Source organism: Mesoplodon densirostris, chromosome 7 (genome assembly GCF_025265405.1).
Source record: "Mesoplodon densirostris isolate mMesDen1 chromosome 7, mMesDen1 primary haplotype, whole genome shotgun sequence".
NCBI lineage: Eukaryota > Metazoa > Chordata > Mammalia > Artiodactyla > Ziphiidae > Mesoplodon > Mesoplodon densirostris.
The window spans coordinates 95,427,018-95,489,939 of NC_082667.1; the positions used below are offsets into that span (position 1 = coordinate 95,427,018).

At 37.5% G+C, this 62,922-nt stretch overlaps 1 protein-coding gene and 1 pseudogene across 7 annotated transcripts; one reads left to right on the plus strand and one right to left on the minus strand.

Moving 5' to 3' along the window:
- Nucleotides 1-8,846: 8,846 nt before the first annotated feature.
- On the minus strand, nt 8,847-9,663 carry LOC132494232 (GTP-binding protein SAR1b-like; annotated as a pseudogene).
- Nucleotides 9,664-30,391: 20,728 nt separating this feature from the next.
- Nucleotides 30,392-46,777, plus strand: BIRC3 (baculoviral IAP repeat containing 3). Of its 7 annotated transcripts, none has more exons than XM_060104687.1 (10): nt 30,392-30,504; nt 31,278-31,380; nt 34,527-37,666; nt 37,778-37,877; nt 39,545-39,623; nt 40,418-40,466; nt 42,052-42,294; nt 45,436-45,690; nt 45,959-46,000; nt 46,116-46,777. In XM_060104687.1, the coding sequence occupies exons 3-10, from the start codon at nt 36,814-36,816 to the stop codon at nt 46,307-46,309; spliced, it is 1,815 nt and encodes a 604-aa protein (XP_059960670.1). In that variant the 5' UTR covers nt 30,392-30,504; nt 31,278-31,380; nt 34,527-36,813; the 3' UTR covers nt 46,310-46,777. The 7 variants fall into 7 exon arrangements, with proteins under 7 accessions (XP_059960670.1, XP_059960673.1, XP_059960669.1 ...); XM_060104690.1 differs by having other exon boundaries at nt 31,278-31,326; XM_060104688.1 differs by lacking the exon at nt 30,392-30,504 and adding an exon at nt 30,581-30,881.
- The last annotated feature ends 16,145 nt before the right edge of the window (nt 46,778-62,922 follow it).

A 62,922-nucleotide genomic window follows, 5' to 3' on the forward strand; every position in this document is an offset into this window, starting at 1 on the left:
AAAAACAGAGCTGGAGAAATCAGACTCCCTGACTTCAGACTATACTACAAAGCTACAGTAATCGAGACAATATCGTACTGGCACAAAAACAGAAATATAGATCAATGGAACAGGATAGAAAGCCCAGAGATAAACCCATGCACCTACGGTCAACTAAGCCCTGACAAAGGAGGCAAGGATATACAATGGAGAAAAGACAGCCTCTTCAATAAGTGGTGCTGGGAAAACTGGACAGCTACATGTAAAAGAACGAAATTAGAACACTACTTAACACCATACACAAAAATAAGCTCAGAATGGATTAAAGACCTAAATGCAAGACTGGACACTATAAAACTCTTAGAGGAAAACATAGGCAGAACACTCTTTGACATAAATCACAGTAAGATCTTTTTTGACCCACCTCCTAGAGTAATGGAAATATAAACAAAAATAAACAAAGGGGACCTAATGAAACTTAAAAGCTTTTGCACAGTAAAGGAAACTATAAACAAGACAAAAAGACAACCCTCAGAATGTGAGAAAATATTTGCAAACAAATCAACGGACAAAGAATTAATCTCCAAAATATATAAACAGCTCATGCAGCTCAACATGAAAAAAACCAAACAACCCAATATAAAAATGGGCGAAAGAACTAAATAGACATTTCTCTAAAGAAGACATACAGATGGCCAAGAAGCACATGAAAAGCTGCTCAACATCACTAATTATTAGAGAAATGCAAATCAAAACTACAATAAGGTATCACCTCACACTGGTTAGAATGGGCATCATCAGAAAATCTACAAACAATAAATGCTGGAGAGGGTGTGGAGAAAAGAGAACGCTCTTGCACTGTTGGTGGGAATGTAAATTGATACAGCCACTATGGAGATCAGTATGGAGGTTCATTATAAAACTAAAGATAGAATTACCATATGACCCAACAATCCCACTACTGGGCATATACCCAGAGAAAACCATAATTCAAAAAGATTCATGCACCCCAATGTTCATTGCAGCACTATTTTCAATTGCCAGGTCATGGAATCAATCTAAATGTCCATCAACAGACAACTGAATAAAGAAGATATGGTACATATATACAATGGAATATTACTCAGCCATAAAAGGGAATGAAATTGGGTCATTTGTAGAGATGTGGATGGACCTGGAGACTGTCATACAGAGTGAAGTAAGTCAGAAAGAGAAAAACAAATATTGTATATTAATGCATATATGTGGAATCTAGAAAAATGGTACAGATGAACTGGTTTGCAAGGCAGAAATAGAGACACAGATGTAGAGAACAAACATATGGACACCAAGGGGGAACAGTGGGGTAGGGGTGGGGTGAACTGGGATATTGGGATTGACATATATACATTAATATGTATAAAATAGATAAATGATAAGAACCTGCTGTATAGCACAGAGAACTCTACTTCACTTCGCTGTACAGTAGAAACTAACACAACATTTTAAAACAAATATACTCCAATAAAAAAAATTAAAGAAAAAATAAATTAAAAAAATTAAAGATTATGAGTTGGACAATTGTTAGAAAAAAAAAGATGTTCATCTCAATATTGTTTAAAATACTGTATAATGGCTATTTTATGGTATCTTCACATAGTGGACCTGTGTAATCATAAAAATGGTATAGATGTTTATTGTTATGGAAAGCTATCATGCAATTTATTAAGTTAAAAATACATGTTATCACTAATCATTAGAGAAATGCAAATCAAAACCACAGTGAGGTATCAGCTCACACCAGTCAGAATGGTCATGATCAAAAAATCTACAAACAATAAATGCTGGAGAGGGGGTGGAGAAAAGGGAACCCTCTTGCACTGTTGGTGGGAATGTAAATTGATACAGCCACTATGGAGAACAGTATGGAGGCTCCTTAAAATACTAAAAATAGAACTACCATATGACCCAGCAATCCCACTACTGGGCATATACCCTGAGAAAACCATAATTCAAGAAGAGTCATGTACCACAGTGTTCATTGCAACTCTGTTTACAATAGCCAGGACATGGAAGCAAGCTAAGTGTCCATCGACAGATGAATGGATAAAGAAGATGTGGCACATATACACAGTGGAATATTACTCAGCCATAAAAAAGCAAAATTGAGTTATTTGTAGTGAGGTGGATGGACCTAGAGTCTGTCATACAGAGTGAAGTAAGTCAGAAAGAGAAAAACAAATATCATATGCTAACACATATATTTGGAAACTAAAAAAAAAAAAAGGTTCTGAAGAACCTAGGGGCAGGATAGGAAGACGTAGAAAATGGACTTGAGGACACGGGGAGGGGGAAGTGTAAGCTGGGACAAAGTAAGAGAGTGTCATGGATATACACTACCAAATGTAAAATAGCTAGCTAGTGGGAAGCAGCTGCATAGCACAGGGAGATCAGCTTGGTGCTTTGTGACCACCTAAAGCAGTGGGATAGGGAGGGTGGGAGGGAGACAGAAGAGGGAGGAGATATGGGGATATATGTATATGTATAGCTGATTCACTCTGTTATACAGCAGAAACTAACACACCATTGTAAAGCAATTATCCTCCAATAAAGATGTTAAAAATGCATGTTAAAGTCGTTATGGGCAGTCGGTGATAGGATGGACTCCGGTGATTCTTTAAAGTCTGTGTATTTTGGTTGGTGGAAAATGATGAAAAGGATAGAGTTCACGTCTATGTAGATGCTGGTTGGACAGAGGTAGCATGTGTAGATGCAGGATTTGGTGGTCATAGGGGGTCATGAGACTGCATACATTTCCAGAAATTAATAGAAATCTTGGATAACCCTGGGCCATGAAACTTGGACTCAAGGCAACCTAGATCTCAAGGGACAAGGGAGGAAGGGCTCCAGGTAGCAGCATCCAGATTATATAAAGATGTGTGTGTGTGTGTGTGTGTGTGTGTGTGTGAGAGAGAGAGAGAGAGAGAGAGAGAGAGCGAGCGAGAGCGCACCTGCAAGTGAGAGCAAGAGAGGGAGAGAAATTCACATATGAGAAGAGAATTGGTGAATGGAGAGAGAAATCAGTTGTGCTTATGAAAAACCCAACTACAGTTATATCTGTAATCCTGTAATAGTCACATTTCATGCGAATATAGACTCTCTTCTGGTTTCCTCCCTGCTTCCGATTAGAAGTTGAATGTATTGCCCAATATCCCTGACAAGTAGATACCTCAAGTCATAGGAAACTCAGTGCTTTTGGGGGAAGTCCTTTCCATTTTGAAAAACGTCGGTGTTTAGGAAGTTCTTCGTATTAAACTGAAAATTTCATTCATTCATTCATCTAACTAATGCTTATTAAGTGTGTACTACGTGCCAGGCATTGTTCTGTTTACTGGGGAGGCAGAGGAACTGCCAGGACAGTGCCCAGGCAGGAGTGGTGGCAACAGCAGCAACCTGCACCCACCAGCAGGGGCAGAGGCTACAAGGCAGCAATGCCAGAACAGTGCCAGCTACTGAGGAGACTTTTAGTGGCCACTGGGAGAAAGGGAAGCCACCCAGAAGCTGCCCAGGGGAAGGGATTTGCATGGGTCTAGAGTTCCAGCAACTACAATAACCGGAGGCTGCTGTTATCATGTCCCACTTTTCAGAAGCTATACACACTCCTTACATCCCATCCCATGCTAGTATGGTCAGGTTAACACAGGTTACACTACAAATCACATTTCTGTAATTCTATTCTTGAGCTATTTTATGCCATGGTGTGTCAATTTACATTACAAATCTCACCTGTCAAGATCTGAAGTTCTAAGACTGTTATCATTTGCTGGTGTCAGTCCTAGATTTCTGCCACTTTTAAAAGTGATGAGCAGTATCTTTATCCAATCTATTTTTCATTATATTCACTAAAATATTGCAAAAGAAGAATTTGAGATCAGACCCCGAGACATCATCAACATGTGCAGGGAGAAAAAAAGTCTGTTTGACAAAATTGGGATTGAACATCAGATACAAATCAACACCACATATGTCATCATCCAGGCAGTTATTGTTCATTTGCCACTAAGATATCATGAGAGACGTTGCCAAGGGCTTTGATGAAATTACACATCTGCAGTATTACCACCAGTCTCCAAAGCTTATCAAAACAGGAAGTGGGCGGGTCGGGCCCAGATCTTTCCTTGTGATTGCAAACTATCTCATGGTGATCACGTCTTCATTTTCTAAAAGCTTACACACCACTCTTTGACTAATTCATAATAGAATTTTGCTTAAGATGGTTATTACATTTATTTACCCTGAAATGTCTGCAGAAGTTTCTTTCTTTTATGAAAATTAGAAACGTTAGCTCATTTTCAGTTCTTCCACTATTCTGTGTGATTTTCAAAAATAATTATGTCAATAGTTAAGTAATATGTTCTGCAAGTTTTTTAAGGTCATATATCTAAGATAAGAAATAAGAATTTAGAGTTGTTACTTGCTTTTTTTTCTGTTCCTTTTTTTTTTTTACATCTTTATTGGAGTATAATTGCTTTACAATGGTGTGTTAGTTTCTACTTTATAACAAAGTGAATCAGTTATACATATACATATGTTCCCATATCTCTTCCCTCTTGCATCTCCCTCCCTCCCACCCTCCCTATCCCACCTCTCTAGGTGGTCACAAAAAAGCCAAAGCTGATCCCCCTGTGCTATGCAGCTGCTTCCCACTAGCTATCTATTTTACGTTTGGTAGTGTATATATGTCCATGCCACTCCCTCGCTTTGTCACAGCTTACCCTTCCCCCTCCCCATATCCTTAAGTCCATTCTCAAGTAGATCTGTATCTTTATTCCTGTCTTACCCCTAGGTTCTTCATGACATTTTTTTCCCTTAAATTTCATATATATGTGTTAGCATATGGTATTTGTCTTTCTCTTTCTGACTTACTTCACTCTGTATGACAGACTCTAGGTCCATCCACCTCATTACAAATAGCTCAATTTCCTTTCTTTTTATGGCTGAGTAATATTCCGTTGTATATATGTGCCACATCTTCTTTATCCATTCATCTGATGATGGACACTTAGGTTGTTTCCATCTCCGGGCTATTGTAAATAGAGCTGCAATGAACATTTTGGTACATGATTCTTTCAGAATTATGGTTTTCTCAGGGTATATGCCCAATAGTGAACAGCTCATGCAGCTCAATAACAAAAAAACAAACGACCCAATCCAAAAATGGGCAGAAGACCTAAATAGACATTTCTCCACAGAAGATATACAGACTGCCAACAAACACATGAAAGAATGCTCAACATCATTAGTCATTAGAGAAATGCAAATCAAAACTACAATGAGATATCATCTCACACCAGTCAGAATGGCCATCATCAAAAAATCTAGAAACAATAAATGCTGGAGAGGGTATGGAGAAAAGGGAACACCCTTGCACTGCTGGTGGGAATGTGAATTGGTACAGCCACTATGGAGAACAGTGTGGAGGTTCCTTAAAATACTACAAATAGAACTACTTGCTTTTTATAGCCTCCTCATTATCTTGGCCTCTGTTTTCTTCTTACTGATGTTCAGCCCATCCTATTCCTACCCTCCTCCATGGGATTCAGGTTTGACTGGGAAAAACACTAACCAAGTGGCTGCTGGCAGAGGATGGGACCAAAAACCTGAAGCGAAGGCTTGATTGTCTGATTTAGATGAGAGCAGTGAAGGACAGTGAGATGAGGGCAAGCTAATTAATGTCCATCAGGAAAGACAGAGCTAATGCATAGCAAATAGAAGGTCAAAGTTGGGGTTCAAAAGCAAGCCAGGACTGGACTTCCCTGGCAGTCCAGTGGTTAGGGTTCAGCACTTTCACTGCCGTGGGCCCCAGTTCAATCCCTGGTCAGGGAACTAAGATCCTGCAAGCAGCACAGCACGGTCCCCGCCAAAAAAGCAAGCCAGGACCAGGAAAGAATGGTGTAAAGCTATTCTGTCAAATTCAGTGACCACTAATCACGTGGGCTCCTGAGCACTTGAAATGTGGCTAGCACCACTGAGGAACTGAATTGTTGATTTCAGTTTAGTTTAAACTAATTTACTTTGAAATTTAAAATTTGAACCAATATAAAAATGTTTTCATTAAATACAACTCCATTGTTCTGAGAAGATTACATTGCACCTTAACCATTGAATCATGTAAATGTTACTGTAATGGTGCAGTGTGCATGGTGGGCCTGTGTCTTTTCTAGTATTACACATAAACACATTACCAATCTAGTTGGTGTCAACAAAATGATTTAAATCCTTTTTCCTACACATCGATGTAACATTGTAACACAATTATTTGGATGTTTATACAGAAAGCACCAGTTACAGTGATACCTATGTAAATTGTAATTGGTAATCAAATGGAAATACTTATTATTTCAATTAAAACAGTTATATTATTGTTCTAATTTAAAAATTAAGTATGGACAAAATTTTAAGTTTAAAACTAGGGTATACTAGTGATTAGAATCAAATGGAGATGCAGAAGCCAGTCCTACAACTAGAGCAATAAAGGAGAAAAAAAGACTAGGGGAAGATGTGTCCCAAATTTCACAAGTCATGGCAATTGCAGTTTTTTGTGGCCAAGCAAAACGAAAAAGCAGTTTGCTTGATGTATAAGTGTTCTTTAAGATAATAAAGCAGACTATATTAGAGATAGTATCAGAAAATACATGGTGTATTTGATAAGTTTCCTCTCAACAGTCAAAAAGATTTGAAAAGAATAGACTAAATTAGTTGCCAGAAGTCAGAAGTGAATATCCAACAGCAATTTAAAAAGCTATGTCTAATAGGGTTTGAGCTTGTAACTTTAGGTAGATATTAAAAGACTTAGATTCTTGCACAAAAGAGAAAATCATTTTTAGATGGAAACATGGTAAAGGAAATTATTATTTCATTTCTGGAAATATTATAAAATTACTAGGAAAAGAGTAAAAATCATATTTTATAAAAAATAAAATATCTTCAATGAAGTCACCGAAAAATTGCCCATAGAATACAAGCTCTTCTTTAGAATATCAAATATCGATTGATTCAGAATTGGAAAGACCGCAAGTACTTTTCTTTAACACGTTTCAAGTGCTTAGGATGAGTCATGCCTAATTAATACTTTGGTTATGTTTAGTCTCAGAGGACTTCCAAACTTACGAAGAAGTGTTGTCAACTCATAGACTAAAAAACAAAATTCATGGCACAGATATATCTGAAATTTTTATGACTGTCAAAGAAGAATTTCAGCTAAATATGAAAAAATTTTGTTTATATCATGATGGAGGTGCTTCAGCTGTTACGTCAAAAATCTGGATTTATAGGAATTTAAAAATAAGAGATTGATGTTTCCCTTATTGCTTTCTTCCACAAAATGATACATATTGAAAATATTTGTGCTCCGTTTTCTGAATCAGACTCATAAAAAGTGTCATGGATACAGTTATTAAAATTGTTCCATATATACATGCCAATGCTATGAATCAGCATCAGTTTATGGCACTGTTGAAAGAAGTAGAAGACCCTGAATTTAATGATCTTGTGTTATTTACCAGTGCTCATTGGTTGAGTTGTAAAAGAATTTTACCAAGATTTACTATGCTGTTAACCCCAATTCAAGATTTTCTTGAAACAAAAGAATATTTGCCACATTTTCAATAATGGCAGACAAAACTTGGCAGTTATGATTTACATTTTCTCAGTCATATCACGCTGCATGTGAACAGGCAAAACTTGAAGCTCCAAGGATTAGAACAGCTTATTTGTAATCTAGATCTATAGATATAAGAATTAATGTTGATATTGAAATTTTTCATAATACTAGTTAATAATGATTTTACACATTTTTCTAATATGAATTAATAAGCAGAATATTTTAATTATAACCAAGAGCGTTATGTAAATTGTCCGAAAAAAAATCCAAAAGAATTTGAAGAACATTTTGTTTGCTAATGATAAATTTGGAGTTTCTTTGCTTCCTCCCCCTCCAACTTTATTGAGATATAATTGACGTATAACATTGTGTAAGTTTAAGGTGTACGATGTGAGGATTATGCAATGATTACCACAATAAGGTTAGTTAACACATCTACCACTTGACATAATTACCTTTTTTTTTTCTTTTTGAGGAGGTGGTGTTGAGAACATTTAAGATCTAGCTTCTTAGCAACTTGCAAGCATACAATACAGTATTGTTAATGATAGTCACCACACTGTACATCAGATCCTCAGAACTTGTTCATTTTATAAGTGGAAGTTTTTACACTTTGACCAACAGAGGCGCTTTCAATTTATGCAGCACCCCCTTTGAATTTGAAGTTAACACTGAATTGTCTTGTTAGTGAACTTACTAGCCTTTGACATAGTTTTGAAATTGATATGCTTTTAAGGATGTCAAACCTTAGAGTTTGTTTTATTGCATGATGTTTGTGTAAGAAAAATTATTGAAAACTGTAAGACATCATCAATCAGCTAATTATTAACTGTACACTTAAACTAGGTGGACATAAAATCTAAAATTTAAAAACTAGTTTCAAAAAGTAGACAAAAATTTAAGATCATGAGCTTTTCAATATGGCTTATATTTGTAGTTTCATATTGTTTAAAAGTGCTTCAAATGTACAGCTGGAAAGTTGCTCTTTATACTGTAAATATTGTTGGGATAATATCAGATTGCAAACTGTAAAAACTAATTATTTTTATGGAATGATAAAGTTAACATTGTGATAACCAGTTTTCAATTCTCACTCAAATGTTGATATAATTTTAATAATCTAAATAATCTGTTTTATAACCAACAACATTCTACTGAATTCAAGTTATGAATGTTGCATGATCAGATCTCTGAGTGGGCCTGAATGGTGAGACCTGGAACCGATTCAGGTTGGTGTTAATGACCTGTACCTGCAGAGGACGCGTTCTCCGTAACCTAGTCTTTTGAGCACACTGCACATGAGAACTTAAAGGTCGGCATTCAACTCTTTCCTGTTGTCTGACCATGTAAACCAAACATCTCTCGTAACCTCTCTCTTTTTTTTTTTTTTTTTTTTTTTTTGTGGTACACAGGCCTCTCACCGCTGTGGCCTCTCCCATTGCGGGGCACAGGCTCCGGATGCGCAGGCTCAGCGGCCATGGCTCACGGGCCCAGCCGCTCCACGGCATGTGGGATCTTCCCGGACCGGGGCACGAACCCGTGTCCCCTGCATCGGCAGGAGGACTCTCAACCACTGCGCCACCAGGGAAGCCATCGTAACCTCTCTTCACTGATGGCTTCAGGTCTGTTGATCTTATTCCCAAGAATCAGTATAGACACATTAGAAATGGTTTCAACTGTCATTAGTGAATCAAGTTCTTCTTTTGATTCTAACAGCCTTTTATGATCTGCACAATCCACCAGAAGTGTAATGCCATTGATAGCAGGAAGGTAGTTTTCCCACACTCTTTGATCTTGAACATGTTCACCCAGATCAAAAGTTGCAAAGGTCATGCCAGTAATGGTTAGTTCTTTTGAAAGGGGAGGTAACATTGGGACATATGTCCAAGTCTGTCATCTTTTAGCATATATAGCAATGTTGTTTTTCCCACATTATCCAATCCAAGAAATACCAATTTGCCAGTTCTCTTATATAATCCTAAAAACTGTAGCATTCTGCTGAAACCACTGTATATCCAATCAAATATGAAGGACCTATCCATACCTTAGAGTCTGCGACTGAAGACAATGCTATTCCTTGCTTGGCATTGGCCCTACATCCTCTGAGACTGAACTGAAAATTGTGATGATTGCTTGATGTGCTTTTGCTTCAAAGTCAAATCAATTCCTCTTGGAAAAGATGAACAAGTTTTGTCAATGCGGATGCAAATTTTAAAAGAAAAGAACTTTTCATATTCAATTTAGTTATCTGAAAAATTTTAAGTACGTTTGGAACAACTTGGGTATGTGATATTACTTTCTCAACTTTGAATTTTTAAAAATCTTAAAATTAAAAAAATTTTTAAATCAGCTCAAGTATTTTGATGTAAATTTAAATCTGAATTGAGATGTGCTCTATGTGTAAAATACATATGAAAATGTAGTACAAAATGCAGTACAAAAACAGTAAAATATTTTTATATTGACTACATGTTGAAATGTTAATATTCTGGATATATTGAGTTATATAAAATAAGTGACAATTTCACTGCTTTTCACTTTTAAAAAAGTGAAAAATTTTAAATTACATATATGGCTCACATTATATTTACACTGGACAGCATGAGTCTAAAGCTCTTGTCTTGAACAGTGTAGGAGTGTCAAGAACTCACCTTTTCATACATACGTGGGGATGTGCAGCTACTTCAAAGGACCAGAAGCAGAGTAGACAATTTTACACCTTTCCAGGTCTGTTGGATTGTCAGCTCAAAAGTGGGGTGCAGTACTGTGCTGGCACGTGTTTAACAATTGGTTCTATGGGGTAAAAAAATCCCTGCTTTTTACCATTATCTAGTTTCCATGGTATAAATACTCCCACCATGGTCCATTTCAAGCTACCAAGTGGACATCGCTGGGAGTTTGGAAGAAAAACTGATAATTGGCTCTTGCCAGCAGGTAGCATCCAGCTTCAGTACACCACTAGCTGGGACTATCTATTATTCTTCATTGTTTCTGCAGTATCTTGCATAGAGATCAACAAAGAATAAGCCCATTTTAAGTATTTGTTGAATGAACAAATGCTTCTGCTAGCTACAAATCTCCTGTTGTTTCAGTATTCCCCTGATCCTTTAACTTTTCTGAAATGTACATTCCTAAAGTTGAGGGTGGACGTATGACTACAATAAGCATTCTCTTATTGAATGTGTTGTGCTGTCCAGATCTCCCTTAGCTCTGAGTCATTCATTATCCCGGCTGTTGGGAGTATTATGTGCTGATATGTTGCTCAGCTGAAACTCTCCGAAGGAATTCTACAGGTCTGAAAGAAGCTGCATCTCCCATGGTTTCCCAGGCAGCTCTCTGCATCTAATGCCTTGTTAATGTGGGAGTCCAGGTCTGGCCCCTTCAGTTAGAGACATTTTTGAAGAACCATCCAAGTTTGAGAGTTTCCTGTGAGACCTGCTGTGACCTCTGTTACAACTGTATTATGACTCAATTTATACCTCTGCTCAGCAGTGCTTCTTTCATTCCTTTGTGCAGGTGGTCTCTGAAAGCACTGCCCCATACCCCACCTGCACACCATCTCCAACTCAGGGTCTGTTTGCCAGAGAATGCAATCTACAACAGTTGTAACAAAAAACATCAAAAACAACTTTGCTCCTTTCACTCAGGGTCAGTGTTATTTTTAACTTAGTCAACCAGTTCTGCCATGTTGGTTACAATGAGGGCCAGATCTTACCACTTACTCTGTCTTACAGAGATGAAATTTACAAGCAAGGTAAGTTAAGAAGTTCAATTTGAGAAGATTCGTAAGAATATTCATTGTGGATGAGTTTAAAAGCATGAGTTAGCAGTGGGGCCGGGGGGACCTTCAAGGTGACAGAGGAGTAAGACATGGAGATCACCTTCCTCCCCACAAATACATCAAAAAAACATCTACATGTGGAACAACTCCTACGGAACACCTACTGAATGCTGGCAGAATACCTCAGACTTCCCAAAAGGCAAGAAACTCCCCATATACCTGGGTAGGGCAAAAGAAAAAGAAAAACAGAGACAAAAGAATAGGGAAGGGACCTGAACCTCTGGGAGGGAGCTGTGAAGGAGGAAAAGTTTCCACACCCTAGGAAGCCTCTTCACTAGCAGAGATGGGGAGTGGGTGGGGGGAAGCTTTGGAGCCGCGGAGGAGAGCGCAGCAACAGGGGTGCAGGGGCAAAATGGAGAGATTCCCACACAAAGGATCGGTGCCGACAAGCACTCACCAGCCTGAGAGGCTTGTCTGCTCACCTGCCAGGGTGGGTGGGGGCTGGGAGCTGAGGCTCAGGCTTCAGAGTTCAGATCCCAGGGAGAGGACTGGGGTTGGCTGTGTGAACACAGCCTGAGGGGGCTAGTGTGCCACAGCTAGCTGGGAGGTAGTCCGGGGAAAAGTCTGGAACTGCTTAAGAGGCAAGAGACCATTGTTTTGGGGTGCACAAGGAGAGGGGATTCCCTCCCTGTGTGCCCACAGAAGGCAGAACACCACCTAAGCAAGCTCCAGAGACGGGCGTGAGCCGCAGCTGTCAGATCGGAGCCGAGAGAGGGGCAGGAAATGCTAACGCTGCTGCTGCTGCCACCAAGAAGCCTGTGTGCAAGCACAGGACGCTATCCACACCTCCCCTTCCGGGAGCCTGTGCAGCCCACCACTGTCAGGGTCTTGTGATCCAGGGACGACTTCCCCAGGAGAACACAAGGCGTGCCTCAGGCTGTTGCAATGTCATGCTGGCCTCTGCCACTGCAGGCTCACCCTGCATTCCAATTATGACTACCGTACCCCTCCCTCCCCTGGCCTGAGTGAGCAAGAGTGCCCTAACCAGCCACTGCTTTAACTCCCTCCTGTCTGGGCAGGGAACAGATGAGTGAGGGTGACCTACATGCAGAGGTGGGGCCAAAGCCAAAGCTGAACCACAGGACCTGTGTGAACAAAGAAGAGAAATGGAAATTTCTCCATGCAGCATCAGGAGCAGCAGATTAAATCCCCACAATCAACTTGATGAACGCTGCATCTGTGGAATCCATGAATAGACAACGAATCAACCCAAAATTGAGGCAGTGGACTTTGGGAGCAAATGTAGACTTGGGGTTTCCTGTCTGTGAATGATTTGTTTCTGATTTTTCTGTTTATATTCGTTTAGTTTTTAGCGCTTGTTATCATTGGTGGATTTGTTTATTGGTTTGGCTGCTCTCTTCTTTTTACTATTATTTTTTTTAATAATTTTTTCTCCCTTTTCTTCTGAGCCGTGTGGCTGACAGGGGCTTTGTGCTCCAGCCTGCTGTCAGGCCTGACCCTCCAAGGTGGGAGAATGAGTTCAGGATATTGGACCACCAGAGACCTCCTGGCCCCACATAATATCAATTGGTGAGAGCTCTACGAGAGATCTCTGTCTCAACACTAAGACCCAGCTCCACCTGACAGCCAGCAAGCTCCAGTGCTGGACGCCCCATGCCAAACAACTAGCAAGACAGGAACACAACCCCACCCATTAGCAGAGAGGTTACCTAAAATCACACTAACTTCACAGACACCCCAAAACACACCGTTGGACATGGCCCTGCCAACCAGAAAGACAAGATGCAGCCCCACACACCAGAACACAGGCACCAGTCCCCTCTACAAGGAAACCAACCACACTCACTGGGGGCAGACACCAAAAACAATGGGAACTATGAACATGCAGCCTGTGAAAGTAGACCCCAAACACAGTAAGTTAAATAACATGAGAAGACAGAGAAATATGCAGCAGATGAAGGAGCAAGTTTAAAACCCACCAGACCAAACACTTGAAGAGGATTTAGGCAGTCTACCTGAAAAAGAATTCAGAGTAATGATAGTAAACATGATCCAAAATCTTGGAAACAGAATGGAGAAAATACAAGAAACATTTAATGTGGACCTAGAAGAACTAAACAGCAAACAAACAATGATGAACAACACAATATATGAAATTTAAAATGTTCTAGAAAGAATCAATAGCAGAATAACTGAGGCAGAAGAACAGATATGTGACCTGGAAGATAAAATAGTGGAAATAACTACCACAGAGCAGAATAAAGAAAAAAGAATGAAAAGAATTGAGGACAGTCTCAGAGACCTCTGGGACAACATTAAACTCACCAACATTTGAGTTATAGGGGTTCCAGAAGAAGAAGAGAAAAAGAAAGGGACTGAGAAAATATTTGGAGATTATAGTTGAAAACTTCCCTAATATGGGAAAGGAAATAGTTAATCAAGTCAAGGAAGCACAGAGAGTCCCATACAGGATAAATCCAAGGAGAAACACGTCAAGACACTTATTATTCAAAGTATCAAAATTAAATAAACAGAAAAAATATTAAAAGCAGCAAGGGGAAAGCAGCAAATAACATACAAGGGAATCCCCATATAATTAACAATTGATCTTTCAGTAGAAACTCTGCAAGCCAGAAAGAAGTGACAGGACATATTCAAAGTGATGAAAGTGGAAAAGCTACAACCAAGATTACTCTACCCAGCAAGGATCTCATTCAGATTTGATGGAGAAATTAAAACCTTTACAGATAAGCAAAAGTTAAGAAAATTCAGCACCACCAAAGCAGCTTTACAACAAATCCTAAAGGAACTTCTCAAGGCAGGAAACACAAGAGAAGGAAAAGACCTACAAAAAAAAAACCCAAAACAATTAAGAAAGTGGTAATAGGAACATACATATCGATAATTACCTTAAATGTAAATGGATTAAATGCTCCAACCAAAAGACACAGACTAGCTGAATGGACACAAAAACTAGACCCATATATATGCTGTCTACAAGAGACCCACTTCAGACCTAGGGACACATACAGACTGAAAATGAGGGGATGGAAAAAGATATTCCATGCAAATGGAAATCAAAAGAAAGCTGGAGTAGCAATTCTCATATCAGACAAAATAGGCTTTAATAAAGACTGAAAGTAAAGAGACAAAGGAGGACAGTACACAGTGATCAAGGGATCAATCCAAGAAGAAGACATATCAATTGTAAATATTTATGCACCCAACATAGGAGCACCTCAATACATAAGGCAAAGGCTAGCAGCCATAAAAGGGGACACTGACAGTAACAAAATAATATTAGGGGAGTTTAACACCACACTTTTACCAAGGGTCAGATCATCCAAAATGAAAATAAATAAGGAAACACAGCTTTAAATGACACATTAGACACGACGGACATAATTGATATTTACAGGATGTTCCATCCAAAAACAACAGAATACACTTTCTTCTCAGTGCTCATGGAACATTCTCCAGGATAGATCATATCTGGGTCACAAATCAAGTCTTAGTAAATTTAAGAAAATTGAAATCATATCAAGTATATTTTCTGACCACAACACTATGAGACTACATACAAATTACAGCAAAAAAACTGTAAAAAATAAAAACACATAAAGGTAAACAATACACTACTAAATAACCAGGAGACCACTGAAGAAATCAAAGAGGAAATCAAAAAATACTTAGAAACAAATGACGCTGAAAACACGACCACCCAAAACCTAAGGGATGCAGCAAAAGCAGTTCAAAGAGGGAAGTTTATAGCAATACAATCCTACCTCAGGAAACAAAAAAAAAAATCTCAAATAAACATCATAACCTTACACCTAAAACAACTAGTGAAAGAAGAACAACAACAAAAAAAACCCCCAAAGTTAGCAGAAGGAAAGAAATCATAAAGTTCAGATCAGAAATAAATGAAAAAGAAATGAAAGAAATGGTAGCAAAGATCAATAAAACTAAAAGCTGGTACTTTGAGAAGATAAACAAAATTGATAAACCATTAGCCAGACTCATCAAGAAATAAAGGGAGAAGACTCAAATCACCAGAATTAGAAATGAAAAAGGAGAAGTAACAACTGACACTGCAGAAATACAAAGGGTCATGAGAGATTACTACAAGTAACTATATGCCAGTACAATGGACAACCTGGAGGAAATGGACAAATTCTTACAAAAACACAACCTTCCGAGACTGAACCAGGAAGAAATAGAAAATATAAACAGACCAATTCACAAGCACTGAAATTGAAACTGTGATAAAAAATCTTCCAACAAACAAAAGCCCAGGACCAGATGGCTTCACAGGCAAATTCTATCAAACATTTAGAGAATAGCTAACACCTACTCTTCTCAAACTTTCTAAAATAAAACAGAGGGAGGAACACTCCCAAACTCATTCTACAAGGCCACTCTCACCCTGACACCAAAACCAGACAAAGATGTCACAAAAAAAGTAAACTACAGGCCAATATCACTGATGAATATAGATGCAAAAATCCTCAACAAATTACTAGCAAACAGAATTCAGCAACACATTAAAAGAATGATGCACCATGATCAAGTGGGGTTATGCCAGGAATGCAAGAATTCTTCAATATATTCAAATCAATCAATGTGATACACCATACTAACAAACTGAAGGATAAAAACCATATGATCTTCTCAATAGTGCAGAAAAAGATTTTGACAAAATTCAACACCCATTTATGATAAAAAGTCTCCAGAAAGTAGGCATACAGGGAACCTACCTCAACATAATAAAGGCCATATATGACAAACCCACAGCCAGCATCATTCTCAATGGTGAAAAACTGAAAGCATTTCCTCTAAGATCAGGAACAAAACAAGGTTGCCCACTCTCACCACTATTATTCAAAATAGTTTTGGAAGTTTTAGCCATGGCAATCAGAGAAGCAAAAGAAATAAAAGGAATGCAAATCAGTAAGGAAGAAGTAAAACTGTCAATGTTTGCAGATGACGTGATACTATATATAGAGAATCCTAAAGATGCCACCAGAAAACTACTAGGGATAATCAATGAATTTGGTAAAGTAGCAGGATACAAAATTAATGCACAGAAATCTCTAGCATTCCTGTACACTAATGATGAAAAATCTGAATGACAAGTTAAGGAAAGAATCCCAGTCACCACTGCACCAAAAAGAATAAAATATCTAGGAATAAACCTACCTAAGGAGACAAAAGACCTGTATGCAGAAAACTATAAGACACTAATGAAAGAAATTAAAGACAATACAAACAGATGTAGAGATATACCATGTTCTTGGATTGTAAGAATCAGCACTATGAAAATGACTATACTACCTAAAGCAATCTACAGATTCAATGCAATTCCTATCAAACAACCAATGGCATTTTTCACAGAAACAGAAGAAAAAATTTTACAATTTGTATGGAAACACAAAAGACCCTGAATAGCCAAAGCAATCTTGAGAAAGAGAAAAGGAGCTGGAGGAATCAGGCTCCCTGTCTTCAGGCTATACTACAAAGCTACAGTAATCAAGACAGTATGGTACTGACAGAAAAACAGAAATATAGGTCAGTGGAACAGGATAGAAAGCCCAGAGGTAAACCCACGCACCTATGTTCTCCTTATCTTTGAAAGGAGGCAATAATATACAATGGGGGAAAGACATTCTCTTCAATAAGTGGTGCTGGGAAAACTGGACAGCTACATGTAAAAGAATGAAATTAGAACACTCCCTAACACCATACACAAAAATAAACTCAAAATGGATTAAAGACCTAACTGTCAGGCCAGACACTATAAAACTCTTAGAGAAAAACATAGGCAGAACACTGTATGACAAATCACAGCAAGTTCCTTTTTGACCCACCTCTTAGAGAAATGGAAATAAAACAAAAATAAACAAATGGGACCTAATGAAACTTAAAAGCTTTTGTACACCAAAGGAAACCATAAACAAGACGAAAAGAGAAACCTCAGAATGGGAGAAAATATTTGTAAACAAAGCAACTGACAAAGGTTTAATCTCCAAAATATACAAGCAGCTCATGCATCTCAATATTAAAAAAACAAAAAACCCAATCCAAAAATGGGCAGAAGACCTAAATAGACATTTCTCCAAAGAAGATACACAGATTGCCAACAAGAACATGAAAGGATGCTCAACATCACTAATCATTAGAGAAATGCAAATTAAAACCACAATAAGGTATTGCCTCTCACTGGTGAGAATGGCCATCATCAAAAAATCTACAGACAATAAATGTTGGAGAGGGTGTGGAGAAAAAAGAACCCTCTTGCACTGTTGGTGGGAATGTAAATTGATACAGCCACTATGGAAAACAGTATGGAGGTTCCTTAAGAAACTCAAAATAGAACTACCATATGACCAAGCAATCCCAGTACTGGGCATCTACCCTGAGAAAACCATAATTCAAAAAGAGTCATGTGCCAAAATGTCCATTGCAGCTCTATTTACAATAGCCAGGACATGGAAGCAACCTAATTGTCCATCGACAGATGAATGGATAAAGAAGATGTGGCACATATATACAATGGAATATTACTCAGCCATTAAAAGAAACGAAACTGAGTTATTTGTAGTGAGGTGGATGGACCTAGAATGTGTCATACAGAGTGAAGTAAGTCAGAAAGAGAAAAGTGAATACCGTATGTTTACACATATATATGGAATCTTAAAAAAAAATGGTTCTGTTGAACCTAGGGGCAGGATAGGTATAAAGATGCAGACCTAGAGAATGGACTTGAGGACACAGGGTTGGGGGAAGGGTAAGCTGGGACGAAGTGAGAGAGTGGCATTGACATATATACACCATCAAATATAAAATAGATAGCTAGTGGGAAGCAGCCGCATAGCACAGGGAGATCAGCTCGGTGCTTTGTGACCACCTAGAGGGGTGGGATAGGGAGGGTGGGAGGGAAACACAAGAGTGAGGGGATATGGGGATATATGTATACGTATAACTGATTCACTTTGTTATACTGCAGCAACTAACACACCATTGTAAAGCAGTTATGCTCCAATAAAGATGTTAAAAAGAAAAATAAATAAATAAATATAAGCATGAGTTTGCTGTCTGAATAGTTAGAATCCTCATAACTAATACGTCTTAAAATTTTTGATTTACTACTTGGAATGTTGTGATTTTTACTATGTCATTGTAGGAAATACCGACTTACCGCGATAATTGACCTCAGCCCCATTCAGCATTTTTGCACCTATCAGAGCAGCACGAATAATTGCCCAACATTGAAGCGCTCCTAATCATATCAGAGGAGAGCTATTTTCAAAACTCCTTTACTGATAAAACCTGACACCTCAAGTATTCTCAGTTTCTGAGTCAACATATTGTACTTTAACTTAATGCTTTTCATTTTATGAGAAAATGTTTCTCAATCTACCCAAAAAGCAAATTTATCTACTTTTTCCCTCCCAAATTCATGTTTTTTCAAGTATAAAAATAGAATAACATAAAGTCAGGTAGTTCTATTCAATTATTGAATAAAATTCTATAGACCATTTTGGAGAAGTCCATTGCATGAGTCAGAATTTTTTTTCTTTAACAATGCCTTTTGCCATATATTAGATTAAATTGTGTTTTCCTAATTTGATCTGCAGACTAAAACAAAAGCAAGTTATATGAAATGAATAATAAGAATTTGGTTTATCTTGTAATTTCTGATCTTAATTAATCATAAATGAATATTACCTTCTAAACACTTAAAAATCATTTTATCAACATATTTGCCAAACATCCAGAGGAGTAGTCTCTTATTTATTATAAGGATTTTTCTATAGTACCTGATATGCAAATACAGTCTAGTAAAATATGTCAAAATGTTCTTCATAAACTCACTTTATCTCCACAATAGCTCCACATCTAACATTTATTCTCATTGTCATAATATACTTCTAGAGAAATCAAAGTTTTTATCGGTAGTTGTAAATGACTTTTCAAATATGTCTAAGGGATAATCTGTGATTGAATAATCACTGGTGATTCCTATTTGGTTATGGACACCTTAAATTACTGAATCTGAGGCTAGGTGTCTTTCAACGTTTCTGGAAAAGTTTCAGCCACTACCTCTCTATTGGATTTTCCTGTCTCTTTATTATCTCTTTCTGGACCTTGAATTACACAAACACAGGACCTGTCCTCCATGTTTAACACCATTTTCATTTTTCCACTTCTTCATCTCTCTATGCTACAATCTAGTAGTTTCTACAGGCTGCTTATCCAGTTCACTAATTATTTCTTCATTAGCAGTTTGAGTATTTCATTAAGGTTTTAATTTCAATGATTATTTTTCAGCTTCTAGAAGTTCTGTTTTGTTCTTTTACAGATATTCCTGTTTGTTTTTTTATAATCTCTTGCTCCTTACCCATGTTTTCAATTCCCTTTTTTATTTCTTTAAACATCTTAGATGTACTTCTTTTATATTTGGTGATTCTAATATGTCTTGTGACTTTTATGTGTAAGCTCATATTCGTTGGGGCTCCATCAATGGTTTTGTGAGACCTAGTATGAGGATGAATTCCTCCTGAGAGAAATTGAGTTTGCTCCTGCTTTGTAATTTATTATTTTTAAAATAGATATGTAATGTTTCATGGTCTTGACATATAATTTATTCATCACTTCTCTACTAGCAGAGATCATGGGGTGGGGCATAAAAGTATTGTGTATTTCTTCTTCTTAGTATGGATTACATTTTGAGGTTTCTTTTTTCCCTCAGTTGAAGTGTTAGATAACTGTGAAACACTGATACAACCTAACAGATTCCTGTGACTAATGATGTAAGATACTATCTTAGCCTGAGAAGCATCATTCCCCAAACAACTGTACTAATTACCCATTCTGAAAATGTAAAGACCTGTCATATCTTTATATCAGACAGCATCAACCTCTCATAAGAGCTAAACTTACTGACTCTATGTATCAGAAACTTTTTGAAGTACCCATAAGTATCAAATCATTTAATCTTCACAACACTCTTAAAAAGTGTGTATTATTATCCCAATTTTACAGCTGAGTTGTAATGGGTAATTTGCTCTAGACACTACTGTGTTAGGCTTTCTGGAAGCAGAAGCTAGCACAGGGATTCAGGAACATAATGTCCTGAGAGTGTACTTACCACTCTTCAAAAAAGCCTGTAGCAAATGTGGGCAGGGGGAATGAGCTGAGTCTAAGCCTGACCCACAGGCGAAGGGCAGGGGATGGTAATGGTAGCAGCTGTGGTAGTGGTCTCAGAGTCACGTCAACCAAGGGTAATGGTCTAAACTGGGTCGCAGGTGTAAGCTGTTAGCAGCTCTGAACCATCTGGAGTTTAGGTGCAGAGGGACATAACAGGGATCTGGGTTGAGTACCAGCAGTGTCTGCTGCAGTCACATAGCTGGGAAGGGGAAAGTGGGGTTCAAAGCCAGATCATCTGGCTCCAGTTTTGCACTATTGCCGCTACAGGGCCTCCTGCAAACTCTGCTTTTGCTGCCTTCAAACACCTCAATACAGTCTACCAAGAAGCCTCTGACTTGCCAAGCCAAGCACTGCCTCCAGTTTCCTAGACAGATAAGAGCTTTTTGACTGGAGAAAATTTTGTGCCCATTTAATTCAGAGGTTTCAAGACCAATTCAACAAGAGCTGTCTTGTTTCCATTGCTCCCAATTCAGAAAGGCCTATTAAATGCACATTTTGCCCTTGCCCAGGGCCAGGACTAGGGTACACACACCTGAGAGGAGTGCCTCCTTAAATTTTGTGTCCTACGTGCCTCTCTTGTCTTGCCCCAGTGCCACTGAGAGAGGAGCTATGATCCTACACCCTCTCTTCAGACAACAAAGAGTCTACTTGACCATAAGTATCCTGGTACTTCCTTATGTTCCCTTCCTATACTTTATCCGCAGGGAAAATGGTAGAATGAGGGAGGTAGGCATCTTGATCACTTCAGTTTTTAAAGCTTCTGGGACTTAGGAATGTACTCACACTTACATATGTATGGAGTCAGCCATGGAAGGCTGGAAAGCTTTCAAAATGGGGAAACAATGCAACAACAGAGTCCTCCTATATTATCTCTCTTTGGATATCATCTCTCTCCTGCAACCTCTTCTGGTCTTCTTAGCCTGGTTCCTTTGCACTAAACAAGCTCCCCCAGGTCTGAGAGTGCTATTTCCTAGCTACCATAGGGAACTGCCCATCCCAACATTTTCACCCTCAGAGGGATAATGCATTCAGCTGGCTTGGCTCCTGTAATAATTGGTCAAGTCCTACGGCAGACACCTAGTGGTTTTCAGCCTTTGATCATGAATTGGCCTGCTTTATCTCTCCATGCACCAAACCCCAAATGCTCTGGGAGCTGTGAAGTGCTTTTTTACCTGTGACCTACTCCAGAGCTTGGCTGATGTTTGTCTGGGTCCACTACCACAGCTGCTATGGCTCTAAAACTCTGCTAGTAAGTAATATTTACTTCATGGGATCAAATGTAATAAGTATATATTATCATGTGTTTCTCTTCATTCAGCTACACAGTAATAGTAATTAAAATAAATTGTTGACTTTTAATTAGTTCTTATCTTCTCTACCAAATTTAAATATTTTGTTGTAGTTATATCCTACGTTCTCTTGGTATCTCAATTATCTTATTTCCATTTTTTTCCCACTTATTGCTCTTCTTTTCCAGCCTCAACTCAAAAATCCTAAACAAAATACTAGGAAATTAAATCCAGGAATATATAATAAGGATATTACACCATGATCAAGTGGAGTTTATCTCAGAAGTGTAAGACTTATGTAATACTTATAAATTAATGTATTTCTCCATATTAATGGAATAAAGGACAAAAATATATAGTCATATCTATAGATACAGCTTCCATTTTTCATTTTAAAAGACTCTTAGAAAACTAAGAATAGAAAAATACTTATCTATGAGAAATCTATGGTTAACATCACTTTTTCCCTAAGATCAGGAATAAGGCAAGGAGGTTGACTCTAATCAAGCCTATTCTCCATTGTACTAGAGGTCTCAACTTATACAATAAAGCAAGAAAAAAAATAAAAGGAATAAAAATAGGAAAGGAATAAATATGATTGTTTCTATAGATGACATTATAATTTACTGAAGAAAATATAGAAGAATCTAAGAAATGACTACAGTATGTGAAGTTAGCAAGGTAGATCCTGATACTAAAATCAATTTTATTTCCACATACTGACAACAAATAACTGAAGATGGAATTTTAAAATACTATTAACAATTAAAAATCTAAATTTAAAAAATAGTATTTAAAATAACATCAAAAATATGAAACACTTATATGATAAAAAACCTGCAGAAAGTAGGCATAGAGGGAACTTTCCTTAACATAATAAAGGCCATATATGACAAACCCACAGCCAACATTGTCCTCAATGGTGAAAAACTGAAACTATTTCCACTAAGATCAGGAACAAGACAAGGCTGCCCACTCTCACCACTCTTATTCAACCTAGTTTTGGAAGTTTTAGCCACAGCAATCAGAGAAGAAAAGGAAATAAAAGGAATCCAAATTGGAAAAGAAGAAGTAAAGCTGTCACTGTTTGCAGATGACATGATACTATACATAGAGAATCCTAAAGATGCTACCAGAAAACTACTAGAGCTAATCAATGAATTTGGTAAAGTAGCAGGATACAAAATTAATGCACAGAAATCTCTGGCATTCCTGTACACTAATGATGAAAAATCTGAAAATGAAATCAAGAAAACACTCCCATTTACCATCGCAACAAAAAGAATAAAATCTCTAGGAATAAACCTACCTAAGGAGACAAAAGACCTGTATGCAGAGAATTATAAGACACTGATGAAAGAAATTAAAGATGATACAAATAGATGGAGAGATATACCATGCTCCTGGATTGGAAGAATCAATGTTGTGAAAATGACTCTACTACCCAAAGCAATCTACAGAGTCAATGCAATCCCTATCAAACTACCACTGGCATTTTTCACAGAACTAGAACAAAAAATTTCAAAATTTGTTTGGAAAAACAAAAGACCCCGAATACCCAAAGCAATCTTGAGAACGAAAAACGGAGCTGGAGGAATCAGGCTCCCTGACTTCAGACTATACTACAAAGCTACAGTAATCAAGACAGTGTGGTACTGGCACAAAAACAGAAAGATAGATCAATGGAACAGGATAGAAAGCCCAGAGATAAACCCACGCCCATATGGTCAACTTATCTTTGATAAAGGAGGCAGGAATGTACAGTGGAGAAAGGAAGGCCTCTTCAATAAGTGGTGCTGGGAAAACTGGACAGCTACATGTAAAAGAACGAAATTAGAACACTACTTAACACCATACACAAAAATAAGCTCAAAATGGATTAAAGACCTAAATGCAAGACTGGACACTATAAAACTCTTAGAGGAAAACATAGGCAGAACACTCTATGACATAAATCACAGCAAGATCCTTTTTGACCCACCTCCTAGAGAAATGGGAATAAAAACAAAAATAAACAAATGGGACCTAATGAAACTTCAAAGCTTTTGCACAGCAAAGGAAACCATAAACAAGACCAAAAGACAACCCTCAGAATGGGAGAAAATATTTGCAAATGAAGCAACTGACAAAGGATTAATCTCCAAAATTTATAAGCAGCTCATGCAGCTCAATAACAAAAAAAACAAACAACCCAATCCAGAAATGGGCAGACTTAAATAGGCATTTCTCCAAAGAAGATATACAGACTGCCAACAAACACATGAAAGAATGCTCAACATCATTAATCATTAGAGAAATGCAAATCAAAACTACAATGAGATATCATCTCACACCAGTCAGAACGGCCATCATCAAGAAATCTAGAAACAATAAATGCTGGAGAGGGTGTGGAGAAAAGGGAACACTCTTGCACTGCTGGTGGGAATGTGAATTGGTACAGCCACTATGGAGAACAGTATGGAGGTTCCTTAAAAAACTAAAAATAGAACTACCATATGATCCAGCAATCCCACTACTAGGCATATACCCTGAGAAAACCATAATTCAAAAAGAGACATGTACCAAAATGTTCATTGCAGCTCTATTCACAATAGCCCGGAGCTGGAAACAACCTAAGTGTCCATCATCGGATGAATGGATAAAGAAGATGTGGCACATATATACAATGGAATATTACTCAGCCATAAAAAGAAACGAAACTGAGCTATTTGTAATGAGGTGGATAGGCCTAGAGTCTGTCATACAGAGTGAAGTAAGTCAGAAAGAGAAAGACAAATACCGTATGCTAACACATATATATGGAATTTTTTAAAAAAATGTCATGAAGAACCTAGGGGTGAAACGGGAATAAAGACACAGACCTACTTGAGAATGGACTTGAGGATCTGGGGAGGGGGAAGGGTAAGCTGTGACAAAGCGAAAGAGAGGCATGGACAAATATACACTACCAAACGTAAGGTCGATAGATAGTGGGAAGCAGCCGCAGAGCACAGGGAGATCAGCTTGGTGCTTTGTGACCGCCTGGAGGGGTGGGATGGGGAGGGTGAGAGGGAGGGAGATGCATGAGGGAAGGGATATGGGAACAGATGTATATGTATGACTGATTCACTTTGTTATAAAGCAGAAACTAATTTAAAAAAATATGACACTTAGGAATAAACAACAAAAGATGAGAAGGATCTTTGTACTGAAAACAAAACAAAACAAAAAATTAAAGATGACCAGATAGAGGGATATACCATGCTCATTGATTAGAAGACTCAATAACATTAAAATGTCACTAATTCTCAAACTGATCTATAGATTAAATATAATGCTAATCAAATTCCCAGGAACTTTAAAAAAGATATTCACAAAATAATTCTAAAAATTATACGAACATTTAAAGGGCTTAGAATACCCAAGACAATTTTGAAAAACAAAGTTAGAGGACTTATTCTATCTGATATCAATGCTTACTATAAAGATACAGTAATCAATACAGTATGTTATTAGCATAAGACAGATGGATTAATAGACCAGAATAGAGAGTCCAGAAAGAAACCTCCACATGTAAGTCCAATTGATTTTTGATAAAGACATTAAAGCAATTCAATGAGGAAGGGGGTCTTTTCAATAAATTGTGTTGGGACAATATTTAGAGGAAAAAAATGAAACTTGCCCTCAACTCACATCACATGCAAAAACTAACTCGATATAAATCATACTCCCAAGTGTAAAAGCTAGTATCACAAAGCTTCTAAAAGAAAACACAGAAGAAAATCTTTATGATCTTGGGGTAGGTAAAGATTTCTTAAATGGGATATAAAATGCACTATACATAAAAGAAAAACTGTTAAATTAGATTTCATCAGACTTAAAATAGTCTACTTATTAAAAAAAACCTGGTAAAAAATGGCAAAAGGCAAGCCACCAACTTGGAGAAAATATGCACAATGCACACATCAAAGGACTCATATTCAGAATATATAAAGAATTCCTTTAAATCAATAATAAAGTCAATTGATTCAATTTTAAAATGTACAGAAGATTTGAACAGGCATTTCACAAATGATGATGTCTAAATCATCAAAAACATATGAAAATATACTAAAAATCATTAATCACCAGGGAAATGAAAATTAAAAGTATAGTGAGATACCGCTACATACACAAAAGAAGAGGTCAAATTTAAAAGGTTGGCAATAGTAAGTCTTAGAAAGGATGTCCAGCAACTAGAATTCTTATATATTGCTTGTGGGAGTGTAAGATGGTGCAAACACTTTGTAAAAGTTTTTGGCAGTTTCTAATAAAAATAAATATACGCCTACCCAATGGCAATTACATGTCCAGATATTTATGCAACAGAAATGAATCCATAGATTCACAAAAAGACTTGAACTGAAATGTTCATAACTTCACTCTTCATAAGGAATCAAACCAGGAAATAACCCAAATGTTTATCAGCAGGACAATGGATAAACAAACTATAGTATATTCAGCCAGTGGAATAATATTTGGCAATAAAAAGAACAAATTACTGGTACACACTACAATGTGGATGAAACTAAAAATAAGTAAGTAAGCCACTATTTAAAAAGGGACAAACTTCATCACATTGAGAACAATTCTGTCTATATTAAATGATATTTCTTTGTAAATTTCTTCATCAGGACTTTTTCAAGGATGATCTAATTGTATTTTATTTGCAAGAAATGAAGTTGTCAACAGTCTAAGAAATTACCAGAATTTACAATGACTCTCATATTTACTTTGGAATTAGAATGGCATGTTCCCTTTGTTAGATTTCACTTTTACTTTCAGTTCTAGGTTCCTGGTTAGAAGCTTTATGTATTTCTTTAATTAAAAATGTAAAAACTTACAATAGCAGTAGGCTGGAACTGAAGTTGTTACATTAGTATTATGTGGAATTCCTTCCAGAGAAAGAATGTTTTTTATCATGATTACCCTCAAGGAAAAAATACTTTAAAGCTGATTATTTAACAATAGGATATTGAGAACACACCACTGTTAAGAATTATCAAAGTTCCAAACCAGGAATGGGATAGAAAACTCTCTCACACACTTCTCATACCTTGCTTGCACATTGCAAATAGAAAACTGGCAAACAAGAGATAGTAATAGCCATATGTCTGTCTACCTTGTCACTTTCCTCAAATATTTCCTTGCTTATTTCTGTCTCTAAAGAGTATTTGGAGAGAGAATATATTTAGGAAAGTTGGATGTTGGGAGGAAAAGGGGAGTTTTACATAAAATATTTGGGATAGTCAAAGGGTTACAGGGAAAAACTAAGGTATTAAAAATTTGGGTGAAGGTTTAGTCTAGAGAAGCAGCTAGACTGACTGCATTTTTGTCAGTCAGTCAACAAAGATTTATTGAGCACCTTCTGTTTGCAGGTTCCCCACTAGTGCTAGAATAATGCAGTTAATGAAATACATACAGTACTTGATCATATGCAACTCAGAATTACTACAGGAAACAACTACTTTTAAAAAATCAGGGACTTCCTGGTGGCACAGTGGTTAGAATCCACCTGCCAATGCAGGGGACACGGGTTCAATCCCTCGTCCGGGAAGATCCCACACGCTGTGGAGCAACTAAGCCGAGCGCCGCAACTACTGAAGCCTGCGCACCTAGAGCATGTGCTCCGCAACAAGAGAAGCCTCCACAATGAGAAGCCCGTGAACTGCAACGAAGAGTAGCCCTCCTCATGGCAACTAGAGAAAGCCCGGGAGCAGCAATGAAAACCCAACTCAGCGAAAAAAAAAAAAGAATCAATAATTAAAGTTGTGCAAAATTTTGCACAGGAGACATATTGATACACTTTAGGCCCTGACAGGTCTGATCCCAACTTTTATTACTAGTTTGAAGAATGTGGGAATCCTAGTTAGTTCAGGGTTTCTTAGGCCATGGTCTTTAAATTGGAATAAGTGATCCCTTGGGCAAACTTACCCAGTATTTACAAAAATGTAGCATTGGGTAAGTGGGAACTCAAATAGTTTTAAGGGAATTAACAACCTGATTCTCAATTTCTACAATGTAGTTTTTCCTAAAACTGATCTGAGTGAAAACAAGAGCTGTCACAGATGCCAGGCTTGTTCTGTCTTCTCACCAACCTTTTCACAATAGTTCTTTCTTCTTAAAAAAGACAGGCCCACCTCTCACCCATCTTGGGTTTTCAAATGGTATAGTATTGGCCATGGGTATAAAATATTCCTGGACAATTAGAAATAACTGGTGTTAATGTTGAGAAAATGAATAACTCTAATACCTAGGTATAGAGTTATCAGAGAAAATATAGGTCACCCAGTTAAATTTGAATTCTAGCTAATCAATGATTAATGTATTCAATGAATAATATATTGCATGGAACATACTTATACTAAAAAGTTATTTGTTGTTTATCTCAAATTTAAATTTAAGTAGGTATCCTGTATTTTAATTGCTAACTCTGGCTACCCTATCTGGGTAAAATTCCTGTGGTTTCTAAGTCACTGATTTCAACAAAATTGAGTTGTCTACTGATAACTAATTACATTTTAGGATTAAAGGTCACTAAAGAATTTTGGGGCTATAAAACAGATGTTAAAAAATTGTGGAAAAAATCGATATAATAAGATTTCTTCTGGGCCTGTCTACTTATTTATGTGAAAAAGATTTTTCAACACTTACAATCTTTAGAAACTAAAAAAATGGAAGAGAATCTATGTTGAACCCTATAATATTCTAGTAATAGGTAATATTCATGAACACACACTTGAACAAATTGTTCAAATTCAAGCTGCCCCACTGAGATTGCATTTGTAAAATAATTTTACTTTTTATCTTGAGTAATCATTAACATTTATATTTAGATTGTTTTGATCAACTGACTTTCAATATACGTACTGAAAGTAATATATAATAATGCAATCAAGGAGAAATTTTTCTTTAAGTTACAGCCTTATGATCACAGGAAAAAAGTTAAATTTCTATTTATACATATGTTTGTTTCAGAAATATGTGCCAGAGGGATCATAAAGATGTCCATTATAAACATATATTAAAATTCTATGGGAGAAGTAGAACGTTCAAGGACAAAAAGCATTGATATAATATTTCCGATGATTAAAGATGAGCTGATATATAATGATGGGGGGTATCAAATGGCTATGGTATTTGTAGTCCATTGAACACATTTAAAAGACTGCGGATCAATTTTATTCTAAAACATCTATGTCTACATTTTGTAGTTCCTTAGCAACTACAACAACTTTTTTGTTTTAATCTTAAGTTAAAAATATGCAGAGGAATATAGTTTTTCAAAATTATTTTGGTAGGTACATGATCATAAGTATATAAGGAGCACAAAATCTTTCCCACTATCTCAAGGGTGAGTTGAAAATGGCTTATAAGGTTTTGAACTAAGCAGGCTCAAAAGTGAATTGAAATCTCCACATAAATAAACTTAATCTTTTTGATATATTTCCAATTGGAACTCTAACTGCTGTGGGCAGCCAAATCCACCTAATCCAGAAGATATCCCAGCTCATCCTGACTGTACTGCATTCTTGTTTCCATAGGATGTTGAAGTACTGAGTAATTTATGGGTTCTGCCTTTAGTGCTTGATATCTTTGATTTACTGGAAGGCAGGAAAATCAGGTGAGCTCTCCCAAGCCACCTGTTACCCTGGCATGCACTGTCTTTAGATAATTGTGCTTAAATTTACTGCTTAGGCAGGAAATGTTGAGGAAAATATGGCAGTGCAGTTAGACTCTGACTTCAGGTTTCTATGAGACTGTCACGGTAATTTAGACATCTCCCCTGTGACACAAAAGGCTAAAAGGCGGAATTTGTTTTATAGCCAACTCCACCCTAGTTATAAAAACAAGCAACGAACCAAAAAAAAAAAAAAAAAAAAGATTTCAATATAGCAAACTAAGATGGTAATCTCAATCTTTTAAAACACTAAAAATAAACTGAAAAGGAGAATCTTGTGATTTTTTTTACAAACCCCTACATTTCCATTCATGCTTTACAATTATAACAGAATTAGAACAAAAAGTAAAAATTATCAGAAAGAGTTCACAAAGTTTCGCGGTTGTTTTTTTTTTTATTATGTGGGAGATGGACCTTTTCCAGTCAGGCTGACCAATGCTCATCTTCCCCCTCACAGATTATCAAGATTTCCTCTGACCCACGAACAAAGAAGCAAAGGTATTTCAGTAAATGCCACGCCGATACGCCCCGGTTAAGAAACAGTCACGCTTTTCGGGTCATGGAAATCCCCGAGTGGGTCTGCCAGGCCACTGATTAAGGGGAAGTGCGTGTGGTTATTACCGCTGGAGTTCCCCTAAGTCTTAAGAGGAAAGCACCAGCGAACAAGCAAACCGCTGGGAGGAGTGCGGGACAAATGGAGCGGGGTGGGGGTGGGGAAGGGGAGGAGCGGTGGGTGGGGGGGTGGGGAGACGTTTAAAAGGCAGCGTGAGACTCCAGCCCGCACCGAACAGCGGGCCGACGGCTGTCACCCGCCAAGAATCGGCCGGCACAACCCGACTGCCGCGCACCTGCCGGGGTCGGCAGGCCGGCCGGTAGAGCTGAGGTGAGTGAGCCAGAGTGCGCGTGCGCGCGACTGTTTGTGTCTGTGCGCGTGTCCGTGCGCGCGACCCCCAACGTCTCCGCACTGCGTCCCGCGCGGGCGGGGGTCACGTCTGCCGCTCGCCTAGGGGCGCACGGTAATCAGACGTGCTGCAGGACCCAGAGGTCGGCTCCAGGCCGGCTCTCGAGCCGACCAGGGACGTGAAGAGAGTGGGAGCCCGGGCGGCCCTTCCCGGCGCGGCCGCGCTGGTCCGGCCAGTCCTCGCCGCCGCCCAGACTTGCCCTCCAGCCCGTGGGGCCGCCGGGTCCGGCGCTGCCTCGCCGACACTCACTTTCCGTCCGCCTTCCTGCCGGGTGTGCAGTTCCTGTTTTCCTTTTGCAGTGAGTCAGTGGAATGGGGAAGCTTTGACAGTTGGTTTAACTCGATTGCCAAGAGATATCACCGGGCCTTAGACGGTGCCAGATGAGCTTCAGCACAGAGCCTAAAGCAGAGCTTGGGCATAGTAAGGACTCAGTAAAATCTTTTTTTTAATGGACAGATGGAGGAGTGTTCCCAAGTGGTGGCAGAAAGAGCAGATTTTTGGTGGTTTTCCTGGTGATTAGCATGGAAACCCTGTAGTGCTCTTAATCTAGTTAGTAAAGTGCTGGAGGTATTTAACCGATCCTAAACTAACAGTAATATTAACTTTGTTTGCCATTATTTGTTGCTAACATTAGGTGTTTCTAATACCCACTGTATTCAACGACTCCCTTAGAAGACTTTACATGTGTTTTCAGGTTTAATTCTCACAGTCCTAAGAAGCACTTGCCCAGGATCACACCCCTGGTATGCGGAGACTGAATGATATTGGAAACTCAAGATGTCTGACTCCAAAGCCTGGTATTAAACCATAACTGAGCAGACTTTGTAGTCATTAATGTAAAATTGATGTCCTTAATACCATGCAAGTGAGGGTGCTGCGGTCCTGGGGGGCTCAGTCAAGTTAGCGAAATTCACTTCTCAGCAAAAAGTCTTAGTGTCTACGTTATATGCCAGGCTGAATGGCTGGTGGGAGTGGGAGGGCTGGTACAGAGCTGAAACAGTTCTGCTGTGAAGGAGCTCACAGACTAAGGGGAGGCAGAGAGAAAAGGCACACTTAAACTCCAGTGTCTGAGACATGGATGTGCTAAGTGCCCAAGAGGATAGACACACCCAACATCGCTGGCATCAGGGAGGTTGCCCACTGGAAATGATAGAGTAAGAAGAGATGAGGTTGGGGACTTGAGCCAATCTGAGAAGGAGCCACAAGAAAGGAAAGAGGAATCCCAAGAGGGTGGTATCAGAAGCCAAGGGACTAGAACATTTCTTAGAGGAAGTGGACCCCAGTGTCAGGTGTGAAAAATTCCACTGGTTTGGGGAAAGAAAAGATTGGTGTTACCCATACTGAGAGTGGTTTTCTGCAGACACAGAAAACAAACATGGTTACCAAAGGGAAAGGTGGGGGATGGATAAATTAGGAGGATGGGATTGACATATACACACTACTATATATAAAATAGATAACCAACAAGGACCTACTGTACAGCATAAGAACTATACTCACTATTTTGCAATAACCTATAAGGAAAAAGAATCTGAAAAAGAATATGTATATATGTGTATATATATATATATATATACACACATATATATATATATCTAAAATTGAATCATTGTGCTGTACACCTGAAGGTAACACAACATTGTAAATCAACTATACTTTAAATAAATAAAAGAAAAATAGAGAGTGGTTTTAAGTGATGCTGGCTAAAGCCAGTTGTATTGGGAGACCTTCACCATAGACAGTTGTTCATTTCATTTGGCTGTGAAGCGAAGGTGAGATACAGGGTAGTTGCTAGAGTGAAAAGTAGAGTTGAAAGAGGGTTTTTTGGTTTTGTTTTCATTTGAAAGCTGAGACAGAATTAAGCATGCTTGTTATATTGAAGGAAAAGACCCAGTAGAGAGAGTTGAAGAAATGAGGAGGATGGGGTTAAGAGCAAGGTTTCTGAGGCCAGTGGGGGAGGATGGGATTCTTTTAAGTGAGGCAGTAAGTGGGTTGTGAGCAAAAAGGGCATGGATTTGAGAATGTGAAAGGATTACTACTCAATGATGTCTCTTTTCTTTGAGAATTCGAAGGCAAAACAATCTACTGAAAGTGAGATGGGGAGTTGTGGAGGAGAAATTTGAGGAAGGTATTGAAGGTTTAGAAGAGTTGCATAGGCCAGTGGGCTAGGCTTAAGAAGAATTGATGAGAGATAGTGGAGGGCCAGCCAAGGTGGAGTCTGACGTCATGCTGGTCTCTATCTACAAGGTTGTAGATCTTCCCCAGCAGCATTTAGAATTCGAGGTGTTGGAAATGGTTAAGACAGAGTTTGAATGGATCCAGGGTTGGCATCTTGGCATATTTTTGTATATTTATTGTATAACTGTTGCCTAAATGTCCACAGACATGCCTTGTTTCCACATCAAAGCTTCTTTAGGGTAAGATCTGTGTAAGGAGTTTGAAATCTCATCTGCATAGGGACCAGGCAGGTGATCTAAATGAACAAAACTAGGGGTGACTTTTTTAAACAAAAGCACACTTTGCTTACATATTTAACATGTAGGAATAGTCTTCCTTTCCACAAAGAAATATGTTACTCTAATTTTTCTTAAAAAATGTCCCTCTTTGTCTACCTTTCATTTTTGTTACTTTTGATAGACACAGGTATTAGAACAATTCCACTTTCTTCATAATTCTACTGTGAGGAAAACAGCAGTGCCACTCAGTGACAAAAAGCAACTGACAGTCTCCATATCAGAGTGCCAAAGGGGAGAGCGTGTGCCTTCCCTAAAGGGTGCAGCCGCTGCTCGGCACTAGCTGATTGTTGCCATGCAGGAATATATGCCCGGTGTAGCCAGGTCTTCTGATTTTTCAGGATAAGGTTGGGATCTAGAATGTCATGGGAAATCTCTTACTTTTTTTTTTTTTTTTTTTTTGCCCCTCCATGTGTGGCATGTGGGATCTTAGTTCACTGTCCAGGGATTGAACCCGCGCCCCCCGCAGTGGAAGCACGGAGTCTTAACCACTGGACCACCAGGGAAGTCCAGAAATCTCCTACTTTTATTTTATTTATTACTTTTTTTTTACAGAAATCCCTTTAAAAATTTATTTTATTTTATTTTATTTTTATTTATTTTTGGCTGCATTGGGTCTTTGTTGCTGCGTGCGGGCTTTCTCTAGTTGCAGTGAGCAGGGACTACTCTTTGTTGCAGTGCGTGGGCTTCTCGTTGCAGTGACTTCTCTTGTTGTGGAGCACGGGCTCTAGGCGCGTGGGCTTCAGTAGTTGTGGCACATGGGCTCAGTAGTTGTGGCTCGCGAGCTCTAGAGAGCAGGCTCAGTAGTTGTGGCGCACAGGCTTAGTTGCTCCACGGCATCTGGGACCTTCCTGGACCAGGGCTCAAACCTGTGTCCCCTGCATTGGCAGGCGGACTCTTAACCACTGAGCCACCAGGGAAGCCCAGAAATCTCCTACTTTTAAAAAATGTTGGTAATTAACTAAAACATTTAAATGTACTGTGGTATTTTTCCAAGAAAAATCTTACTTGGAAAACTGGTGAAATTCAAATAAGGCATATAGATTAATTAACAGCATTGTATCAGTGTTACTTTCCTGGTTTCTATGGTTATATGTGGATATGTAAGTGCAGGATATGTGGGAACTCTTATTTTTATAAGTTTTCTCTATGTATAAATTAATTGCAAAATAAAAGTTAAAAAAATTAGTGAAATGCTGGAGTCCAATTCTGTGCAAGCCAAACATAATACCTCTGTTGACCACCAGTTTGAGCCTTCTGGTTTTCATCTGGGATTTCTTGGCCTCTTTAGTACCTAATACAGCACCTTGTATGTCACAGACATTCAGTAAATACTAGTGCTCTGCTTTGGAAAAAATGTTTAAAAAGAGATCATGGTGTTACATCTATGAATTATTTGACTTTTAAAACTGTCTTTTTTTTTTTAACAGGTTTTACAAAAGAGACGAACTGTTCTACTTCTTCTAAGTTCATTCCAGTTTTTTCTATAAATCAAAACATCTCAAAATGGAGGCCTAAAACTCTTAAAAGGGACTTAGTCTAATCTCCGGGAGGTAGTTTTGTGCATGAATAAACAAAGTAGTTAACAGGAGTTTTTGGTATCCAAAGAATGTTAATTTTTAAAATATGATCTGGTTATAAGAGGTATAACTATAAAGTAATAATAAGTTTGATTCTGAATTTGATTTGTGGATATAAAGAAATGATTGTAGCTGGGACATATTGTTGAACTACTTTTTTCAAAGTTGGCCAGGAAGTTTCCCACTGGCTGCTGTGTAGAATAGAAAAAAGTACCTGTGTTTGGTAAAGATTTAAAAATGAGTGACAGTTATCTGGAACAAAGAGTTAATATTCAACCCTCTGCTAAATTAGAGAAACATGCATATAAAACCTTTGGTATGTTAAAAGATTTCTGCAATGACAAAGAAATGTCAAGAACAAAACTTTTTGATAGGTGCAACAAATTTAGAGCAAGTATGAAAGATAAATATGATGATTGGTAAAGAAATTAACCATTTATAAGACTGTTGATATTTTGAAAGTCAAAACTTTAGTTTGTTCAAATGGGCTGTTATTTCTGAGAATAATTAGAATGAGAATGATGACTGGATGGTTACATTTTGGTAAATGAACAAACTTATTCCAAAAGAAAATTCACACAGAGACAGTAGTAACACCAAGAATGAAAGGAATACTGAAGTTAGACATAATAATTTACCTCTGAGGGCAATTATCACTGGTACTTAGATATGTTTCTACTCCCACCTGGAAATAAAGCATTGAAGTCTGCAGTCAAAAGCCCCAACATATGTGGGACCCAGGAAGCATGCTTGCAAAATACTTCTAGAAAAAAAAACCATGTTGACTTGTTTATTGGTTATTACTGACATTATTGACACAGAACCTACTTACTAATAGCTACTTATAATTGAGAAATTCTGAACTTTGAGATCTCTGCTGTTCAAAAGAAGTGGATTGTGACAAAATAAATTTATTATTTTTTGTCATGATAAATTCTGGTTCAAGGTATGCTATCTGTGAAATAATTTCTGACCAAAGCCAGATTTTTTTATCCTTTTTTTTTTTTGATTATTTATCTTAGCTTGCAGACTCAGCACTCTGACTTTTGACTGTTTTTAAAAGTAAATCCATTATCAGGAGATTTGATGTTGGTTCTCAACAGCATGAAGCTGAGTCTAAAAGACCAAGTGAGCAAATATATTCATCTCTGATAATTTATTTGAAATGCAATGTTTAATTTGCTAAGATCTAGTGGTATTGCTATGACTAAGCAATCCGGTACCTGTCTATGGGAAGTAATTATTATTTAATAAATCTTGAAACCAGGTCTTGAGATGTATGAACCAATTCTGTTACTACTTAAGCTCTTTATTTGGAAGAAAATTTTGAATTGTTTTGTTCTCCCTAATAAAATTGTTGTAGGAAGAAAAATTAATTTGAGCAAGATTTTGGATAGACTGTATTTCATTGAATCTAAGATGTCATCATTTGTAAAGCACACCATTATTTTATGTACCTCTAAGAAATAAAAATGCTGTTAATTAAAATGTGACATGCCATTCATTAATTGTAAGATACCTCTCCATAGCAGAGATATTAAAACATGCATCTTAGAATCAGTGAAATATGATAGTCCATTCTTTTCCTCTTTTGAGGTAGGTCTTATGCTTTTTTTTTCTGGCTACAAAATTTCACAATTTAAGAAAAGCAAAATAAACATAGTTTGAATATTTTTGTGTGTATAGAACACTTACACAGCATAGCTTTCCGCCGAAACAAACTAGCTATGTGAGACATTTTATCTTCAGGCTGACTGGATGTCACTGAAGCGTACTAGTGGAGAGGGTGACCTACCTGTGGAGATATCTGACACTAAATGGCATCTTGATGACCTAAAGCACTCTACACTTTTATGAATGGTTTTAATTTTCATCGCAAGGTACTGTGTAGTATCATGTTTACATTGTATGCAAGAGTATACAAAGGTGCAGGTACATAACTGGCCCTTAAAATGTATCAATATAAGATTTAGAATCTTGCCATGCTATAACCCTAAATGCATAGAAGAAAAAAGAATGAAAGATTTCCTGTTCTAAGTGTTCAATCTAGTACTAAAATTAATAAAAATCAAAACCCATGCACAAAACTACCTCCCCAGAGAAAGGCTAGTCCCTTTTCCTCCCCATCCATTTCATTATGAACATAGTAGAAAATAGCGTATTCTTGTCAAATTTGATGAAAAGTGCCAACATATTTGAATTGAAGTATGACTTTTCATGTGAGCTGTACCGAATGTCTACCTATTCGGCTTTCCCCTCTGGTGTTCCTGTCTCAGAAAGGAGTCTTGCTCGTGCTGGTTTTTATTATACTGGTGTGAATGACAAGGTCAAATGCTTCTGTTGCGGCCTGATGCTGGATAACTGGAAACAAGGAGATAATCCTATTGAAAAGCATAAAAAGTTGTATCCTAGCTGTAGCTTTGTTCAGAATCTAAATTCAGTTAACATCTCGGGAGCCACTTCTCAGCCTACTTCTCCTTCTTCAGTAACAAATTCCACGTACTCATTACTTCCAAGTTTGGAAAACAGTGGCTATTTCAGTGGCTCTTATTCAAGCTTTCCATCAAATCTTTTAAACTCTGGACCAAATCAAGATTTTTCTGCCTTGAGGATAAGTCCCTACCGTTGTGCAATGAATACCGAAAAAGCCAGATTACTTACTTTCCAGATGTGGCCATTGACTTTTCTGTCACCAACAGATCTGGCAAAAGCAGGCTTTTACTACATAGGACCTGGAGATAGAGTGGCCTGCTTTGCCTGTGGTGGAAAATTGAGCAACTGGGAACCGAAGGATGATGCTATGTCAGAACACCTGAGACATTTCCCCAACTGCCCATTTTTAGGAAATCAGCTTCAAGGCACTTCAAGATACACTGTTTCTAATCTGAGCATGCAGACATATGCAGCCCGCTTTAAAACATTCTGTAACTGGCCTTCTAGTGTTCCAGTTCATCCTGAGCAGCTTGCAAGTGCAGGTTTTTATTATATGGGTAAGAAACTTAATCTGATAATAAAAAACAGATATTCACCATGTGTTATCTCATACATTTTAGTGGTCAAATTATATATATTCATAAGTTTTGGTCCAAAATTAATTTTAGGTCACAGTGATGATGTGAAATGCTTTTGCTGTGATGGTGGGCTGAGGTGTTGGGAATCTGGAGATGATCCATGGGTGGAACATGCCAAGTGGTTTCCAAGGTAATTGTTTTGAAATTTTTTTTGCAAATATGTGTGATTATTGTAAGAGGAGTTATATGTGTTTACCTTATAATCAACTGTTACTTTATTCTTTGTTTCAAAAATACATTTATGAATAAATTTAGGAGGTATTACTTAGAAAAATAATTACTTAAAAGGTTTCGATGGAAATTTAAGATAAAGCGGAAATAATTTAGGGTTTCTTTGTGTGTGTAATTATATATATATGTATATTAAAATAACATATGCTCATTATAAAACCAAAGTTACACATTGTAGGAAAGTAGGAAAGTACAGAGACAAAAAAAATTTAAATGTCCAGAAATCTCACCACCTAAAGATGACCACAGTCACTATTTTAGTGAACATCTCTCCGGAGACATCTCTTTATGCATATGTACATATATACGTAAATGTATACAATTTTACATGAATTAGATATATTTACTGTTTTGAAATGCTTTTCAGTCAACATGTTTTGAACATATTTCCATTTATTCAACACTCAATAATATTAACTGATTACCTATTATCAGGCACTATTGTAGATGCTTAATATACTCAGTTGAACAAAACCAAGACTCCTGGTCTCATATGCTAAACTTACAGCAGGAGAGGACAGACAATGAATAAAAACTTAATAAATAAGTTATATAGCATGTTGGAAGATAATAAGTGCTATGGATAAAAAGAAAAAAGGGAGCTTGGGTAAGAGAGATCAGAGGCACCAGGCTGGTTACAATATTAAGTAGGGTCATCAGAGTAAATCCAGACCCATCTCATCTGTTTTGATCACTACATAGCATTTTGTTGTCATGTCTTACACTTCTGATTATTCTATACTTGTTTACGCTCTCCCTTTTTTTTACTAAAATCAGGTAGCCTATAATTTTTCATGGTCAACACTTTTAGTATTTTTAGTGTTGATTACTAAACTTAGTATCCTAACATTTGCATTATATAATTTTTTATATGATACTATGTCTTCATTTATAGCAACTTTGCACTCCCCAAATATTTCAAATTTCAAAAATTATGAAGATTATAAAGAACACCTTACATAGACATTTTAAAAAAGTGCTGCTAGCTTTCTATTGTGGTAATTTTGTGAATATATAAAAAGAACAGTAAATTTGCTTTGGTAGTGTCATGAATTCATTTTGTACTTAAATTTGACCATGGATATACATTATCTAGAAACTACCAAACTTGTGAATGTCTGACTTCTTAGAAAATGTGTTCAGCTTCCTCATTCTTTCTATGTATATTTTTAGCTTTTAAACATACAAAGCTTATGTATGAACAATATCATTTATTAGGGAACTTTCTACCTGTCTCCTTGGCTCATGAATGTTCAGAATGTTTTTAGGAATCTTAGAATAGTTGAAGAGAGCAGCAAGGACCTCGGAGTGGAGACAGCCTTACTTATCTCAGTAGACTGAGAGCCTCACAACCCTTATCCACATCAGCCTTGGCCAAGTACCAGTTACAGCCTTCCTCTTGCTTACATCATCTTACCTTTGAGTGCAGTATCTCTTATCACTTCCTATATGCCAAATGAATAGTCAAGTGGTTATAATTATGTTTATGTTCACTTGAAATATTTAACAGTCTACAAATGACCAGATTAAAATAACCCCCCAGATTTAATTTCACTTACATTTTAGGTGTGAGTACTTGATACGAATTAAAGGACAAGAGTTCATCAGTCGAGTTCAAGCCAGTTACCCTCATCTACTTGAACAGGTAGGGACAGTTTTTTGGTTTTTTAAATCATTCATTAAATTCATTTTCTGATAAATTATTTTCTGATAATTACAGAGAGTAGTATTTTAGTGAAAAGACAAGTCAATTTAAAAATACATTTTCTTTTTTCAACACCCAGCATGATCTTAGAGAGTGCTATTCTTTGGATAACAGCAGATCCAGAATTAGAAACCTTCTGAAAAATAATATTTAAGTTATGTTTCTGAGTATTTCTCCAAGAAAGTTGCAATAAATTAAATTATCTGAGGAAAAACATTGACTGGATAGTAGCAATTAATAGTTTTACTATATAGATTTTTCTTAAAAGGATTTGAGGAAGATAACTGTATTGCTCTTTCTAATCTTCCCAGAAAAGCAAGTAAGAACTTAGAGAATAGTTTGAGAGTCAAACACTTCCTAGCCACAGTCAATGGAAATAAAGGGTCCAGCTTATCCCAAAGGAGCACCCAGAAAATGGAAGATCTTTGGGGTGATAGGCAAACAGTGATTGTCTTACAGTCACTGAAAAGGTATAGCCCTTTTCCTGCCTTAATGAAAATGGATTTTATTTGTTAATACACACATACACATGCACACACGAAGAAACTCTATTAGTTTATGGCCTACAGAATTGCTGTTGAATGTAAATGAAATTCTGCTTTTGACATAAAAAATTATGTTGCCAGTAAACATGTCAGTTTGCAATAAATTGAATAAATTAGGTCTCTTGATTAATTTTTATTGCAATGAACAAGATAAGATTTACATTTTAATTTATATACATTTTTTTGTAGCTGTTATCTACTTCAGACAATCCAGAAGATGAAAATGCAGAGTCACCAAGTATGTATACTAATAATAATTACTGCATTTAAATGTTAGAACCATTTGATACTGTTAAGATTGAAAGTTGATAATTATAATAATGTACATTTATATTATGATTTATAATTTACAGTGAATTTTCAAATACATTATTGGTATTTTTCAAATTTTAGTGCATATCATAATTGCCTGAGGAACTCTAAAAAATATTATAGATTTCTAGTCTCCACTTTAACCCTACTGAATTGAATCATAGTATCTGAAGGTGGGGCTTGAGCATCTATAGTTTTAACAAGCTTCAGACATCCAGCCTAACCCTTGTTCTCAGACGAGTGTGGGAACGGATGCACTATGACATTAGATTGCATACATATTCTTTCTATGAAACGGAGAGAGTAGAAAATAATATTCTCATTTTTCAGTAGGTACTCAGAGGCTCAGAGAGGTTAAGTGACTTGTCCACCACCTTAAACTTGAAAGGTGATAGAGCCAATATTTGAACAAGCTCTTCTCCCTTATCTAGTGTTAAATTCAGTTCAACAAATATTTGTTGTGCTTCTGCTATTCTGGGGAAAGAATAGAAAATAGGATAAACATAACACCTGCTATCATGAGCTAGTGGTTTAAGGAATACAGGCAAATATACAGATAGGAGAACAGTATGGAAAGTAAAGTGTGCTCTGAGAGCACATGCGGGACAATTAGCCCAGACTTGGAAGATCAGAAAAGCTTATCAGAGGAAGTATTTGTCTTAGCACAGAATCAAAGGGAAGAATAGTAGTTAACCAAATAACAACGGGAGGAAAAGAATATTCTTGGCAGAGAGAACAGCACATGAAAGACTTAAGTGACAAAAGAGAACAGGCACACTTGAAGAACTGAACAAAATCCTGTACAGCTAGAAGTAGGATTTGCGAACAGGTAAATGAATGAAGCAGGCTAGCTTAAGAGTGGTCAGCCCTGTAGGCAGAATTTGACCCAAGAGCCATCAGTTTGTGGCTTCTGGGATAGAAGGCGAATGAGTAAGTGGCAAGAGATGAGGCTGAAGGGGTAAACAGGGTCCAGATTGCATAAGATGTAAGGCACAGTTGAATGTTATCCTAAAAGCAAAGGAATCGTTGTTGGAATTTAAGAAGGAATGTGACACATTCAGATTTGTGTTTTTAAAAAGTCATTTTGGTTACAGTGTTGAGAATGAATTAGACAGGAGCAATAGTTTAGGAGGCCTTTGCAGTAATAGATATGAGTGATTACAATTGGCCTCTTTCAAAATTATGTTAAACATATTTGATTTAGAAAGCTCATTTGCTCATTCAACATGGGGAAAAAGGAATCTCAGTGCTGGTGGGGATGATCCCAACATTCTGTTTCTTTCTCCCACTCATATTTATGCCAGATAATGCATATTTTGAATCTGAATACAATATTCCATATTCCTATTTTAGTGACTGAACATGTATATCATTATTTTAAATTTAAGAAAGGTAATACAAAATAGTACCTACACATTTTCTGGGCCTTATGTTTTTGATATTGTAATAACTCGCAATTTAGAAAATACACAGACTATCCCAATATGCGTTAACTTCTTTATTCCGTATAGTTATTCATTTTGGACCTGGAGAAAACCATTCAGAAGATGCAGTCATGATGAATACGCCTGTTGTTAAAGCTGCTTTGGAAATGGGCTTTAGTAGAAGGCTGGTAAAGCAGACAGTTCAGAGTAAAATCCTAGCAACTGGAGAGAATTACAAAACTGTCAGTGATCTTGTATTAGATTTACTTAATGCAGAAGATGAAATAAGGGAAGAGGAGAAAGAAAGAGCAACTGAGGAAAAAGAATCAGGTACACATATTTACTTACAGTCTCCATTTCCATAAGGATGTCGCTGTACCTAAGTTATTGAAAATATTGTCAGTCCAATTGGATTTTAAGTTCAATATTCTGCATTTGAATTCTGAAAACTTCCTTCACATTAAAATATATTTGCATTCCTTATTAGTAAATTGAAAATATAAGTACATATATTGAGTGAAAGCATTGTTTCCTGCTTTTTCTTAATTTCTATTTTTATTCTGGGTAATTGACTGTGTATGTAATTATTCATGGCACATTTTTGATCCCAGACTAGTTGCTCACTCCTCTTTGCTATAAATTGGGGCGGGATCAGGGACAATTATTAATTTTAATATTAGCGTAACAGTGTGTCTCAGCCTGTGACTATAAATTAATGTAAAATTATGATTAAGTTTCCTATTTGACCACACAAGAACTGAATTCCCCTTTGGAGTGTCCCTGTGTTATTTAGGGGAGCTCTAAGACACTGTTTCACATTCTCCCAAGACAAGTTATCCATGCCCTTCCATGCTAGCCTTGTCTGCTCCCTGTTGCCTCTACTGTGTTGAGGCTTATCCCCTCCTCTGGATGAGCATGTTCATTCTCATCTGGTTGCTCCACTGCCATCATCACTCTGGCCTAGACAAAGAGAAATGTTGGTCTCTCCTTTGCCACTCCTTCTGAAGCATGGACCAGATCCAAGAGTCCTTTCAACACAGCTGAAAACAGATTACAACTTTTAACAAGCTCTTACTGGAGATTTAGGGATAACAGAAGGGCATTACATCACAGATGGCAGTTGACAGCTATAACTGTATGTGGCCTCTCTTGGTGCCCCTAAGCCCGTCCTCATGAATCTCTTTGCCTAGCTCCTGATTCATCTCTGTGTAGCTCTGACCAGTTTTAACAAATGACTAGGAAAGTCCCAAGCAAAGCTCAGGCCCCCAAATATCCACAAAGCCCAGAATGAGAAAGCTTTGCCCCATATCCTTGTCCAAGGCCATCTGGGACCTCTTTCTTCCCAGGATGGTTGACAGTGAGATTGTCCACTCCATTCCCGGAAAAATCTACCCCTTGCCAACCCAGACAAACATATCAGATCCCAGTAATACAGCATCCTCTATTTACCAAAGTGTGAATTATTCAGTTCTACATGTCACCAATACAGCAGCAACATAGCCCAAGTTCATCTTTGCCCAGCCAAATTCTCCTTTTCATTGTGAAGTGAAGATAGGGCTGCATGTCCTTCCTGTAGTCCTCTCAGTCTTACCCCACTGGTCATCAGTGAACAACTGCTCAAAGAAGAGAACACCCATTTCCACAATTGTTTATAGACCCTATGAAGTCTAAAGCCATCCAGCTATAAAATACTTATCTTTCTTCCAAAAAAAAATCAACAGTTTCCAGAGTTGACTCCAAGTCAACAGTATATACAATAACTTGCATTGTCAAAAATATCTGTTAGCTTCTCAGCTCACTGTTATATCCATACTACCTAGCACAGTATCTGTATATAGTCTGTGCTCAAGAAATATTTTTTGAATGACAATGAAAATACTTACATTTACATTACTGATTACTTTATAGTTTCCCAGAAGAGTAGGTGAGTGATTTCTTGACAGATGTGTAAATAAAGAGGCAACTTAGGATTTTTTTTCCAGGATAAAAGAATAATATGCTTCAAAGGTTTATTCAAGTCTTCACCTCTTATAAACCAGAATACAGTCTATGACTTTGAAGTGAGACTATTTTCTGCAGCTACTAGCAATCCAATTTTAGAAGTCTTAAGAATTTCAGAGAACTTCTTACATTAGTTTAAGTAAAATGTAATTAGAAAAATTAAAAATTAAAAAATTAATATACTTTAACATCAAGTATAAATTATATTTAAATTTTCTAAAATATCACTACTTCTTAACCATAGATTACTTAACAATATGTTAAGTTCTAATTCTTCCATCCCTCTGGCTGTTATTTCTTTGTTCCTACTGCTGTTTAAATTGATGAGGCCTGATGGTTCATTTGTTCACCAGGTATTTGTGGAACATTGACTTTGTGCCAGACACTGTTCTAGGTCTTGATCCTTTTCTCATTTATTCTCAGAGCTTCAATTCTCTTCAATATGTATATCTCGAGCCTGGACTTTCTGACTAAGCACTGTTTTTTATTCCTTATTAAACAGTTCTATTTATATGTCCTATTATTTGACAAAGTCAGAGTTTCTAAAATCTAACGATCATCTCCCCTCAAATAATTCTTCTTTAGACAGCCCAACTTCTCTTTTTATTTTATAGAAAAGCTTTATGGATCATGGTAAAACTATATGATAGTTAATTAATAAACTTGGAATCATAAGTCATATTCCAAAGAGATAATAAAATTGCAGAGTTTCAAATATAAAATATTTTACCACTAGATACAAAATCTAGATCTGGAAGAAGAATACAGAGATCCTATAGGACAGGAAGGTATTGACAAGTAGGATTTATTTTTCAAAATGCTGTTAGTGCCTTTCCCCCCTTACTATAAAACATTGAGGTAATAGCAATATCATGTCTAATTTTGGGAAATAATAATTAATTAATAATTGCATCTTAAAATGGAATTTTAAAGAAGTTTTATGGGTGACTGATAATTTGAGAAAAAAATGTTCTATCATTTTAATTCCCTTGATTTTGCCTTTCCCCACTTTGACTAGATTGGATTAAAATTTCAATTTTATTTGGTTCTAAGTTTTATTTGGTTAAAGCATTGGCAGTATTGCAGAATGGTAGAGAGCACAGATTATGAAACCAAATTGCCTCAGTTTGACTTTTGCTAGTTGTGTGTCCGTTAGCAATTTACTTGCCTCACTGTACCTCTATTTTCTTACCTGCTAAATAAGGGTACTAGTACCTACCTCAAAGGGCTGTTGTGAAGATGAAATGAGTTAATACATGGAAAGTGCCTACCACAGTGCTCAGTGTTAGTTCTTATTATAAGTAGAGTTACTATCAAGCACAGGGCATCAGGTACCCCCAAAGCTAGCAATCAACTTCAGTGCCAACTGATTATGAATTATGGTTGTTTTCATTCAGTTATATGTGTATATGTGGAAGGAAGTTTGTGGGCAGTTTGAACGTGATTGTGTTTGTGTTCTTTTCTATAAAGATGACCTATCATTAATCCGGAAGAATAGAATGGCACTTTTTCAACATTTGACTTGTGCGCTTCCAATCCTGGATAGTCTACTAACTGCCAGAGTGATTAGCGAGCAAGAAAGTGATGTTATTAAACAAAAAACACAGACATCCTTACAAGCAAGAGAACTGATTGATACTATCTTAGTAAAAGGAAATTTTGCAGCCACCATATTCAAAAACTCTCTACAAGAAATTGACCCCATGTTATACCAGCATTTATTTGGTGAGTGCTGGAAAATTACTTTTGGAACTTCCTAGGTCAATTGAAAATATGCTTTTATTAACGATTTGTGATTATTGAAAATAATTCAACCTAATTTATAAACTATTAATTGTACAAAAAGATTGAAGGCTTTCATTGACTTGACATTATGAAAATTATCTATAGTATTTGGCCAGAGTCTAAACTGTTAGTTTAAAAATATATATTCTGTGACTAAATATTGTTAACCTTATTTGTCATGGTAATGCTTTTGCTTTTTCTCCCTTAGTGCAACAAGACATAAAATACATTCCCACAGAAAATGTTTCAGGTAAAATAGTATTAATAATTTAAATCAGTAGAAAACATTGTTTTTTATTTTCTTGGCTTTTCATTGGAGGAGAAGCAGCAAGTTGCCTTTTATTAAAATTTTTTTCTCTTCTTAGATTTACCAATGGAAGAACAATTGAGGAGACTACAAGAAGAAAGAACTTGTAAAGTGTGTATGGACAAAGAAGTGTCCATAGTGTTTATTCCTTGCGGTCATCTAGTGGTTTGCAAAGATTGTGCCCCTTCTCTAAGAAAATGCCCTATTTGTAGAGGTACAATCAAGGGTACAGTTCGTACATTTCTTTCATGAAGAAGATCTAAAACTTTGTCTAAACTTTAGAATTAGTGGATTACATATATTGTAATTTTAACTTTGATACTGATTTGGTTTCTTTAAGATATCTTATTTATTTACAACAATTTTGTTTTATATAAATATTTATCTAAAACATGAACATACATATTTTATGTAGCATGGGAATGATAGGCTTTTGTTTTTGTGAACAAAAAACAGGGCTAGCACTATAAGCACAATACTAAATGAAAATTTCAGCACTATTGAAAATGTAAGTGAAGTAAAATTTAAGATTTTGAACTGAACTTTCAGAATTTTAAATATTTTGGAGCTGTATTAAGGATCAGGAACATGGATTCTCTTCCTTTTTCCATCAATGTCCTATACATAGAAGGTCTTGATGTTTGTTGAATGACTTTTTCAGGACATGATGTTTTTGTAAAGAATTCTGTGAGGAACATTTTAATAAAGCATTCAAAATTACTCTTGTTCTTAATACCTTCATTTCTATGATAATCGGATAGTTTACTGACTCCCAGCCTCCTTCCATACCTCCCTAAGACCTCTTGAATATTGAACTACAGTTTAGATCCCTTTCTGTAAGATGCTTCTTAATTTATACTTGTAGAGCACAGGGGTCAACCACACCTGGCTTTAATCTATGGGATTTTATAGGATGTCTGAGTCAAAATCAAATAATCTTCCCAGTAAATTTCTTTATTCATTTGTCTGTTGATTCATTCAAGGAAGTCTCATGCCTGCCCTACCCATTGGGAAAAGCCCCTAGTTTTATTCTAACCACTTTGGTATTAATTCTGGGACTTGAAAATACACTGGTTAGCAGTGTTTGGAACAAACAGCTTGTTCTCATAAATCAATTTGTTCTGTACTGCCAGTGCAGAAAAATTTCCTCCTTTGCATTACTTTTTGGTACTCAACATGTTCAATTCATAATTCTATATCCTTTGCTTCCTGTAGAGTTTTTAGGGCTTTAAAACCAGAAGTGACACTATAGTTGGGAATAGTCTGGAGAGACAAGTAAAGGCCAATCATCTAAACCAGTTCTAGATGTCTGCTGGAGTTCTACAGAAAGATTAGGAACCAAGCAAGAGGGGGAGATTCCATCTCTTCATTCTGATGCTGGGAGACTACTTAGGATGCAACTGATTTTGCCTCTTTGTTAGAAAATTCAGTTGGCTAGCCTCATGCTAACCACAGTGTCCTGCTGGGGTGTAAGGCTGAATCCATTGTATTATTGCTTAGGTGATTTGTAACTCAGCTTTAAGATAAATGCTTAGATAGTATATACCCTTCTTGCAGCAGTTTTTTTAATCTGGTTCTTAGTTCATACTACACTTAGTATTTGAACTTTGCCATCTCCACTGTGAAACACTTGCTCATTTCTCATTTTGGTAATATATGTATAGCTAACATAACCAACTTATTTATCCAAATATTTTGTTATTTGCCTAAGTGTTACACTGAAATTTTGTTTTGGAAAAAAAAAGTCATTATAGATAATAATGATAGCTTCACTTGCTGATGGCATGTCAGGCATTAGGCATGTTTTTAGGTGCTTGACATGCATTCATTCATTTGATTCTCTCCAACTTCACCCACCATCCAACCTGGCCTTCAGTCCCCAGGATTGGGTAGATAATTTAAACCTCAATATACCATATATAATAAGCGTTATAATTCAGAACTTTGCAGTGGGCTTAATTTCATACTTAGGTTATGCCCCTTATAACTTCCATCCATTCTTTTTATCCATTTCCTTATATTACTTGATACTATTAGCCATTAAATTCCTTTGCAGTCACAGGCAATGTCATTCAAACATCTTTACCTCCTTTTGATGTCTTGCACATCATAGTAGACAGTGTGGATGTTTACCATGTAAGTTCCAGTCAAAACTATTAGATGGGATGTTTAAGAGACTTACTATTTTAGAAGCAACACTAGTACCCTTGAAACAAAGAGTATTAGTAGGTCAGGATTACTCATTCTTTTAAAAACTGTGCCTACCCCTACCCTCCTAGTAAAGAAGAGATAGGCAAGGTCCAACCTCTGGAGTTTGTACCGTTCAAATACAATAATAGGTATTTTGCTCTTTATCACATTCTGACATGGCCCTATATAGTTTTCAGCCTCATTTTCTACCACTTTCCTCTTGTTCACTATATCTCAGCTATCTTGGCTTTCTTCAGTGTCTAAATAAACATGGCAAGCTCTTTTGCTTCAGGGTCTTTGACTGGACTGTTCTTTCATTTACTCTTTCCCTGACAAATTTCTACTCATTCTTCAGGTCTTACTTACTTAGCTTAGATGTTACTTCTTCAGAGAGGCCTTCTCTGACTTCCTCCATCTAAATTATACCCCTTAGACTGTCTTTCTGATGGCCTATTTGTTCTTTTTCTTCATGACATTTACCACAATTTGTATTTATACATTTGTTTAATGTCATGTTCTATTGTCAAAATTTCCGTGAGAAAAGGAACTATGTGTTTTGTTCACCAGTACGTGTCTAGCACCTAGCTCAGAGCCTGACATAGAATAGGCCCTTACTGAAAAAAATGAGTTAATAAATGAATTTCTATGAGTGGGGGTGGGATGTGAGAGGGAATTTCTTCCTCCTTAATTACCACTGTTGTTAAAGTAATAAGGCATAATCATTGGTGGAGAATCATGGGCCAAATTCTGCACTTCTTTAGATATCAAAGGGAATTTTTAGTGAAGAGCGATCAACTTAGTTAAAAAACGATTTATGTAGGAGATGGGACTTGGAATTATTTTCAGAATGATGAAGCAAGGCATTTCCAGTTAGGAAAGAGCATTTTAGAAAGGTACAAATATGGGCATTAGAATCTTAATAATAACAGTAATAAACTGACACTGAACTTGCATGTACTAAGTGTCTGTATGTATTATCTCATTTGAGAATCACTGTAACTTAAGAAAGACAGTATATAGCATGGGGATTAAAATTGCAGGTTTTGGGTTCAAATTACAGCTGAGTAATCTTGGACAAATTATTTAACGTCACTGTGCCTCTGAGTGCATCTGTGTGGAATGGGGATAATATAGCAACATCTCATGGGATTGTGGTGAGGATTTAAAGAGCTGATGCATGTATGATGCTTAGAGTGCTCAACAAATATTAGGTAGATACTGTTCTTGTTTTTTAAAGATGAAAAAACAAAGGTTTAGAAAGTTTTAGTATATTGCCTAAGGTCTCACAGCTGGTAAGTAAGAGAGTTGGGAGGAGAACCCATATAAAATACTACCATCAACTGGAAGAGACCTTAGGAATTCTTTAACAGTCATCTTGCTACCAGGATATTTGAATCATATCTATAAGGAACCTCTCAAAAAGTGCTCATCTGTCAGCTTTATTAATGTAGTAGGGGTGGATACAATAGAACTTAGGTGATGCCTAAAAATAGTGATCTATATGTTCTGTCAGGCCAAAATCCAATTCAAATTAGCTTAAGCATATTATGTGATACCATACTATGATATGCGATGATATATAATACCATATCTTAGGGTACCATTTTTCAAACACATGTAGACACTGTTATACAAAATCAACATACATAGAAAAGCATTGTTAAATTTGCTCAAAAGAGCTTTTTCAATATGATTTATCAATTGATGGATATTAAAAGTGTCAAACTATAATGTGGATATCCTCAAAGTATTTTGAGAGGTCTTCATACTTTAAGATATTGGGAAGCATTAGTTCAAAATAGGTCTGTGTTAGCTGATATATTAGTCCCATGTCAGGCCATTGAGCACTTGAAATGTGGCTTAGTTTGAATTGAGATGTGTGGTAAGTATAAAATACAAAATAAATTTAGAAAACCTAGAAGAATATAAAATATCTCAATAATTTATATTGATTACATGTTGAAATGATAATATTTTAGATATTTAGATATGTTGTGTTATATAAATATATTATTAAAATAAATTTCACTTGTTTCTTTTTACTTTCTTAATATAATTACTAGAAAATTTTAAATTATGTATATCACATTACATTTCTGTTGGACAGTACTGATCTAGATAATAGCTCTTAATTTTATCATTTCAAGACATTAGAGACTCATCAGAAATTATTAAAAGGTAATATGTAACTATAAAATATCTTCTCTAGAAAGCTACTCTCTCCATGCACCATCCACCCCCTTTTCTCTGGGCTGAGTTAAAAGTTTTCTTCATGCTCCATATTTAAACATTTTTCATTTTATTGAAGTATAGTTGATTTTCCTTCATGATCATTTATTGCCCCTGTACTTGACTTTATGCTAGCGCTTATCACATTGTACAGGGTTCATTTATTGGTCTCTTTTGCTAGTTTGTGAGCTCTTGGGAAGGGACTGTTTTTTATTTGCACTGTCCTTAGAATTTGTGCACATGGTATGTACTCCATGATTCTTTTTTTCCCCAGGTTTATTGAGATATAATTGACATACAGTACTATATAATTTTAAGATATCCAGTATAATGATTTGCTTTACATACGTCATGAAGTGACTATGACAAGTTTAATAAACATCCATCGTCTCCTATAGGTGCACAATTAAAGAGATAGAAAAAAATTTTTCTTCGTATGATGAGAACTCCAGGAATTTACTCTAACTTTCATATATAACATACAACAGTGTTGATTATATTTATCATGTTGTATGTTACATCCCTAGTACTTAGGTATAATACATTTAATACCCATGACTCATTTATTTTGCAACTAGAAATTTGTGTTTCTTAACTTCCCTCACCTAGTTCTTTCCTCCCCCTGCCCTCCTCCCCTCTGGCATATACCTCCTTGTTCTCTGTACTATAACTCTGTTTATGTTTTGTTATGTTTGTTCATTTGTTTTGTGTTTTTAGATTACACATATAAGTGAAATCATATGGTATTTGTCTTTGTTGTCTAAATTTTTTCACTTAGCATAATACCCTCTAGGTCTATCCATGTTGTCACAAATAACAAGATTTCTTTCTTTTTTATGGCTTAGTAATATTCCATTGTACATATATAGCACATCTTCTTTATCCAGTCATCTCTTGATGGACACTTAGGTTGCTTCCATATCTCAACTACTGTAAGTAATGCTGCAATGGACATAGGAGTGCATATATATTCTAGTGTTTTTGTTTTCTTCGGATAAATGTCCAGAAGTGCTGTTGCTGGATCATATGGTAGTTCTATTCTTATTTTTTTGAGGAATCTCCATACTGTTTTCTATAGTAGCTGTACCAATTTACATCGCCATCAACAGTGTACAGGATTCCTTTTTCTCCAAATTCTCACCAACATTTATTTGTGGCTGTTTTGACATTCTGACATTCTGACAGGTGTGAGGTGATATTTCATTGTTGTTTTGATTTGCATTTCACTAATAATTGGCAATGTTGAACATTTTTTCATATGCTTGTTGGCTATCTGTATGTCTTCCTTGGAAAAATGTTTATTCAGATCCTCTGCCCATTTTTAAATGGATTGTTTGTGGGTTGTTGGGGTTTTTTTGATGTTTAGTTGTATGAGTTATTTGCATATTTTACATAGTAACCCCTTATCAGTATATCATTTGCAAATATTTTCTCCCATTCAGTAAGTGGCCTTTTTGTTTTCTTGATTGTTTCCTTTGCTGTGCAAAGGCTTTTTAATTTGATGTAGTGCCATTTGTTTCTTTTGCCTGAGGAGACAGATCCAAAAAATATTACAAAGACCGTTGTCAAAGAGTGTACTGCCTATGTTTTCTTCTAGAAGTTTTATGATTTCAAGTCTTATATTTAAGTCTTTAATCCATTTTGAATTTATTTTTGTGCATAGAGTGAGACAGTAGTCTAGTTTGATTCTTTTGCATGTAGCAGTCCAGTTTTCACAAATGTATTGAAGAGGCTGTCTTTTCCCCATTGTATATTCTTGCCTCCTTTGTCATACATTAATTGCCCATATAAGTTTGGGTTCATTTCTGAGCTCTCTATTTTGTTCCATTGATCTATGTGTCTGTTTTTGTGCTAGTGCCATACTGTTTTGATTACTGTAGCTTTGTAGTGTAGTTTTTTTTTTTTTTTTTTTTTTTTTTTTTTTTTGCGGTATGCGGGCCTCTCACTGTTGTGGCCTCCCCCGTTGCGGAGCACAGGCTCCGGACGCGCAGGCTCAGCGGCCATGGCTCGCGGGCCCAGCCGCTCCGCGGCATGTGGGATCCTCCGGGATCGGGGCACGAACCCATGTCCCCTGCATCGGCAGGCGGACTCTCAACCACTGCGCCACCATGGAAGCCCCTGTAGTGTAGTTTAAAATCAGGGAGCGTGATACCTGTAGCTTTGTTCTTTCTTTTTTTTTTTTTTTTTTTTTGCGGTACGCGGGCCTCTCACTGTTGTGGCCTCTCCCGTTGCGAAGCACAGGCTCCGGACGCGCAGGCTCAGCGGCCATGGCTCACAGGCCCAGCCGCTCTGCAGCATGTGGGATCTTCCTGGACCGGGGCACAAACCTGTGTCCCCTGCATTGGCAGGCGGACTCTCAACCACTGCGCCACCAGGGAAGCCCTGTTCTTCTTTCTTAAGATTGTTTTAGCTATTTGAAGTCTTCTGTGTTTTCATACAAATTTTAGAGTTATTTGTTTTAGTTCTGTGAAAATGCCATTGGTATTTTGATAGTGATTGCATTGAATCTGTATATTGCCTTAGATAGTATGGGCATTTTAACAATATTAATTCTTCCAATCCATGAACATAGTATATCTTTCCATTTGGTATCATTTTCAATTTCTCTCATCAGTGTCTTATAGTTTTCCAAGCACAGGTCTTTATTTTCTTAGTTAGGTTAGTTAGACTTATTCCTAGGTATTTTATTCTTTTTAATGTGATGGTAAATGGGATTGTTTTCTTAATTTCTCTTGTTCATTGTTAGTGTAAAGAAATGCAACAGATTTCTATTTGTTAATTTTGTATCCTACAATTTCACCAAATTGTTGATGAGCTCAAGTAGTTTTTGGGTGGTGTCTTTAGAATTTTCTATGTATAGTATCATATCATCTGCAAAGAGTGACAGTTTCACTTCTTTCGAATTAGACTCCTTTTATTTATTTTGCTTCTCTGATTGCTGTGGCTAGGACTTCTATTGATAATACTATGTTGAATAAAAGTGGTGAGAGTGGGCATCCTTGTCATGTTCCTGTTCTTAGAGGAAATGCTTTCAGCTTTTCACCATTGAGTATGATGTTAGCTGTCAGTCTGTTATATATGGCCTTTATTACGTTGAGGTATGTTCCATCTATACCCACTTTCTGGAGAGTTTTTATTGTAAATTGATGTTGAACTTTGTCAAAAGCTTTTTCTGCATCTATTGAGATGATCATATGATTTTTTATTCTTCAGTTTGTTAATGTGATCTGTCACATTGATTGATTTGTGGATATTGAATCATCCTTGCATCTGTGGTATAAATCCCACTTGATAATGATCCTTTTAATGTATTGTTAGATTTGGTTTGCTAGTATTTTGTTGAGGATTTTTGCACCTATGTTCATCAGTGATATTGGCCTGTAATTTTCTTTTTTTGTAATATCTTTGTCTGGTTTGATATCAGGGTGATGCTGGCCTCATAAATTAGTTGGGAAGTGTCCCTGCCTCTGCAAATTTTTGGAATAGTTTGAGAAGGATAGGTGTTAATTCTTCTGTAAACGTTTGGTAGAGTTCACTTATGAAGTCATCTTGTCCTGAACTTTTGTTTGTTGGGAGGTTTTTTTTTTTCTTTAATTACTGATTCAATTTCATTACTAGTAATTGGTCTGTCCTTATTTTCTATTTTTTCCTGATTCAGTGTTGGGAGATTGTGCATTTCTAGGAATTTTTCCATTTCTTCTAGGTTGTCCATTTTATTGGTGTACAATTCTTCATAGTAATCTCTTACAATCTTTTGTATTTCTGTGGTATCATTTGTAACTTCTCTTTTGTTTCTGATTTTATTGATTTGGGTCCTCTCTTTGTTTCTTGCAAGTCTGGCTAACAGTTTATCAATTTTGTTTATCTTTTCAAGGAAACAACTCTTAGTTTTACTCATCTTTTCTATTGTTTTTCCATCTCTATGTACTTTATTTATGCTCTGATCTTTATGATTTCTTTCCTTATATTAACTTTGGATTTTGTTTGTTCTTCTTTTTCTAGTTCTTTTAGGTGTAAGTTTAGGTAGTTGAGATTTTTCTTGTTTCCTGAGGTAGGCTTTTATCGAGGTAAACTTCCCTCTTAGAAATGTTTTTCCTACATGCCATAGATTTTGGATCATCATGGCTTTTTCATTTGTCTCCAGGTATTTAAATTTTTTTTTCTCTTATCCTTTCATTGTTTAGTAGCATGCTGTTTAATCTCCACATATTTGCGTGTTTTTGCAGTTTTTTGTCTTGTAGTTGATATCTAGCCTTATAGAATTGTGGTTGGAAAAGATGCTTGATATAATTTCAGTTTTTTTGTTAATTTATTGAGACTTGTTTTGTGGCTTGGCATGTGATCTATCCTGGAGAATGTCCCATGTGCACTAGAAAAGAATGTGTATTCTGCCATTGTTGGGTAGAATGTTCTATATATATCTATTAAGTCAATTTGGTCTAATGTATCATTTAAGGCCAGTGTTTCCTTATTGATTTTGTGTCTGGATGATCTGTTGATTGATGTAAATGGGGTGTTAAAGTCCACTACTAATATTGTGTTACTGTCAGTTTCTCTCTTTATGTCTGTTAATATTTTCTTTACGTATTTAGGTGCTCCTATGTTGGATACATATGTATTTACAATTGTTATATCTTCTTCTTGTATTGGTCCCTTGAACATTATGTAATGTCCTTCTTTGTCTCTTGTTACACTCTTTATTTTAAAGTTCATTTTGTCTGACATAAATATTGCTCCCCCAGCTTTTTTTTCATTTCCATTTGCATGGAATACCTTTTGCCATCCTCTCATTTTCAGAATGTGTGCCTTTAGATCTGAAATGTGTCTCTTGTAGATCACATAAATATAGGTTTTGTTTTTGTGTCTATTCAGCCACTCTATGTCTTTTGATTGAAGTATTTAGTCCATTTACATTTAACGTAATTATTGATAGGTATGTACTTCTTGCCATTTTGTTAATTTTGGGGCGTTGTTTTTGTAGTTTTTTATGTTGTTGTTCTTTCTTCTTCTTTTGTTCTCTTTGTGATTTGATGACTATCTTTAGTGCTATGTTTGGATTCCTTTCTTTTGTGTGTGTGTATCTATTATAGATTTTTGGTTTGTGGTTACCAAGAGGTTTATATGTAGCGATCTATCTATCTATCTATCTATCCATATGTATATATATATATATATAATCATATATATGATTATATTAAGTTGTGATCTCTTAACTTCAAATGCATTTTAACAACCCTGCATTTTTACTCCTCTTTCCCCCATTTACTCTTTTTGACATCATATTTTATATATTTTTATTTTGTATATCCCTCAACCACTTATTACAGATATAGATGACTTTACTACTTTTGTCTTTTAGCCTTCCTACTAGCTTTATACATGGTTGAATTCCTACATTTACTGTATATTTGCCTTTACCAATGAGATTTTTTCTTTCATAATTTTCATGTTTCTAGTTGTGGCCTTTTCTTTTTCACTTAGAGAGGTCCTTTTAACATTTCTTGTAAAGCTGGTTTGGTGGTGCTGAACTCTTAGCTGTTGCTTGTCTGAAAAGATTTTGATCTCTCCATCAAATCTGAATGAGAGCCTTGAGGAGTAGTGTATTCTTGATTGTAGGTTTCTCCCTTTCATCACTTTAAATACATCATGCCAGGGACTTTCCTGACGGTCCAGTGGTTAAGAATCCATGCTTCCAATGGAGGGGGCATGGGTTTGATCCCTGGTTGGGCGACTAAGATCCCACAAGCTGTGCAGCACAACCAAATAAATAAATGAATGAATAAATAAATAAATAAATCATGCCACTCCATTCTGGCCTGCAGAGTTTCTGCTGAAAAGTCAGCTGATAGCCTTAGGGAGTTCCTTTGTATTGTTGCTTTTCCCTTGCTACTTTTAATATTCTCTCTTTAATTTTTGACATTTTAATTATGTCTTGGTGTGGTCCTATTTGGGTTAATCCTGTTTGTGACTATCTGTGCTTCTTGGATCTGTGTGCCTGTTTCCTTTCCCAGGTTGGGGAATTTTTCAGCTATTATGTCTTCAAATATGTTTTCTGCCCTTTTCTCTCTCTTTTCCTTCTGGGACCCCTGTAATGTGAATATTAGTGCACTTGATGTTGTCTTAGAGATCTCTTAAACTGCCCTCATTTCTTTTTATTATTTTCTTTTCAGCATCAGTGATTTCCATTATTCTGTCTTCCAGCTCACTGATTTGTTCCTCTATTGCATCTAATCTGCTCTTGATTCCTTCCACTATATTTTTCATTTGTTTTTGTATTCATCTCTGGTTCTTCTTTATATTTTCTAACTAACTCTTTGTTAAAAACGTCTAACATCTCACTCTGTCCATTCTATCTTCTCCTGAGTTCTTTGATCATCTTTATGTTCCTCTGTCACCTCATTTTGCCTAATTTGCTGTTTTTATTTCTGTGTATCTGATAGATTGGTTATGTTTCCTAACCTTGGAGAAGTGGCCTTTTGTAGGAGCCATCTTACACATCCCAGCAGCACACTCCCCTCTGGTCATGAGAGGTATACGCTCTAGGGGTGCCCCCAATGTGGACTGCATTATTCCTCTGTTGTGGTGGGCTGACTACTTTTTGTGGTCTAGTAGGTGTGGCTGGCCCCCAGTTTGGTTGGTTGCCAAGTTGTTCCCAGTGTGTAGACTGCTGGCCACTGGTTGGTGGGGCTGGGTCATGGGGCGGCTGGCTGCAGAGCCTCATGGGGTTCCCAGGGCTAGTAAAGGCTCACTGGTGGGTAGAACCAGGTTACAGAGCCAGGGTTTCTAGATCTAGTGTCAGCCTGCTCGTGGGTGAGGCCAGTTCCTGATGTGGCTTGCTGCAAGCTCTGTGGGCTGCTGGCCCACCTGTGAGTGGGGCTGGATCCCAGAGTGGCTGGCCGAGGGGTTCAAAGTCTCTTGGAGCTGGTGTTGGCCTGCTGGTGGGCAGAGCCTGGGCTCAGGATGTCCTGGGGCTTGTGCTGGTCACTGGTAGTCAGAACCATGTCCTGGGCTCTCTGGGTGCAAAACCCTGGGGTCCTGAAACTAGTGTCAGCCCCCTGGAAGGTGGGGCCAGATCCTGGGGCCACTGGCTGATAGGCCCAAGGTTCCCAGAATTGGTGTTGACCTGATGGTGGGCGGGACCAGGGCACAGGGGGTCCTGGGGCTGGGACAAGTCTGCTGGTGGGTTGGCTGGGTGCTGACAAGACAGTATCCATATTGTTGTGTTCCTGGGACTAGTGCTGGCCCACTGGCAGGCAGAGCAGTGTCCTGGGATTATTGGCTGTAGGGCCCTAGGGGTTCTGGAGCTTGTTTGGTCTGCTGGTGGGTGGGTGCTGCCTGCGGGGTCTGGGGTGCCCTGAAGGCTTGTGTCAGCCCACTGGTGGATGTGGCCAGATCCTGGGGCAGCTGGCTAATTGGCCCAATGTGTCTCAGAGCTGGTGTTGGCTTATTGGTGGATGGGCGGGGTCCTGCTATGGCAGGCTGTGGGGCTGCAGTGGTCCTGGGGCTTGTGCCCACCTACTCGTGGGTAAGGCCAAGGCCCAGGGTTTCCTGGGGCTGGTTCTGGCCTGGTAGATGGAGCTTGGTCCTGGTATCTCTGGCTGCAGGGCACTGGGGTTCTGAAGTTGGTATATTGACCCACTGATGGGTGGAGCCGGGTCCCAGGGGGTCCTGGGGCTGTTGTCTGCTCGCTGGTGGGTGGCTGGTTCCAAGGCTAGTGCCAGCTCCCTGGTGGGCAGGCTTGGAGATCCTGGGACTGGCACCTGCCCACTGGTGGGTAGGGCTGGTCCCAAGGTTAGAACAGGCCCACTGGAGGGTGGAGCTGTGTCCCAAGGTCTCTAGCTGCAGGGTCCTGGGGTTCTCGGGGCTAGTGCTGGCTCACTGGTGTGTGGAGCCAGGTCCTGGACCCTCTGTTGGACATGACCATATCCCAGGATGTCTGTGGGCTCAGTGGGTCTTAAGGCAGCCTGCCTTATTAGTCCTGATGCTAAGAAGCTAGAGCAAGGATTCCAAAATGGCACTTGCCAGCACGTGTCCTAGGGGTAGAATGAGCTGCCAAAAGTGGTTGTCTGTCTCAAGGGTGAGCTCCATTTGCCTCCTACCTCTCCAGGAGGCTCTCCAAGAGCATCAGGTGGCTCTGACCCAGGCTCCTTTCAAATTACTGCTTCTGCCCTGGGTCCTGGAACATGTAAGATTTTGTATGTGCCCTTTAAGTGTGGAGTCTCTATTTCCCACAACCCTCTGGCTCTCCCCAAAGTAAGCCCCACTAGCCTTCAAAGCTAAATATTTTGGAGGTTCATCTTCCAGGTATAGGACCCCTGGGATGGGGAGCCCTATGTGGGGTTCAGACCCCTTGTTCCTTGGGGAGAACCTCTGTAATTGTAATCATCCTCCCCTTTGTGGATCACCCACCAGGGGGTATGGGTCATGACTATACTGTGTCTCCTCCCATGCTACCCACCTCATTCTTTATAGCTTTAGTTGTAGACAATCTTTTCTTCTAGATTCCATTCTTTCTTATCAATAGTTGCTCTGTAAATAGTTGTAATTTTGGTTTGCCCGTGGGACAAGATGAGCTCAGGGTCTTCCTACTCTGTTGTCATGGCCACTCACCTCCATGATTCTTAAATGAATGAAAGAGTTAAATAATTTATTCAAAGGCATGTAACTCAAGGAGAAACAGCAGAGATTAAAGCAAAATCTGTTTCACTGTAATGCCCAAGTTTTCGTGACATATTGCACATATTTCAAAGATTAGAATGATTTTGCACTGTCATCTATAAAAGGGTATGTTTTCACTAACATAGTTTACCTATGTTGTGAAGAGAGCTCAAATTTCTAAGTCACCTAAAGTTTTATTTATTTATCGTACTTTACTAAGGCTTTCAAATAATTCTACTACAGATTAAACTTCTCAGTTTCTCTCACATGATTATTTTCAGGAAAACCACAGGAAGAACTTTCCCTAGATCTGCATCAGCTTTTTGGATTCTAGAAGTCTTTTATCTTCTCCTCCCTTGACAGGAAATACGCATAGAAAGAACAAGGTCCTCTATGCCTTGTGTTGTGGCTATTTTTCTCCAATCCTAAGGCTTTTCCTTTTGTTAGGAGTTCGAGGACTTCGGGACTTATTAAAGAAAAGACCACCAGGTGGCAGTAGCACACAACAAGCTTTATTTTGATGTGCTTGGCAGGTTCAGGCAAGGGGAAATCCCTCACAACAGGCGACCTTCCAGAGTCAGGTGTGGGGCCACCACCACAAGGGGAAGAGGACAAGGGAACTCCCAGGCAAGAGGGGAACCAGAGAAGAGTCTTACATAGCTAGGTGATGTTGCAGACAGCTTAGTCATGGATCTCGGAAGGGTAGCAGTGACTTGGGTTCTTAGGCTGAGGTTTGTCTTGCGGATGCTGGGCATACAAAACAGGCAGGCTCTAAATGGCTTAAAATATGGTTATTTAGGATATAGTTAAAGCAATTAGATGTGTAAAAATTTGAGTTTGGCAGAGGCAAGCTTTTGAGCTAGTGGTCCCAATCTGCTATGAAGTAAACAATATAGGGCCAATGTGCAGGGGCCATTTTTAATCCATTTATGTAAACCTTTATCATCCTAACTTTTAACTCATTGATTTTTTTCAATTAGAGCTGCTGAGATTCTACTTTATATTAAATAAAGTTCACTAATTAAGCTTTTAAATATTTCTGATATTTAAAATTTTTGACTTTTGCTACAGACAACAAAATTTTAAAGCTGTCATTATTAAGATAGATATATAGTGATTTTTTTTCAACAGATAGAAAGGTAATGCTTGGGATGTTTTAAGTAACTAGACGTTGGGGAAGAAAATTGTGATGTGGCCAAAATTTCCAAGTTCTTAATGTGTTGGATTTTGTTTATTGAATTTTTTAAATAAAATACTTCAAAAATTCAGGGAAGTATACATTTCACTCATGTACTGATGGGTAACAGAGTATGCCACCCCAAAATGTACTTTTGGCAAATAGATTATTTTGAGCTAAAGGGTATTGAGATCTATCATGAAAAGCTCTAAAGTAAATTTCCATTTGTAGAGGTGTCTCCCTCTTCAGTATCTGAAAGAGAAGTACTCTTAAAACTCTTAACAAAGGAGAAGGCAAGGACTCAAATCTGCATAACAAACCTCACTAAACAGCTCTCACTAAAAGCTCATGCTTTTCTTGGTCACCTTCTTATAACTTGCCTCTCTCACCCGGAAGCTCCAAACCTCTTTTCCTTTGTTGGTATTAAAACCCAAGTTCTAACCCTCTCTTTAAGGTTACTCATCATTGAGGGTTCTTATTCGTACATGTGCAATGCACATGTTAATTAGCTTGTTTTTCTCTTGCTAATATATTTTTGGCTAGAGGACCCCAGCTGGAGAACCTAAGATGGGCATAGGAAGAGATTTTTCCTTCCCTACGGTATATACTAATGTAGGGGAGAAAAAAATAATTTTCTCTCTACCTTTCTGAGTTCTTGGCTGACACCCTTGTAGTAAAAGACTGATTAACAAGAAAAACAAACAGAAGTTTCACATATATACCTCATGTATACATGGGAGATACCCAGGGAAAAATGAGTAACTCCCTGAGGTGGACTAAGCCACAGGCTTAAGTACCATTTTCAGCTCAAGACAAAAGAGAGAAAGAAGGGTGTGAGGAAGCCAGTTATGCGGAAGTTACCAGGAAAAGCCTGGTAAACCAGGGTAAAGTTTGTTATGTAGATTTAAGTCAGTGCCTTCTCCATTTGTCACCCCCCACCCCATCTTTGGCCTCTCTAGCCCAGTCTTAGCAAGAATCCTGCTAAGTCAGGTTAGTGAGAATGCTCCTACCCTTGATACCTGACTAAATTCTTTATTTTCCACTTTTTTTTTTTTTTTTTTTTTTTTTTTTTTTGCGGTATGCGGGCCTCTCACTGTTGTGGCCTCCCCCGTTGCGGAGCACAGGCTCCGGACGCGCAGGCTCAGCGGCCATGGCTCACGGGCCCAGCCGCTCCGCGGCATATGGGATCCTCCCAGACCGGGGCACGAACCCGTATCCCCTGCATCGGCAGGCGGACTCTCAACCACTTGCGCCACCAGGGAGGCCCATATTTTCCACTTTTGATGTATAAGCCCTTGGCCAATCTTCAGCAAGAATCCACCTGCCCTTGATGTCTCCACTAAGTAATTTTTCTTCCACTGACCCCTTCATTCCACTGTTTGGCTACAAATCCTCAGCTATCTTTGCTGTATTCAGAGTTGAGCCTGATCTCTCTCCCCCATTGCAATGCTCTTATTGCAATAGTCTTGAATAAAGTCTTCCTTACTTGTAGTTCCTTACTTGTTAATGTTTTAACAAGTGTCAGAATAATTTTTCTTTAATAATACCATATAATCAATCCTAACATTCCTTTATACTTAAAAAAATAAACCATTACATATGCAATTGATACACTAAAAAGATTATCGATCTTATAACACAGCAATGAAATTAAAACCACACTGAGATTCTATTTAACAGGCTGGCAAAAATCCAAAAGTTTGACAACATACTCCCCTGATGAAGCTGTGTAGAAAAAAGGAATTTACATACATTGCTGACTGGGATGCAAAATGCCAACAGTTCCATGGAGGGGGAGGGGTATTTGATCATACTTAGCAAAATTACGTATGAATTTGCTATTTGACCTAAGAATCCAACTTCTGGAACATATCCTAAAACAAGATATCCATAACTATTCATTACAGCATTATTTGTAATAGCAAAAGATTGGAAACCACCCAGATGTCCATCAACAGGGAAGTAGTTGAATACATTATGGTATATGAAATAAAATTATATTTTATGGCAAGACAAGAAAAATTTAAACATAAAAAAAATGTTCTCTGCTCTTTGGTCCCCTCTTCCCACCTCTACTGTGCATTGTGTATCTGCATTATGCATCGACCAAACCCCTCCACTTGCAGGAATACCTGCTCAACAATAAAGAGCAACATTCTCCTAGCCCCAACAAGCCAACTCCTTACAAGATAACATTCCTTCTTAATCTTGTATGGGGCCACAATGACCCATGACCCACTACACGCTAGATTATATATTAACTGTCAATAATACATCATTTAACATACAGCCCTCTGTCTCAAAAAATTATAGAACTGTGCTTTGACCTGTAAAAGGCAGAACAGTTCTTGGAGCTTTCTGAGAGACTGTTCCTGGGTTATAACCCTCAATTTGGCACAAGTGGGCTTTTCTGGTGGTACAGTGGTTAAGAATCCAGCTTCCAATGCAGGGGATATGGGTTCAAGCCCTAGTCTGGGAAGATCCCACATGCCACGGAGCAACTAAGCCCGTGTGCCACAACTACTGAGCCTGTGCTCTAGTGTCCACGTGCCACAACTACTGAAGCCCGTGTGCCCAGAGCCCGTGCTCTGCAACAAGAGAAGCCACCGCA

Excerpts from the sequence above, each read along its gene's own strand:
- BIRC3 (XM_060104687.1), top strand. The coding sequence starts at position 36,814 with ATGAACATAGTAGAAAATAGCGTATTCTTGTCAAATTTGATGAAAAGT. Across the intron at positions 37,878-39,544 it reads CATGCCAAGTGGTTTCCAAG|GTGTGAGTACTTGATACGAA; the intron begins GTAATTGTTTTG and ends CTTACATTTTAG. Across the intron at positions 45,691-45,958 it reads GTTATACCAGCATTTATTTG|TGCAACAAGACATAAAATAC; the intron begins GTGAGTGCTGGA and ends TTTCTCCCTTAG.